Here is a 72089-nt window from a genome sequence, read left to right on the forward strand (position 1 = left end):
TCACTGCTGTGGCCTCTCCCGTTGCAGAGCACAGGCTCCGAACGCGCAGGCCCAGCAGCCATGGCTCACAGGCCCAGCCGCTCCGCGGCACGTGGGATCCCCCCGGACCGGGGCACGAACCCGCGTCCCCTGCATCGGCAGGCGGACCCCCAACCACTGCGCCACCAGGGAAGCCCTGGCAGGCGGATTCTTAACCACTGCGCCACCAGGGAAGCCCCTGGAGTAATTGTTGTTGCTGTCTTTACTTCTACGTTTTAACATTTTCCTTGATGAACATGCATAGAATTTATAATAGAATAAGAACCAAAAGTACTCTTTTGGTGGCTCCACAAATCTATATATGTGATAAAATTGCATAGAAACACACAGGCTTGCACGCACACACACGAGAATGAATACATATAAAAACTGGCAAAGTAAGACCTGAATAAGGTGTGCAAATTGTATCAATATCAGTTTACTGAGTTTGATATGTCTGATAATTATGAGAGATGTTACCACTGAGGGAAGCAGGAGGACGAGTACAGAGGACTCCACTTACTATTCTTGCAACTTCCTGTGAATGTATACTTATTTCAATATAAAATTTTTTAAAAAGTTATCAAGCTAACCGCAAAGGAATTAAATATTAGTTGCTCGGATGTTCAATCAATAGATGGGTGGGTGGATGGATACATTCTCAATATTCCTATTTCTTTATTCATCAGTAAACTCTGTTATGCTGTGCTCATGGTTTATAAGACTTTTCTCTAAACATTAACTTTTGTCTTGAGAACGAGAATCTCTTTGTCAGGGAGCATCGTAGACACATGTTTGTAAATGCTGACGGTCTCACCTTTGAGGACAGATATTTTGCCCGTGGTGATTCCAGACTACAGCCATGATGGGTGTCCTAGAAGCATTCTTGTAGGCTTAAAAAAATCATCCCCTTTCTCTGATTCTAAGCATGGGGTCAGAAGGGAGTGGAGTTCCATCTGCTAATTCATTGGATCTTGGTACAGCATGGGAACAGAAAACCAACCCAGCCATTGCTTTGGATATAGCAGACCCTGAATGTAATAAAAGCTGTGTTCATATGCTTCATTAGATAAATAAAGCTGACTTGGATAGGTTGCTTCAAACCCAAAGTGAACTGAAACCAAGTTGGCTACACTTGGTACCAAAAATTAAAAGTAATAGTGGCTGCCAATTTTGAATTATCCAGGAACTCTGCATATATTACATCTTCTAATGTGACCATGACCCTATGGGACATAGGATATCATGTGACCATGATGCTATGGGACACACACATTCTAATCTGACTACCGCCTTGTGGCATATATATTCTTCATTCCATTTTGCAGAGAAAGAAAACACAACCCAGAGGTTAAGTAACAACATAAGTGCCTTAGTATTCGGTAATGCTGCTGTAACAAATCAACCTCAGCACATCAATGGCTTGGCACACACGCACACAAGTTTATTTCTTGTTCACATAACAGTTCAATGTGAATGCCAGGGACTGGCTCCACGTTTTCCATACAGGGCTTTCAAGGTGAGCAAAGAGGAGGAGAGGCAACATGGAGAAGGGACACCTACTTCTCAACCAGCTTAGCCCAGATGTGCCGCCCATCGCTTCTGCTTTACCCGCATGAGCTAGCCACAGTGTCCTTCCTGGAAAAAGACTGGACAGGTGAGGGTCAGCTCCGCAGTTTCATCTCTACAGAAGGAAGGAGAGCGTGCACATCTTTGGCTGCCTCTGCCGCAGTCATTCCACGGGGCATGGAATGGGAATCAGACTCAGGTTCAGCCATGCTCTTCCTGGAACCACAGTACAGAGTGTGGGTTAGAGTCTGGGCTCTGCACTCAGCCTACCTGGATTTTGATCGTTTGTAATGCTTTGTAGATTTTTGACCTTGGGAGAAAGTTGCTTAACCATTCGAAGGCTTGACCTCCCCTTTGGGAAAACATGAGAAAAATTAAAATTGCCACCCCCTAGAGCTGTTGTAAAGTTTACAAGAAGAATGCATGCAAAGCATTTAGAGTGAGGCTAGTAAACATGCAGTAAACATGCACATATATCTATGATCATTTTCATTATTATTATGATGATGACTTTTACTCCATGCTCCCTTCTCGTCCCATTCACTCCCACTTCGTTTAGCTCTTTTGTCTTGTACCTCTTTGATGTCTTAAGTTTTGCAGTCTGTCCAGATTGCTCCAGCTCTATCAAACTCTTTGCAGTAACTGTAGTCTAGGAAAACATAAAAGTCCTCTCCCTTCTGCTGAGGTATTTCATAATGTAAAAGTCTTGCCTAGGAGTGTCAGCGTTGCCACGGGGACATTTCCAGTCTCCCAACGCAAACGCATTTGACACTGTTGATTTGGTGGCTAAATGCATGCGGCTTTATTAAATATGCATTAAAGTACTCCCCTCATAAATTGTATGTACTCGGCCCCCTCCGAGTACAATGCACACAACTGAATTTTTCTAACCACACAGATGGAGCAATCAGGCCAACTTCAAAGTTGGTGAGAATAGAGTGAGTCAAGCTCCCCCTTCCCTCCTCCCCCCGTAGCTCTTCTGTGGGGCCTCCCAGTTTGGCAGTTTGGCAGGTTTCAGCTGTACTCTCCCTGCACATAGTAGTTCGCATTTCTAGGCTTGTTAAACTAGAGTTCGCATCCTGCCCTCTGTGAGGTCCATTCACTTGCACCTAAGGGCATTGGGAGGGGGATGGATTTGATTCATTAGTGTGAGTTCCATCTGGATCTGCTGGTAGCATCAACCTTCCTGTGCTGTCAAATAATGTATTCATGCAATTAGTCATGATCTGTCTTTTCATCTGTCTATCATCCATCCATCCAACCATCCATCCATCCACCCATCTTTCCATCCATCCATCCATCCATCCATCCATCCATCCATCCATCTGCCACTCTTTTCTGGGCCAGGTGCAAGGCACTGAGACTACAAAAGTGGAGCCTGACTTAATGTTCCAATGGGAAAAACAGACAGAAATAAGTACATGAGCACATACAATAATTACAAAAGGATCAGTGCAGGGGGAATGAAAGATGACCCTGGATGTGTGCACATGTTTGTGCTGGAGGAACAATCACTTTATATCGAGTGGTCAGAGTAGGTCTCCTTGAGGAGCAGAAGTGTAAGCTGAGGCCAGAAGGAAGAGAAAGAGGCAGTACTATGAGGGGCAGAGAAAGAGACTTTCAAGTAAAGAGAGTGAGATTTGCAAAATGCTCTGCTCAACAAAAGGCCGGTAAGCACATCTGTTACCACTCTCATATACGATAGGGGCACACACGTATGATTATATCATGTCTGGTTTTGCTTTGGCTCTTACTTGAAACAATTAAAACATCTTATATTGCTCCTGTTTCCTTAAATGTGTTGATCTTGCCTATTTTTAAAGTGTGAATGAAGGACCAGAAAGGTAAACCATAAACCACAGAGCCTGATGCCAAAGGTCAGAATCTCTGGACCACCTTGGAAACAAGGACTATGCTAGATTCACCCTGTAGCCCAGCATCTGGCTTGTAGTTGAAAACAGAAAATGATAGTTGCATGAACGTACCCCCAAAATTTAGGCCAAGATTCCAGCTTGGTTCTCCTGACCCTGAGCATGTGTTGTTTTGGAAGCACCTGGTTGGTGATCCATTAGTGGAGATTTTCATTCATCTGCATCAGTGACACAGTCAGGAAGAGGGTGGGTACCTGTCCCTTAGGTCACCTGGCTCAGCCCATTAGAGCTCAGGTTTATCACCAACACTGAGGAAAGGGCTGTAGGATTGAATGGAGGTCCCCGAAAGATTTGTCCATGTTCTAATCCCCAGAACTGTGAATGTGACCTCATTTGGGAAAAGACTCTTTGTAGACATAATTAAGTTAATGATTTTAAAATGAGGAGATCATGCTAGATTATTTGCTTGGGCCCCAAATCCAATAATAAGTGTCCTTATAAGAGACACACAGAGGAGAACGCAGATGACAGAAGAGAAGGTGATGTGGAGATGAAGGCAGAGATCAGGGTGATGCAGCTGCCACAAGCCCAGGACTGCTGGCAGACACCAGAAATTGGAAGAAGCAAGGAGCAGATTATCCCTAAGATCCCCCATAGAGAGCATAACTCTGCTGAAGTTTGGACTTCTAGTCTCCAGAGTTATGAAAAAATATATTTTTGTTGTTTTAAGGCACCAAGTAAGTGCTAATTTGTTACAACAATCCTAGAAAACCCTAGAAAAAGACATCTTGGGGCTGCTGTGGCTTCCTCCAGCACTATACTTCTCAGTAAAAATATGAAATACCCACATAATTTAAATTTTTTTAGTATTCATGTTGACAAGAGTGAAAAGGAAGAGGTGAAATTAATTTTAATTGTATATTTTATTTAACCCACTATATCTGAATGTTATATCAACATGTCATCAATATAAAAAATCATTCATGAGCTATCTTACCTTCTTTTTAGGTACTGTCTCTTCAAAATTTGGTATGAATTGTATGCTTCTAGCACATACCCATACCGAATAGCCACATTTCAAGTGCTCTATAACATTTGTGGCCAGTGGTGATTGTATTAGACAACACAGCTGGAGCATTTCTCCTGGGTCTTTTGCTTTGGGTCTGGAACAAAAGTTCGTCAAGGAAGAGAGAGATGAGAGAAACTTCTAGACCACAGAGGCTGCAGGATCTGCCTTGCTGTACGTAGTTTCTGGGGATCCAGAGAGGGGACCTGGGTTTAGCTCAGTCAGGCATCAGAGAACCAGATGGAGTTCTTGGGAGTGTGGGAGTCCTTGTGACCAGCTGGGTCTATTCATCTTTGGTACAAGGCTGTAGGATAAGGACCAAGAATCAGGCTTCCATGGAAAAAGGGTAGGGGAAAGCTGAACGGGAACCAGAAGAAATTAATAGAAATAAATTTGAGTTACTGAAAAACAGCTATTTTCCAAACTCTTCCCACTTCAAGTAATCTTCTTCACAAACCTATGTGAGAGGCATGATTATTGTCTCATTTTGCTGATAAGGAAATTGAGGGTCAATATTGTAAGAGACTTGTCCAAGTTCACCCAGCTCATATGTGAGTGGCAAGAGCCAGGATTTGAACCCAGGTCCCTCTGACTCCAAAGCCACTATGCTGTGTTAAAGGCCTTGACATCTGGTTGGATTTGCCTCTTTGTATACTTACTGTGAGGATGGGCTCAGGGCTGGGCAAGGGCTGAATGTCCAAGGTGGACAGCAGGCTTCAGAGAATCAGGCTGGAGGAGCTGGGGGCGTCTAGGGCTGCCTCGAGAGTGGACAAGGTCTTAGAATGCTCAAGACCATCCAGCATGAATGAGCATCCAAAGAAGAGCTCTCACTTTTGCATTCAGGATTCTCATGCTCGTCTGCTTCTTATTCTGGTTGACCAGTTGGCTCTGGGATATACCACTTGCTATGTCTTATGTTGGTAAAATTGACCTACAGAAGCTAGAACTGCCCAATTGGCTAAGGAAGCAAGTTTGTCTTTTAAAAGCAAGACATCAGGACATTCATCTTCTGACAAGAATCTGTAATTTGTGTTTATTTTATTTCCCATTGATTGATTGCCATATGTCTTTTGGCACCCCTCCAAATATCTCTTGCCAACAAAGTAGGCCAAATTAATTTTCTACAGGAAGAGATATTCTGAAGGACTCTAAAATCTGTCTCCATCATTTTGCAAATGATCTCCTGTGCATGTAGTGACAGTGACTTTATTTTTCCTGTTGAGGAGAGAAAAGAGGAAAAGTCTCAGGTTCATCTTCCTCTGAGGGAATAGCAATAGGTGTGTGTGACCTCTTTGTCTTTTGGTTAGTGGATACTTTATATAGCGGACCTCGTGGAACTGGGGATCCTCGATTTCCACTTCTTTGGTTGGCTGGAATCAATTTAGAGGTTGGGAGGCAAGGTACAGGTCAAAGTGGAGGCTGTTTGGTGTAATATTTATTGAGTTGAATTGAATGTGCACTGGATTGAGAATCAAGAGACTGGTGTTCGTGTCCTGCTTCTACTAACTTGCCAGTGACCTTGAGAGTCACTTCAATCAGCATCATCTTCCTCACCCAAAAAGAGAGGGGATTAGCTGAGGTCAGTGTGTTGCATGCAAACTTGCTCTCAGCATCAGAACGCTGTCTTCAAAAAACATTCTCCTTGTAAGCTGAAAACAGAATAGATATGCTTTACTGCTAGTAAAAGCAAACCTGCCTAATGCTGTTTTAACATATATATTTATCTCTCGTGGTAAGAAAACTAGACATAGGCAATTCCAAAAATCATTCGACAGCATAGTAATGCGATGATCGGGGACCCAGACTCCTTCAATCTGTCCACTCTGCAGTCCCTCCCTTCCCATCTTCATGTATGTTCTCTTATGGTTGAAAATTGGCTGCAGAAATTCTGAGAATCACATCCATATTTATGGTAGGGAGAGGGATGAGCCGTTCTTTGCATCTATCCCTGTGATTGGAAAGTAAAGTATCTTTCTCAGAACCCTCCTCCCAATAGGTTTCTCCTTGAATTTCATTGGCCAGAACTGTGTCACATGACCAAGCCTTGCTGCAAGGGAAGCTGGGAAAGTGAGTAGCTGGTGGGGAGGAGTGTGGTGTCCCTGGCTGCCTTAGACCAATTTTCATTCTTCACATTGCCACCCCAAGTAAAAATGGGGTTCTGCTTGAAAGGAAGAACTAGAGAAATGAATGTTGGTGGGTAGTCTACAAAGCATGTCTGCCAAAGGATAAAGATGTGATTATGATATCAGCGTACAAAAATGTCTTATTGCATTATTTTTCTAAATGAATGCTTAGCTGTTCTCAGTGACCTAAAACACAAAATGTACTTACACCCCTCTGAGACGGAGATGTGAGGAGTCCACAGCCAATTCTGACCTTTCATTCCTGGGGTAGAGTGGGCAGGGGAGGGGCAAGAGGATTCCCTTTAGTCTTGCCTGTCAAGTCCACAATAGGCTAAATAAATGTACAAATAAAATGAACACATCAGCTAGTGTTTTCTGTTTGCTTGTTTCCCTAGTAACTCACCCTACTTCATAGATATAAGCAGAGCTGTGGTGAGTGAAGCAGGCTGAGAAGAGTGGGACCAAGGGTGGAAAGTATGTATATATATCACCACACACATTCTTACCCAAGGTGTTCTCCTCTACCTGTCCTCTGATGCACCTCTGGGGAACCCCGAGGTCTTCAAGGAACCCAGTTTGGAAAACACTGGACTCTAAAGCTCTCCCCCCATCCAACTCTATGATTTATGGTTCTTTCTGTCACATTACCTCATTACGGGTTCTCCTTTGCAACAGAAGTCTGCAAGAGGTAACACATCCTTCTCAAGACCTCCTTTATCCTCTAGGTTTAACTTAGCTTTGAGCTTGTCCAGCTCTGCATTGTAGCCACTAGAGTGGCTATTAGTCACAAGTTACTCTTTAAATGTAAATTACTTAATATAAAATAAAATTAGAAATTCTGTTTTCAGTCACACTAGCCACACTTTAAGTGCTTGATAGCCACATGTGACTAGTGGCTCCATATTAAGCAGTGTAGATACAGAACATCATTGAAGAAAGTTCTGTTGGACAGAGTTAGCTAGTCCTGTTGGCATTGGGGTGTGGGGCAGTGATCACAGGATGCTCTTGTGTTCCCTTGATGGCTAGGAGTTGATGAGGGATACCAGAGTTATTTTTTGGTGGAGTTTTTGCTTCACAGAATTTTCCATTAAATGGAGCAGCTGTGGGTTAGTGAAATGAGAACCAGCCTAGAAGTCTAAAGCCTTGGCTCTTCTAAATAGAAGAACATTCTTAAAAATACCTGACCAGTATTTCTCAAAACTAAGTTATGAGAAAACAAGGGAAGACAGAATCTGTCACAGACCCGAGGCGAAAGGAGGCATGAGGACTAAGTACAGTGTGGTTGGTACCCTGAGCTGGAACTGGATGCTGGAGTAGAAAGAGGACATTAGTGGGAGAACAGGCAAAATCTGAAAACAAGTTTAGTTAACAGTAGTGTGGCAACGGTGGTTTCTAAGATTTTTAAAATAAATTTATTTATTTGTGACTGCGTTGGGTCTTCTTTGCTGAGCACGGGCTTTCTCTAGTTGCGGTGAGCAGGGGCTACTCTTCGTTGCGGGGCACGGGATTCTCATTGTGGTGGCTTCTCTTGTTGAGGAGCACGGGCTCTAGGCGCACGTGGGCTCAGCAGTTATGGGTTGCGGGCTCTAGAGTGCAGGCTCAGTAGTTGTGGAGCACAGGCTTAGCTCCTCTGTGGTATGTGGGATCTTCCTGGACCAGGGCTCAAACCCGTGTACCTTACATTGACAGGCGGATTCTTAACCACTGTGCCACCAGGGAAGCCCCTGGTTTCTAAGTTTTGACAAATGTACCACATCATGTAAGTTAACAGAAGAGAAATTGGGCAAGAAAACTCTCCGTACAATCTTTGCAATTTTTCTATGTATCTAAAATGATTCCAAAATAATAGTTTGTTTAAAAATAGACTCGGGTTTTCATTTCTGACCCTATCAGTTACCACTGGTGGCACACTAAGCAACTCTCTTCTCATCCCTCTGTGTCTTTCTCCCATCAGTAGACTATGAAGAAGGCATGTGCTTCATAACACTGCCAGAGCTGATGAAAACACTTTGATGACATGGGGGCACCATAAGCTTTAGGAGATTGCTGACATCATAGCAGATGGCATGATATTACTTTGATGCTAAGACCATGTTGGGCTCTGCAAGGTTATTTAGCATGATCTTTGACCTTATGGAGATTTACGTATTATTAGTAGACAGTATGAAGCTACAGAGGCACGAGGGGAAGACAATTGATGTCTGCTGAGCTCCTACCTTGTGTCTGATACCGTGCTTGACCCTCTCCCTTGTAGGACCACATTAGAACCTCAGCAGAACCTTCTAGACTCTCTATGTGGTTGGCGCTTTCCCATTTCCAGAGGAAGCTCCAAAGCTCTGACAAGGAAGTGGCTACATCCACTTTCCATGCTGACAGCAGCTCCCTGACACCCCCCCCGACCCCGCCGCCAAACACACACTCCCTTCATGACCATCCTTTATGGGCAACTTCTCATGATGGCTTTGTCACTTCCTCTCCTGGAGGGTACATGGGGGGCACCTTCTCTAAGGGGAGAAGCCCTGAAGCTGGAACGGGCATTTGTGTCTGATGGTTATGTTAAGCGACCTTGGGGAGTCCCATTTTTACTGACCTCCATTTCCTAACTTGCCAGTAAGCCTGTCTCTCTCCTTCCCACACAAGCTTGCCATCAGGATCTTTTTTCTCAGAGAACTCTGGGAAAGGGTGTTGCTTTCTTTTTTATTTTTTAATTTATTTTTGGCTGTGTTGGGTCTTCATTGCTGCATGCAGGCTTTCTCTAGTTGCAGCAAGCAGGAGGCACTCTTCGTTGTGGTGTGCAGGCCTCTCACTCCGGTGGCCTCTCCCGTTGCAGAGCACGGTCTCTAGGCACGCAGCTTTCAATAGTTGTGGCGCATGAGTCTAGTTTAGTTGCTCCGTGGCACGTGGGATCCCCCTGGACCAGGGCTCGAACGCATGTCCCCTGTACTGGCAGGCGGATTCCCAACCACTGCGCCACCTGGGAAGCCCAGTGTGCTGCTTTCTGTAAAGAAATACCCCCAGGCACAGTGAATCCTCTCGGAGGAAGCTATTGGGGTCAGCAGGAGCCTTCCTGCTGACCTGCAAATCCCTTGCCTGTGAAGCCATCTCAGGATGTGTCGCGTCAGCCTCTTCTGCACAAGATGAGGATTCAGATTTCCCTTGCCCTAGAAAAGGAATTCCTCCCAGTTTAATCCTGTAATCTATACCTAAGGAACTCCAAATCCCTATAAACAGGTTCAAGAGTGTCTATGATCCCTCAGCATCACTGGGTCAAATTCTACCCCAGAGGCTGGGTATATGTAGGTCAGGTGCGGTGGTGGTACACATGTGTGTATGTGCATGCGTATGTGTGTGTGCGTTTGCATATGAACTTTGTAAGAAATGGCCCCTTGCTGAGGCATTTGAAGAGTAGCAGCGTCGTAATGCTGGAGAGAATGTGGGTTCAAGTGTGTTACAGCTCTCTAACCTTGAGCGAATCACTTCCCCTTTCTTGATCTTGGTTTTCTCTTCCATCACACTGGTGGGGCTGTAAGGCTGATCTCATGAGATGCTCTATGGTGGAGAGGCTGGCCCAGCCCTATGAGGGGTGGATTAGAGTTGGTTCCCTCATCTCCACCCCCCAATTTTCTCCTGGCCAGCCTGACCATGGGAGACCAATGAAGGGCAAAACTCTTTCCTTCAGGATGTGGCATTTCATTTGACCTGCTGCTGGGTGAATGTGTAGAAGGTGGCCTGAAGGAGGGGCCAGTCTTCACTGGATGGAGCTGAGGACAACAGCCCTGGACAGTTGTAGGAAGGGCCAGCCCCACCCTTCACCATTGACTTTCACAGGATTTGAATCTCAAACCTCACTTTCTGTATCTCAGGAATGAATCACACACGGGACCACATACAAGGAGGTCACACTCCAGTGAGAAAGCAGGGATGGGCACAGTTTTAGGACATAAGGTGATCATGCTGTGACATGACCCTACAGAGGCCCAGCAAAAGGGGAGATTGATTTGTCCTAGAGGCATTTGAACTTGTACTTCAACAAGGAGGAATTCGCAGAATGAGGAAGAGATGAGAGAGGGTATGGGTGTTCCAGACTGAGGAGGCAGCACGAGACAGAAGAGTGTCAGGGGCTAATATTCCTAATTATGTCGGATGCTGTTTTATGGATTGACCGCATTTAAGCCCCAAACAACCCTATGGCGTAGCTACTGCTAATTTCATTTTACAGCTGAACACAGAAGTTTAAGTGATTTGTTCAAGAAAGCAGCAGACGCAGAATCAGAACTCGGCTCTGCTCTCAGGCTGTATTGGGGTTTCTAACCCCTTGACAACATTTCCAGCCAGGAAACAATGCTGAGAAAATATCGGAGGACAGATTGCCAAGTGTTCCCAGCCACATTAGGATCTTTGGACTTTATTCTTGGGGCCACTGGGGAGGATTCTGGTGTTTTATAACCCAGAAGTCATCTTAATAGAACTGTGCTTGAGAAAGTTTAACCCTGGCTTTCATGTGGAAGGTAGATTGGTAGTTGTCCAAATATAACCTTATAATAAACCCTTGGTTTTGTTTAGTAACTACAATTGTGCCTGCACACCCCTCCCCACAAGATGGCAGATGTAAAAATGCGTTGTGAAGTGAAGCTGGAGATACAAATGCAAGGTTATTATTAATATGGTATTAGGTTATTCCTTTATTTGGGGATAATTTCCTTTGTTCTCGGAAGACTTTGAAGAGAGAAAGGGTTTCTCCATTGTTCAGCATTCGCTATTCGGGACAATATTGAACTGGTTGAAATTCAAGTTTTTGTTCCCATTTTAATGTCTTATGTAATCCTGGGAATTTTTGTTTACAGTTTATTCCTGTTTCTGCAGGTGCTTCACGGGGTAGGCTCCTGTACCTGGGAATGCTGGCATTAATTTTGACAAAAAGTGTTTAAAAATATAAATGTCAGCGTCTCCAGCATTGTGAAGGTGGCAATGGATGACAGAAGGGCATTCTAGGATGGTGTTCCAAAATAGAATTCCAGATGCCTCTTGCATGTTCCCAGAGAGTACAGGCAGTCGCGCTGGCCTGATTTGCTCAGCCAAAGTATTCTGTTATTTAGAAACTTTCTCTGACGCTGGTGTGGTGCAGAGCCAGGCAGACTGATGTCTATTTTTGCTGCCTTTCTAGTTGGGTGGCCTTGGACAAGCCTCCTAAATGCCCTGAGCCTCAGTTTCCCCCACTGTAAAATGGGAAGATGGGAATAAGTTAATGAGTTGATATTTTGTAAGAAGACAAGTTCTATCAGGGCAAGGGCTATATCACTTTTGTTGTCCTTTTATTCCTAAGCCCTTTCTGTGAAAAGTTTACAACCTTGGGGATTTGACTGCTAGCTGCACCTCTGCTGGCCTCCAGGGCAAACTCCATCCCATGGAATACAGACCCTGAAATTTCTTGGTCACTCAAGTCCAGATGAACAGAGATTGTAATCACTGCACCAATGTATCTCCCCAGCTCACATGAGTCAAGCTATCTGACCACAAGTCCGCTATTTCTGCCTTTCTCCCCCGAGCCCTCCCCGACCTCATCTTGTCTATGTGGATGAGGTTGGCAACTCCCAGGGTGGCCTTGAAAGGCAGGTATTAAAAATGGCAGAGCTGCCAATCAGCCTAGGTCCCTGAATGAAAAGGGGGAGCAAAGCTGCCCCCTACCAGGGACACCTTACTTGGGTTTTTATTGGAGGGAGAAACAAAGAGTTGGGCTTGAATCATTATACATTCAGGCTCTATGCATTACCACAGTGTCACCACCATCAATCTCATTCTTATGTTCAATGGACATCGCACCAAATCAAAGTCCCCCATCCATTGCATCCCTACATATCCAAGCTGCTCTGTGCTTTCTTCTCTTGAGCAGCTGTCTATAAATCTCCACCTCCCATCCCCATTCCTGGTGGTCTCTGAGCTTTCCCTTCACCGTGACCATTTCCCATCCATCCTCACCTCTCCTCGGGAAGCTCCCTCCTCACTTCCCAGAATTGGCTGAAATGGCACCCCAGCCATGATTTCTTCTTAACCCTCCCCTACTTTTTCGGCTCTCTGTTTAGTCTCTCAGACCTAAAGTACTTCAGGATGGAAAGGTGTGCTTCTGCTCCCAGACTATTACCACCTCATCCTTTTCTTTAAAAGAGAAAATCTACCATCTTGCTGTTATCGCAGAAAAATGCCCTTCATTCATTGAAGTCTTGGGTTCCTGCTTCTCCATCTGGCTCTCAGCTCATGCTCTGTGTTCATCCTGAGTCACTGCTACATCTTCCTCAAATTTATCCTCTCTTACTATTTCCCAGTGCACTGAATCACGCAAGAGATATTCATCCACGTGGACAAGCAAGACACTTAGGCACCACTCTCAGACACACCCCTTTCCTTCTGCACCCACATCCACTGAGTCAGCGATGCCTGAACACCCATGGACAGATCCACTGTTCTCCATTTCCCGTCCTGGACCGTGGCGATAGCGTCCTGGTTCATATGCCTTGGCTCCCTGCAGTCTTATACATAGGTATGCATGTGTGTGTATTCCACTCTCTCTGCATTTACTATTTTACTCAGGAATATAATATGAAGCATATGGAAGGCCTAAGGATTAAAGATCAAACCAGCACCAATGGACTCATGGTATAAGTGCTAGAACATTGTCCCTCCCTGATCTCAACTCCTCTTTCCCAGAGGTAATGATTGTGCTAAATCCGTGTTTATCAAGCCTTCAAGTTGGGGAATTATAGTGCATATATTCTTCCAAAAGTTACACAGTTACATTTTTCCCCTCATAGTTATGTCTAGAAACACACACACACACACACACACACACACACACACACACACACAGAGAGAAATATTATACAGCACTAAAAATGAATGACAATGCACCTATCTTCTCACATGGATGACTCTCCAAATACAATATTGAGACAAAGGTAACTTTCAGAAGAATATAGCAATATATAAGCAGAATATGTGTGTGTGTCTGTGTGTGTGTGTGTATATATATATACATATATATATACATATACATATACACATATCACAATGTGTTTATCACAATATATTTGTCCATTTTCTTTGTTGATGGATGGTTTTTAGTTTTTGTTTTACAAAATAGTTCTGTCTGAGGATTCTTCTAAATTCCCGATATGCCTGTGTTTCTCTATAATCTACAGGAGTGAAATTTCTTGGTCAAAAGGTATACACATCTTCAAGTTTATTGTATGAGAGTCCCAGTTCTCCAGATCACCACTCCCATTTTTTGTATTCATGAACATGGGTAAGCTGTGGTAACACAGAGACCCTGGGTGTGTAATGATTCAAACCCAACTGTTTCCTTCTCCATCCAATAACAATCCAAAGAAGGTGTCCCTGGTTGGGGGCAGCTTTGCTCCCCCTTGTCATTCAGGGACCTGGGCTGATTGGCAGCTCTGCCATTTTGAATACATTTCAAGGCCACCCAGGGAGTCGCCAACCTGATCCACATGGAGAAGATGAGGATGAAGCTGGCCCCATGGCTGCACTCACACGTCCCTGGTTGGAATCAGGCATGTGGCTCCCCTTGCCTGTACCAGTCACTGACAGATGTCATTACACTCGATGCCCAGGAAGAAGACCGAATGGGTTTTGGTGAACAGCTCTTGGTCACAGATTGACTTCACCCTGATTTTAAATTTTCCTCTCTGATGGGTACAAAATGATCTCTTACCGAAAAGTCAACTTAAGATCCCTGAGTACTAAAGAAGCTGAGAATTTGGACCCCACTCACCATTCATAGGTCCCCTCCTGTGACTTGCCTATTCATGACAATTGTCCATTTGTTAAAAATTGGCGCACTCATTTTTACATATTAATTTGTAAGCTTGTTTTGTTTTGATTTTTGTGCTCTAGATACTGATAGTTCTTTGGTTATGTGTTTCCCAGGATCTTCTGAATTGAGATTTGCTTTTTATGCTTTGCCCAGGATGCCTTTTTCTTGAATAGAGATTCTTAACGTTAATGTCATCTATTTGATCAATATTATTCTTTATGACATACTCTTTCATGTTTTGTTTTCCTGCCCCCCAGCTACCTTAGCCTATACTGTCACAGTCAGTGCCGCTTTTTCTGGGCATGTCTTAGGCACGACATTGTATTAGGGCAATGCATGCTAGACGCTGTAACGAGCAAGCTCCAAATTGTGGCTTAACAAGACAAAAGTGCCGTAACACACACACGTTAATTTCCCATTCATTTCATAGTCTTATGTCAGGAGACTTTCCCCTCCTTTCCTTTCTCAGGAATCTGGCTGCTCTCCATCACATAGTTCTGCCATGTAGAAGGAAGAAAGAGTTATTTAAGGCTTTAGAGGGAGAGTCTAAAAGTGCACACATGCCTTCCGTCCACATTCATTAGTCAGAACTAGTCATGTGACCCCAGTGCAACTGCAAGAGAAGCTGGGAAATTTTGTCGTCTTCCAGTAAGAGGACAAAGGATTGGTGAGCACTGGCCAGACTTTGCCACACAAACTAAAATCTTAGCTCTTAGAGGCAGAACTGTTTTTTCTCTACATCTCCCTTTGGCCCCTGGGGTAGTATGGCCTGGTGAATAAACTGAGGGCTTTGGGGTTAGAGAATGGAGTTTGAATCTCATCCACTCCCTAATAATTTTGTAACCTTGTTTAATCTTTAATAAGTACCACCCAGGTAGAGGCTGGGAAGGACTCAGGTTCAGCGTTTGGTTTATTCCAGTCCACTTCCTGTTCCTGGGCTCAGCTGAGCCTGCTGCCCTGGGCTTCACGCAGATGCTGGCCTGCCCTACACGCTCCCATTGTGCCATTTTAAACCAGCTGTGTTGAGAGAAGCTCATCTGACAATGCACATGAATTATCCTTGCTTCTTTGCTGCTACCATAAAATGCCTGGAACCCAGACATTTCCCAAATTCCAGCTTCGTGACAGGCCCCATTCATTTTCTGTTTGTTGACATCATGTGGCTTGTTTCCTACCAGTGCAGCCATTGTGCCTGGCTCCCCTGGGGTCGGATGTTTTATTTTCCTTTGGCAAAGCTTGCTCCATTCTTTTCCCCACTGTAAGAGCCTGGCAAAAACACAGGCTTCGGTGAAATGGCCATCAGATCGCTGTGTGGTTTGGCCCTGCTTGGCTATCTGTCTCTGGGGCACCAGTCAATTCAATTAAACAAGGTCAAAGCTGTGTTGGCTAAGTTTATTGTCACTACTTTTCTACATGTTCACCTTATTGGAAGAAGTTAAACAGCAATGAGAAGGGCATTCATTGTAATTTGATCTCAATTAGGTACAAAAACATAGAAACAAATACCTATAGAAATATACACACATCTGTCCCACCACAGCACACACACAAAGAAAAAAAGACTGGAAGGAAATACGTCAAAATATTTATAGTGGATATCTCCGAGTAGTGGGGATTTTGACTCTTTTATTTGCTTATGTATACTTTTCCGTACTCTTCAAAATTCCCCAAAGGGGCCGCTAACACTTAGACTCACAGCAGGAAACAGATGTCAAGTTCCAAGAGAACTGAAGAGCATTCAATGAAGCCACTGTTTGCAGAGGTTCAGAGTTAAGGTCACTGTACCAGTCCTGGGAGGTGAGATGACCCTGCAGTAACAAATGACGGCTGAAATCTCAGCTTATCTCTTGCTCATGCTGCATGTCTAGAAAGGTTCCTATGCTCTGCTTCACGTTCCAGTGTCTTCTCTCTGGGGTGTGGACTAATGGAACTGTCTCTCTCTGAAATGTTGCTGGTTATTGCAACAAAAGAAAAGAAAACTCTGATGATTATTCACTGCCTATCCATGTGGCAGGAAAATTCACGTGGTCCTCCTCAATGAGGAAGCCAGGAAGCACACTCCTGACTCGTATCAACAGAAAGAACCCCAGGATTTGGCAAACAACCCTAATAACTACCAAGGTGCCACTAAGAGACGGGAACACACTTAGTGAACAGCAACAGTGGGGGGCTGGTAGCAGCCTTCAGTCTGTACTTTGGGAGTGAAATCAAGGCTGGCAGGGAGGAAGGGAATAATCCTGCTTCTCTTTCCTTCCACCATCTGATGGAATGCATCCGATGGTGCACCTTAACAGAACCCAATCAGAATCCAGGGGTCACAGAAGCCTAGGCAATGTAATCGACATGGGCAGCCTCCTTGGACACCAGACACAGCAGAAAAAAAAAGAATGTATCTGGAAATATAGCTGGTATTATTTTTGTAACCAAATAATAAAGTGTTATTTACATAAAAATACAGCTAAGAGGACTAGCAATGAAGAAGCATCATTCCACACACCTTCACATGACTGTGACTCTGGGCCAGCCCTGCCAGCCTCGGACTCAGCTCTAGGAATGTAGTGGTTTACCAGACACAAGCTGTGCTTTTGAGGAGTCACAGGCTACCTGGGGGAGAGAGACACCTAACCAACAACTAAAACACAGGGTGATGCAACGGAATATGACTCAGCCTCAAATAAAGAAGGAAATCCTCTCATTTGCAATAACATGGATGAACTTGGAGGGCATTATGCTAAGGTGAAATAAACCAGACAGAGAAAGACAAATACTGCATAGTACCCCTTAGATGTGGAATCTTAGAAAAAGAAAAAAGAGAAAAAATGTCAAATTCATAGAAACAGAGAGTAGAATGGTAGTTGCCAGGGCTGGGGGGTCAGGGAAATGGAGAGAGGTTGGTAAAAGGGTATAAACTTTCCATTTTCAGATGAATAACTTTCCATTATCTGAGGATCTGATGTAAAACATGGTGACTACAGTTGTATTATACAATTGATATTTGCTGAGCATGGAACTTACACGTTTTAACCAAAGATGTTTTAAAAAGGTAACTATGTGAGGGGAGGGATGTGTTAATTACCTGGGTAAGGGGAATCCTTTCACAACATATATGTATATCAAATCATCATGCTGTACACTTCAAACATATTACAATTTTATTTGTCAGTTATACCTCCATAAAGCTGGAAAAAACCAAATGCTGGTCTCTGGGTGGTATGTTGGAAATGAGGACAGGGTGCTCACCGTTGACAAGTCTTCTGAATGGCCCGGTAAACCCAGTCCCCTCTCTATTTCTGTTCAGCTTTCCCACCTGCAGAGTGAAACTTCTCAATTCCTAGCTCAGAGCCACGAAGTTCCCAAGACAACAGATGACTGTGCTAGGGAAGCCAAGGCTCACATCCGCTCTTAACTTGCACTTTTACGAAGATGAGTGTAGAGGATGCACACTCACCAGACTCTGATTTATTTCAGTCCGTGCTGGCTTGGAGAGGGTGTCGGGGTCAGAGGCACGTGCTGATTTGCAGGGTTCGTCCACACGTGCACGTGTATGTAGCTATGCACGCACCCCTTCCTCTCCGCACTGCTCGTCCTTCACTTAGCAGACCCAAAACTCAACTTTCTCGCCTGGTGGAGAAAAGACGAGTGCCACTGTGTTCCTCCATTAGCTGAAGATGCGCTTGTGATGAATTATGAATGACCCAACATGTCTGAAATCATAAAGAAATCCAATTTAAGTTTCTACACACAGTTCAAAGTCCGCTTTGCATCTATCCTATGCTCACATCTATTGTGCATCTTAGTAAGTTTTGCAGAGGAATGATCAGCAAATGTTGGGGTTTTGCATCAGGCAGGTATTGACTAATACTCTTTGTTGCTTTTTGCAGAGAAAGGCATATTTTAGTCTTTCATTTTCCCCTTTCTGTGTGTGAGAGTGTGTATGTGTGTGTGTTTAATATCCAGAAACATTAAATAGCGCATCAGCCCAAGAGAAGCCGATTGCTTTCTTTTATGCTTTTCCACTGATGGGATGGATCCAGAGGACTCTTCTAAGACTGAACAAAGAATTCAGTACCTTTCTAAAGGCCTGTGATCCATTTAAGTGGAGAGCCACACTTACATTGCAACTTTGTCTCTTAAAGACTCCCTTTTGGGGATTGGTGTGGGGAACGCTTTGTAGTAGTTAGAATTTGGTCAGAAAAATGACAGTCATTTATGGATTCCCTGTATGAAGGATTTTTTTTTATAGCTACACTTTTCATTTTGACATTATTGCAGATTCATATGTAATACACACAATACAGAGAGATACCATGTACGTGTTACCCAGTTTCCTACAATGATAACATCTTGCAAAACTGTAGTGTACTATCTGGATGTAGTCCAGAGATCTTAGATTTCCTGTTTCATTTGTACTCATTTGAGTGTCTGTATGTGTGTGTATTTAGTTCTGTGCAATTTTAAAAGCATGTATGTGTCCACCACCACAACCAAGATACAGAGCAGTTCCTTCATGGCAAGGACCCCTGTGTTGCCCTTCTTGCCATACCTGCTTTCCTCCTGCCCTTCACCCACCCAACCCTCCCTAACACCTGGAATTACTCCTCTGTTCTCCATTTCTATAATTCTTTCATTTCAAGAATGTTATATACATGGAATGATGCAGTATGGAACATTTTGGGATGGCCTTTTATCACTCAGCATCACCCCCTAAAGATTCATACAAGCTGATGCAGGTATCAAGAGTCTGTTTCATTTTGTTGCTATTCCATGGTATGTATTCCATGGTATGGATGACGCATCATAGTTTATTCAACTATCGTCCACTGAGGGACATCTGGGTTGTTTTGGGCTATTAGGAATAAAGCTTCTATAAACATACATGTACAGGTTTTTGTGTAAACACAAGTTTTCATTTCTGTAACACAAATGCCCAAATGTATGACTGCTAGATTATGTGGTAATTACATGTTTAGTTTCATAAGAATCTGCCAGCTGTTTTCCAGAGCTGGCTGTACTGTTTTATACTCCCACCAGCAGTGTCTGTGAGTGAGCAGGGAGTGAGCCAGGTTCTCCGACTTCTTGCCATCATTTGGGGTTGTCACAAGTTTTCATTCCGTTCATTCCAAAGGGTGTGTAGTAATAGCTTATTGTGGTTTTAATTTGCATTTCCCTAATGGCTAATGATGTTGAACACCTTTGCATGTGCTTAGCTGGCATCTGGATATCTTCTTTGGTGAAATGTCTGTTCATGTCTTTTGCCCATTTTCTAGCTGGATTGTTTTTTTTTTTCACTGTTGAATTTTGAGAGTTCTTTATATATTCTAGATATATGGAGTTCTTTGTGGAATATGAGATTTGAAAATATTTTCTGCCATCTACAGCTTGTCATTTCATTCACAGAATGAAAGTTTATAATTTTGATGAGGTATAATTTAACAATTTTTCTTTTTATGGATCACGTTTTTGGGGGTCAAATCTAAGAATTCTCTGCTTGACCCCAAGTCCTGAAAATACTCTTTTTATCACCTAAAAGCATTATAGTTTCACATTTTACAATTAAGTCCATGATCCACTCTGAGTTAACTTTTGTATAAGGTGTGAGGTTTAGATTAAGGTTCATTTCTTTTGCCTGTGGATGTCCAATCAGGACCACCTGCTGAAAAGGCTATAACCTTCTGCCATTGAATTGTCTTCCCAGACCGGGGCACAAACCCGTGTCCCCTGCATCGGCAGGCGGACTCTCAACCGCTGCGCCACCAGGGAAGCCCTGTGTTTGCACTTTTTTTCAAAGGTCATTTGGGCATATCTGTGTGCGCCTATTTCTGTATCTCTGTTCTGTTCCATTGATCTCCGTGTCATCCCTCAGAGAGTACCACACTGTCTTGATTATTCTAGGTATCTAGTAAGGTTTAATGTTGAGTAGAATGATTCCTCCTACTTTATTTTTATTTTCAAGATTGTTTTGGTTATTCTAGGGCCTCTGCCTTTGTATATAAATTTAGAATTAGCTTGCTTACGTCTTTTTAAAAAACTGTATGAGGTGTTCTAGTGTAAAGAATGAGAAGCTTAGACAGCCATTTGGAGGGCTGGAGGCGTGAAGGCAGCAAAGCCTTGTCTGACCATCTCAGCAGCAGTGTTGAAGCAGGGGCTCTGAAGGGCTCACCCAGAGGCCATTAGAAATCTCAAGCATCTCAGGAAAGCTCTTTCCAATTTTCTGCATTGGCTGCACCAAAACAGGCGACTCTTTAAGTCAGCTTGGAGCAGCCTTGACCTCCAGGCTGCTTCCGTATTTACCTGCCACTCTCCCCGGGGGCCGTGGCCTCCCCTTCTCAGAGGCTGACTCAAATGCAGGAACAGGATGGAGGGCAACCTCTCTAGCTACAAAGGGGACCCTCGAAGTGGTAGGAGGGTCAGGGGTTGACCACGGATAGTTTAGCGCTGTCTGGGGTTGTGAATTTGTTGTCAGATTTCTGTGACGTTGATGAGGAAGAGATTTTGGAAGCGAGGTCTTCCTTTAACTTTCTCCTTTCCATCTTCTCATGGAGCAGCTCTCAGAGGCTCAGAGCCATCTGGGAGAAGATCCCTGAAACCCAGAGGGGGTGCTTTTCACATGTTCATTCATTCAGTGCCTCAGGGGAAAGGCGTGTCCATCAGCTAAGGAGACAGTGGGGTGGACGTCCCAGTGGAGGTGGCGGGACAGGCAGGCGAGTCGACCATGGTGGTGGCATCGGGAATGCTGTGGGGAAGGGATGCTGGGCCATGGGTTGTGCATGGAGGTGGGGCTGTCTTTGTGCACTGGGGAGGATGCTGCAGAGGAAGTAAAGTCTCTGCTGAGAACTAAAGGTGCCCTGGAGGGGGCCAAGAGGAGAGGACATGTGAGTGATTTTACTGGAAGCAGGGAGGAAGGCTGGGGTGTGGACACACTGCAGGCTGGAAATGCAGACCCCAGCTTATTGCCTCATTTCTTACTTGGCCCTGGGGAGCCATGTGACAACTCCAGTCTCCCAAGGGAAAGCTGGAAAGTAGATTGGACCTGATTTCTGTGCTTCCTTCCCACACCCCAATTCTGGAAACCAAGTACTTTGTGTTTTAAAAACAGTTGGTAGGGGGCTTCCCTGGTGGCACAGCGGTTGAGAGTCCGCCTGCCGATGCAGGGGACGCGGGTTCGTGCCCCAGTCCGGGAAGATCCCGCATGCCGCGGAGCGGCTGGGCCTGTGAGCCATGGCCGCTGAGCCTGTGCGTCCGGAGCCTGTGCTCTGCAACGGGAGAGGCCGCAACAGTGAGAGGCCCGCGTACCGCAAAACAAACAAACAAACAAAAGAAACAGCTGGTAGGTTATGTAATTTGGTGCTTCTCCCGCCCTTCCCCCATCACCCTGAACCCACCAACACCCTTTAGAGCCAGAGTGAAGACTGGCAGGGCTCCTTTGGAGAAAAACAGGATTGTAGATCACACTTGTTCTACCCAAATGAAACACTTCTCTACCACGTAGGGCTCTCACATGAATGACACGTCAGTTCTAATTTGTGACAGGGAGCTAAGTTAATCCGGCTCCAGCCCTCGCAAGGCCACACGCAGCACGTCCCAGAGAATAATAACGCAATTGTTTAAGTGTCACTGCGGCAGGGCCGAGAGTTGGGCTGTCTGTGGCTCTGTACCCCTGTGTGGCAAGAATGTCCATGTTGTGCAAACTGCTGGGCAGTGGGGCAGCTTTGTGGGGTGACTATAACTCTGCCCTGGAGGGAGACAAGTCCTTCAAGAAGCATTTGGGCTGCATGCCTTCAGTTCCACAATCCCAGGCTCTTCTTCAGTAGTCAAGCCAAGGTCATGGTCTGAGGCTGCTCCTCAGGGGTCAGCCCAAGGTCATGGTCTCAGACTGTTCCTCAGTGGTCAAGGCAAGGTCATGGTCTGAGGCTGTTCCTCAGTGGTCAAGCCAAGGTCATGGTCTCAGACTGTTCCTCAGTGGTCAAGGCAAGGTCATGGTCTGAGGCTGTTCCTCAGGGCTGAGCCCAAGGTCATGGTCTCAGGCTGTCCCTCAGTGGTCAACTCAAGGTCAGCTAGTTGACAGCAACAGTGGAGCTGGTGACTTAGTACTCAGTGGAAATATCCAGGATAGTCGTTCGAGTGAGAAGAGGGACCATGGAAGAGTTAATGTTTAGATGGGCAGGTGGTGTAGTTACTTCCAGGACTGAGCAGCCTGATGTAGGGGCTGGTCGTCTTCCAGAATCTTCAGTGCATAGCACTGAAGAGAGGCTTTGAGTAGATGATTTAATTCCCACTCCAAGAGGATTATACTCTGTATTTGTTTCTTGGGGCTGCCCTAACAAATTTCTAAACTGGGAGGCTTAAAACAACAGAAAATTATTCTTTGACAGTTCTGGAAGCCAAAAGTCGGAAATCAAGGTGTCAGCAGGGTTGGTATCTTCTGGAGGCTCTGAGGGAGAATCCATTCCATGTCTCTCTCCTAGTTTCGGGTGGCTGATTGCAATCCGTGACGTTCCTCAGCTTATAGCTGCATCGTTCCTATTTCTGTCTCCGTCTTCATGTGGCTTTTCCCTCCTTCTGCATGTCTTGTCCCCTTTTCTTCTTTTATAAAGACACTTGTCCCTGGATTTAGGGTTCACCCTAATCCAGGATGATCTCATCTCAAGATCCTTAACTTAATTACATCTGCGAAGACCAAAGAAGGTCACATCCGCTGCTTCTAGGTGGACATATCGTTTAAGGCAATCATTCAACATTTCGACCCACCACAGCTCCCAAGATGCTCAGGTGTGATTGGCCATCAGACTTGCTTTGGTCAGTGTAACATGAGCAAGAATGAAGTATATTTCTTCTGAGCAGAAGCTTTAAGCAACATTGCATGATGCTGCCGTGCTCTCTTCCCACTCCCCTCTAGAAGTGTGTGTTCCGAGGGGAATGCTTTCATTGGTCCAGCATGAAAACGATACAAATATAGAGCTGAGCCACAGACCCTTGGCTAATACGTAATAGGAGAAATCTACCCTTGTGCTGTGTTTACCACAACATCACCTAGAAAAACCAACTCAAATATGCACACTGAGTTTATGAGGTACATTTTAGACAATCACACAGCATCTTGTCAAGTCCCAAGGCATCATCTCAGGTTTAGAAATGGTCTAACTCTCCTTCCTGCTATCATCTACCTTTGTTGTTCTTCCATTTTTGAGACATGCTTCCTGCAACGTCCTTTTAACTGGTTCCCAACTGCAGTAAAGAAAATGCTGTAAGCTTTTGTGTTGATTGATGAACAAAAGAGCTTCAAAACCAAAGTGAGAAAAAAATACAAGTTCTGGAATGTGAACAAGTCAAGAACAGTCATGGCCCCTTCCCTGGGGCTTCTGACTCCTGAGATTGTCACCTGTGGCCCCTCGGTGCTCTAGGGTGGCCTTTCATTGTCTCACTCATGCCTTTCGGTAAGCAGTGTTTACCTGTTCCTACTCTGCATGAGCTGGGCTCCTTTGACCCCTCTGTCTCTACCCCACATTTATTCCAAATCCCGCATCACCCCTTTCCATCTCCTGCACTGCACCTGCCTTGGCCAAAGCCACAATTCTTTCCTACCTGACCTACATCCACAGCCTCCTAACAAGTCTTCTGTCTCAACTCTTACTCCTACTAGGTGCACAGGAACTATTTATGAATGAATGCGTGGGTCAGGCTTTGTGCCAAGCTACAGCACTGTGTTCTTGTGGAGGATACAGACCCCAAACATATAATACACAAGATGTTTAATCTCGAATTACAAAGGAAACAAATGAGGGATTGAGATGGAAAGGGGGACACTATATTGGCTATGGGTGGGGGGCTTGTCCAAGGGGGTCACATTTAAGTACTGATGACAATGCAGAGAAGGGTGGGTGGAGCCTGACCTGGAAACAGGATAGGAGGCTAAGAGCTGAGTGGCCTGGATCCCTCATTGAGAAATGCTCCCTCCAGTGACCTGACAGATGCGAAGTATATTTTGCTATACGATGTCTGGTGGCTCCTTGCCACGTGATCCCTCTCCAGAAGTTTGCTCTCCTGAGTGGCAGCTTTGTATTTTGGGTCACGGTTGAGAACATCGATCATTTTGGTTGCTTGCCTGGAGTAACCAAATGGTGACCCCCAGAGCTGTGAGTTGATACAGGGATGTTGTTTTAAGCCCCTAGATTTGTGGTGATTTCTTACACAGCCTAGAAAAACTAATACCCTCAGATGAACCATGACATCCAAATGTTCCCATTTTACAGATGAGGAAACCAAGGCCCAGCATGGTTGGCCATCTTACCCAAGATCAGCCTGTTGGTGGTAGGGAAGGGGCTTGAACTGAATTCTGGTGAGCTCCCAGTCTATTGCCTGCCACAAGGCCACATGTACTTAAATCAAAGAGCCCTGGGTACCTATTTCTTATTCAGATTACTCAACCATTTGATCCATTTAGTTATTTAAATGTGCAGAAATTGCTCAAAATAATGGCAAAAGGACCATGCACTGTTATCACCTTCGCTGGCAATAATAGACAAGTTGAGGTCAAGCTTGTGTGTTAATTACATGGTGGCCAGTTGGAGAGGCCCCGTGTCTTTGGTTCTTTTTACAGTTGCAAAGGTGACAGGATCTACAGCTTATGGATCCCATACAATGGGTCTGGCCTAACGTGCATGATGGTAACAGACCCTCATAAACTGGAAGGAAATGGCAAAAGCTAAATGATGATCACAGGTACACTTTAATGTAATTATGTTCTTAAAGCCGCCTTCCTTAAATGACTGGAGCATTGACTTCAGACTGAATTGGAGTCATTAGTCCAAAAATAATTCATCCCCAACATCTCGACCTCCGTCTGAGTCAACAGTGCGCGACACATGGAGCTTTTGCCTTTATTGTTGAAATTCCATAATCTATGAGGCACTCTTGGTCAGAAGTAGCTCGTTATTAAAATATAGTATTACATTCATGGGTGATGATGGCTTTAATTCAGGACTCTGTTGGCTTACCCGAGGAGGCCCCAACTCTTACAGGCGCCACTCTCCTCTCTCCCACAGTAAAGTTAATTTACCACTATGATAAAAAATGTGATTTATTTTACAACAGATCAGTAATTGTGCTCTACAAATAAGTTCGTAATGATAATCAACAGCATTTTCAACATAATTTAATTTGTCTTCTCCCGAGAGGTAGTTAAATGCAATAATAATAACACCAGTGTTATGGACTCCGCAGCAGTTAATCATAGTCTGAATATGCAGACAGCCCCAATATTGTATTGACAGAAATTAAATTAACCATCAGCTTGGGCAATCAGTGGCTATACAGCTATTAAAAGCAATAAAGGCAACAAACCCCAACCATTGCCAATTACGTTTTGACAGATACAAGGGAAAGGACAGAGGCTTTTGATGTAAGATTTTTATTTCAGTGAAAATAAGACAGGAGAGTAGAACTTTGAACTTATCCGAGCGCCTCTTCTCCAAGGTTTGCTGAGCACAGGATGTACTCTCATGTGTGGTCCCTATCATTTGTTTTCTTTTTGTTAAAAGATGAAATTGAGTGGCCAGGATTCATAGTTTGTTCAATTTTAAGACATCTCTGCAATCAGCTTGTGTTTTTGTTGCCTATCCTATCACAGTTTCCTACTTTTTTGTCCTAATGCTGTGACATCAAACACAGGCACATTATGAGGACTCAATTTTTTTTTTTTTTTTTTTTTGCAGTACGCGGGCCTCTCACTGTTTTGGCCTCTCCCGTTGCGGAGCACAGGCTCCGGACACACGGCCATGGGTCACGGGCCCAGCCGCTCCGCGGCATGTGGGATCCTCCCGGACCGGGACACGAACCCGCGTCCCCTGCATCGGCAGGTGGACTCTCAACCACTGCGCCACCAGGGAAGCCCCCCAAAAATTATTTTTTAATTAAGGTATGTACATTGTTTTTTAAAAAAACATAATGCTGTTGAACATTTACTAGACTTACAGTACAGTGTGAACATAATTTTTATATGCATTGGGAAATCAAAAAAATTGGTGTGACTTGTTTTATTGCAATATCCCCTTTATTAAAGTTGCCTGGAACAGAACCCACAATATCTCCAAGGTCTGCCTGTGTGTTGCATAGATTGAGTCCTTCATGCCTTGGACTTTTTAAACCCCAAAGCCCAGGTGCTTGCAAATACAAAGCATCAGCTTTTGAAAGAGGCCAGTGTTTTCTCTGATTTCTTGCCATATTATCCTTCTCCTGAGCTGATGGACGTTACTGATGGGACGGCAGACAGGACAAAGAAAACAGGGAACAGAAAATTCCGTCCACTCTTCAAAATGCCATTCTGGCACGATGCCATGGCATAGCTCTGAGTAAAAGATTCCTTGATGTCTGGGTGCCCTCTGCTCCTGAAATCACTGAGTCCCACTCTGCCCTACTGGTCACACAGTACAGGGCTGTGCCCTCCTCAGAGCACAGAGAAATGGTCTGGTTTGGCCACAGGCAGGGTGATCAACTCAGTTCAGTGTGCCTGTGACTTCCCTGGTTTTAGCCCTGAAAGCCCCATGTCCCCAGAACTTCCTCAATCTCTGGCAAGCTGGAGCAGAGGTCACTCAGTCACAGACTGTAAAACTCCTGGCAGAGAGGCTGCCAGAGCCAGCAGGACCGCCATCACCTGGCATCTTGGTTTCAAACTGTATCCAAAGAGCTTTAGAAGGTCCATGGACCCCTCCTCCCACTCAGGGGCTTCAGGGAACATGGGGAACGGGGTTGGGGTGGGGCACAGCTTCAGACTCCAGACTCCTGCTTTCAGAAGGGCCACCTGTTCTATTGGGCTATACTTTTTGGCCAACCACAAAACCCAAACTAAGTTTGAGGCAAACAGATGCAGCATGGGACCATTATACATATGGGGAAACAGGGCTTAGGGAGGAGCAGAGACTGGGGAAGAATAAGGACCCGAGCTCCAGTGTCCTAACTTCACATCCATGCTTGCCTCACAGCTCACGTCCTGGCCCATGTGAATGCAGCTCCCCAGTAGCCCTGCTCAAGCCCTCTGTCCCTGTCATGCTTCAGCCAGCTGTTCAGCTCTAGCGATGCTCCCAAACCTCACAGTAAATAAACAAGGACCCAGGTTCTGGCCCCCGAGCCTGCAGGGGGTGGAATGGTCACTGTAGTCTCATCAGGTAAAGAAAACTCAGCATTCTTTCCTCCCAGATAATACCACTTAGAAACTCCATTGTAAAATGAGTGGTGTTTGGGGACATATTAAACCTATTTAATTTATGCCTTTGCCACCAGTTAACGTCATGCAAGCTGGGGCAGGCAGAAAAGGGAGAAGGAAGTGTCCTTTGGGAATATTTCTCTGAAATATTTTTCGAAAGTGCACCCTGCAATGCACGGAAGGTGCAGTGGTGGGAGGTACGGTCCCTGCCTCCAGGAGGTTGTCATCTAAAGGAAGGGCATGGTGATAAACAAGCATGGATAACAGGATAGTCAGTTCTAGACAGCAGAGCTGGAAGGTGGTTTCAGAGTCCAGAGCAGGGCGATCACGCTGGTCTGGGGGCATGTGGGGAGGTCACGGAAGGCTTCTCAAAGGAAGTTGAAACCAAACACTTGGAAAAATAAGCCAGGCAAAGAGGATTGTCATCTACTTGGATTCTCACCACAGTTCCAGGAGGGGGTGACTAGTCCCTGAAAAACTGCCCCCTTTAACAGATAGGCACACTTGGGCCCAGGGAATTTCAAGGACTTGCTCCAAGTCTCAGAGCTTTCTAGGGGTGGATTCTGACCAGAACACAGATTTTTTTGTTCCAAATCCAATACTCTTTCCACTTTGGGAGAGGTGGACTCTGCTTCTTCAAGAGGACACTGGATGGGCAAAAAGGAAGATGTTGCCATTGGGTCACTTGAGGACCAAGTAGACAGCTCTTCAATGGCAGTGACTTTATGTCTCAAACTACGTTTCCCTGCCCTGAAGATGTGCCCAGGGCCCTGGTTAGAGAATTCACACCCATATTTCCTGGTCCAATTCAAGATTACTTGGAGGGTCCTATCACCAGTGGAGGAGGCGTCTCTGACACTGTCTGGATTTTGCTACAGGAATATATCAAAATAAGCCCAATGCTCAATCTCTATAAACTAATCCCACTTGTATTTTTTTTATTATGTACATTTATGTGACTATAGAAATTGACTACACGTTATGATTTGGGCTGAGTTTCTTCAGAGTTCTTGACTTTAAAAAATGGTTATGATTTCAATTCTAAGCATTGCTCATCTACGGAGGTTAAGGTCCTATTTGAAAAATGACCTTAACATGGAAATTTTATTTAGAAAATGGAATTCAAGTGATTTATGACCTCTGGATTTATGAGCACTAAAAAACACACCCAGCAGAAGCTAGACGGTTTCGAGTTGATATCGGACTTGAAATTTAACTTGTGAATCAGCTTGGAGTTCTGAGTTGAAGAACATAATCTTCTATCTTCCTTTTGCAAAGCCATGGGGACTTGACATTAAATCATTTCATCTTCTTATGATTTATGAAAGAGCAATCAACTAAAACCTTAAAGAAAATAAAAACGTTTGTGACATTTATACAATTATTGGTCAAACTCAGTTTGATCTTTAATTCAAGGTACGGCTTGGATTCATATATTATAGAAACATGCAAGTATTTGTCAGTAATAAAATGCATTTTAAGACAATATATTGGACCCTTAAGAATATCAAGAGGGCCCGATGTGAGGGGCCGGCACTGAGGGTGGCAGATTTATGTGGTCCCTTGGCTTACATGATGAAGGGGTCAATGTATCAAGGTAATGCCATGAATTGATCCAGGAAGATATTTTCTAGATTATGGAGAGCTTCAGAATCGAGGAGCATAACTCTTTCTTTCAGCAGGTAAAGCAAATGAAACTCAAAATGGGTAGGTGGAATGTCTGGGACTGCACAGATGATTCCAGAAAACGATGTCAAGAGCAGTTTGTCAGACAGCTCATTGTGGTACCCCGTTTAGGAAGATCTAATGCAATTATCTCAATTTATTTTTCCAGACAATACTGAGCACCTACCATGTGCCTAAATGTGCCAGCCTCAGAGGATGCAGAGATAAATTAACACAGCCACGCCTGATGTCAGGAAGGATGCAATCTGGTTTATTTATGTCCCATACAAAACTTCAAAACAGAAAATATTATTGTGCGTCTGGCTGGTTGGGAGTGCAGTTTGATGGATGAGAGAGTATCTATACTTTTGGAGATAATAGGTTTGCATAAATACAAATTCAGTGCATGTAAACTGGTTTTGAGATGACTCCGAAGGCCAGTGAGGGTTTTGAAAGGAGACACAGGAGTTGACGTTCCTGGGAAAGGACCAGAGAGACCAAAGCACAGAGTTTTCAAATTAAAGACATGAGTTTAAGATGAATCCGTCGTGCTACTTGGGCAAGTGGAGGAGATGCAGAAGCAGCTGGGAAGTGTGGGAATTAATCCTTGATTAACTGGTCCTTGATTGTCATGGTGAAGAGTTTGGATTCATGTATTAGATCAGGGCTGGCAGATTATGGCTTGTGGCCCAAACCTGGCCCACCACTTGCTTTTATCAATAAAGTTTTATTGGAACACAGACAATCTTGTGAATTTTGGTATTGCCTGTGGCTCTGTTCACGATACAATGGCAGAGTTAAATAGTTGTGATGGAGACCTTGTACCCAACCAAGCCTGAAATGTTTGCTCTCTGGCTTTTTAAGAAAAAGTTTGCTGCCTCCTTTATCAGCCACTGGGGAGCCACGTGGAATTTTTGAGTGGAAAGAAGAATATGGGGTTATTTATGGGGTACACTGGATGGTGAGGGCTCAGGAAACTGTTTTCCTATAACTCTCTTTCCCTTTCTTCTCTCTGGCATCAGTGGTGTGTGTTAAATGTTCAACAATCTGCTCTGTGTTGGGGGGAACCCTAATCTGATTTATAGAGTTTGCTGATTTCTATGGTGTAAATACTCCCACTGCAGCTGATTTTATACTACTAGGATGAGGTCACTGAATGCACATCTGGAAGAGATGTGTGCAGTCAGCCTGGGAGCCACTGTACAGAGGCCCAGTAATTCAGCCAGCAAGCCTGAAAACCCTCACAGAGAAAAGCCACAGAAAACTCTCACTTCCTTGGTGTCCCTAATACAAGCACCAGCACTTTTCTGGTCAGAGAGCCTTTTGCCAGCAACAGACACTGCGCTGATTAACGCAGCAGAAGAAAAGTGTGTTGGAAGCATAGGGAAGGGTCTACAGGGAGGAAGGAAAGGACTAATGTCTGATTTTCTGGAAAGATCAGAAATGGGGTCACACTGGGACCCAATAGACGATCTCTTTGTTTTGTCTTGTTTAAATTTTATTGTAGTATATTAATTTACAATGTTGTGTTAGTTTCAGGTGTACAACATAGTGATTCAGTTGTATGTATACATGTATCTGCTCTTTTTCAGATCGTTTTCCCATATAGGTTATCACAGAATATTGAGTATAGTTCCCTGGGCAATACAGTAGTTCCTTGTTGATTATCTATTTTATATATAGTAGTGTGTGTATGTTAATCCCAAGCTTCTGATTTATTCCTCCCCACCACGTTTCCTCTTTGGTAACCATAAATTTGTTTTTGATATCTGTAAGCCTGTTTCTGTTTTGCGAATACGTTTATTTGTATCATTTAAAAAAATAGATTCCACATATGAGTGATATCATATGATATTTGTTTTTCTCTGTCTGACTTACTTCACTTAGTCTGATCATCCCTGGGTCAGACGGTCTCTTTGTATGAAGGGTCACCAGGTGATGCTGAATACTGCTGCCAGGTGAGAACCTTTGTGCGGGGCTTCATTTGGGCAGTACCCTGGCTAAGTAACCTGCCAATCTGAGTGCTATGAATGGATTAAGTTAAATCCTCTATCCAAAATTTCTTACAGAAATGCCTACTGTGTGCTGGGCACTGGGATACAAATATAAGTAAAAAAACAAATGGTACCATTAAGACCTTGAAATCTGAGGAAGCAGAGGGGCAAATACACAAGCAACTGTAGTTCAGTGTGCTGGTAGATGGGGTTGTATGCTGTATGGTCCTGCCAGTGCAGAGCCCAATGTCCTGTGACCTACCCTGCTCACAGACATGCCTTCTGAGAGCTACATTTTCATCAAGACTTCTAATAAAGGATCACATAAAGCATGGATGAAAAATTATATTTCTGCATCTTTTGTTGAAGAAAATATTCATCGAATGGCCTACTGCATAGAAAGTCCCACAATCCATTCCCCTAAGACTTTAGAAAAATTTTTCTCTCTTATTGAATGCTGTGCTGAAACTGTTGTCAGACCATGAGACTTTAGTGACTTATCCCGTTTCCCTTTTTGCCTTGACTGCTAGGAAACTCCCACTTAATTAAATGTAGTGCATCACCACCATCACCATATCTGTCCTGGATTTTTAGTGCAATACTCTGTTCTCTATGACTGGATTCTTTTCTGGTTCTCTTATAACTGCATCTTTTAAAACAAACTGGCTGAAATTCTTTCTAGAAACAAATTATATATAATCATTACAGGAATTAAGTTGAGAATTTAGCTCTCATGGCATCATTTTATTCTCGATCTGATGTGATTCTCTCATGTTTAGAGCTGAATTTTCCTCACTGGTGAACAGTCTTAAGTGGACAGCCTATACAATTAAATGATGAAAGTATACAGGTGCTTATGCCACAGTCATTGCTGCCCTTCCCCCATCTCTGTAATTAATTCAGCTGTTCTCCAGTTCTCTTGCTTTGATTGCTGTTCCTAACTCCCTCCTCCCCCTGAGTCCCTTTGGAATATATACCTCAGCACCCAATATTCACCCCAGGCTTCACCTGCCTAATCTATGGTGAACTTGCTGTCCTGACTCTCAGGGGTCTCTCCAGGACACTGTACTGGTACTCACCACTCAGTTCCTATAGCTGATACTACTGCTTCCTCCTAGGCCTCACACAGAACAAGTGGGCTGGCACTGCTTCCTGTCTGTTTTCCCAGCAAGGTTCAGGCAGGAACAGCTCAAGAAATGCTTTGAATTTATAGGAATTCACATTGGAGAGGTAAAACTTGAACTGGTGAATACCTGGCACCAGCCCCATCTTCAGGGCCAGGGGGAGAGTTATCTCCCTGGATAAACATCAGTTCCAGACACCGTGAAAACCTCACAGCAGGCCACAGGAGGAGGACTAGCAGTTTGAAGAGCTTCTTAGGGGCCTAAAGGGGACGTCACATGAAGCCATCAGAAGCCAACCGAGACATGGGGCTATGGGAACTGTCATTTTCCTCTTTCCTTCCTCCTTAACCACATTTTAATACTTCCTCCTTCAAGGTCACTGTCTCAGCTTTCCTTTGCAAGTATTTCCCAATGAAAGACAAAGAAGGGCTGATGCATGGTATGGAAAGTTATGTATCTGGTAATTGGACTGGCTGTAGATTTCCTTCCTGTCACACTGGTGCCCACCATCTCCTACCATCAAGGTGATTTTTTGGGCATGGGTCCTCTATGGGTGAAGGAGAAATAGGCAGAAAGTGTTGTCATCAAACTGCAGGTCACTGTGGCTTCTCTGGTTACCTCACTTGGCAATGAAAAACAGGATTGTTTATGTAGCAATGGTATGCCCCCATGCCCTGACCTCTAAAATATTAAACATATATGCACACACATACATAGACATAAATAAAAGGCAACCCTCGCTTGCCTAAGACACTGAGACAGAGACACTGCCCATATATAATCAACCAGGAGATTTTTTCCAGGTGATGTTCCCTTCCTTACAAACATCCACCCATATATTACTGCACTGACAGCAGAATTCATATTACAAGCACTTTTATTTTCCGTAACAGTTATCCAAAGAAGTTTCTGCCTTGCTGAGTGGCAGGTTTGCATGCACGGACGTAAGGCCACGGCTGATTCTCTGTTATGACATCCTTCTACCCTGATGAGGAAAGACAGAATATTTCTCTGGTTTCTCTGTCACTGGTGAGTTTTCCTCCCTTCTTTCTCCATGAAGATATATGTCACAACAGAGATCAACAGCCAGGTGATTTCTCTTTCTCTCTGCAAAAGATAAAAACATTGCCAATTGCTGACACAAAGTTGGTACAGAGAGGGCAGAAGATTCCACTTTCCACCTGTCAGTTGGAAAATGGAGAGCTTGGAGAAGTGCGTGGTCCGCTCACGCAGCCTTGGTTCCCTTGAACGCCTTCCTCATTCCCGCAGGTGGCCGCTGTCCCGAGCTATCCCGTACTCCTCAAGTCCTCTTTCAAATTCCCCCCCTTCTAACAGAGCTTTCATCTCTGATCTATCACCCCATCCACCTGACTTCTTGTTGGTTGTCTATGCTCTCCTTCTTCAGCTCTCCCCATCGTTTCCTTCTTTTCATGCCAAGTCTTGCCCTTGTGTTCTTTTTTTTATTATATTTAAAAAATATTATTGAAGTATAGTTGATTTACAATGTGTTAATTTCTGCTATATAGCAGACCGACTCAGTTATACATATATATTATATATAGAATTATTATTAATAATATATATTATTTATATATATATATCCTTTTTCATATTCTTCTCCATTATGGTTTATCACAGGGTATTGAATATAGTTCCCTGTGCTATACAGTAAGACCTTGTTGTTTATCCATCCTATACATACTAGTTTGCATCTGCTAATTTCAAACTCCCAATCCACCCCTCCCCCACCCCCTGCCCCTTGGCAACCACTGAGTCTGTTCTCTATGTCTATGAGTCTGTTTCTGTTTTGTAGACATGTTTATTTGTGCTGTATTTTAGATCCCACATATAAGTGATATCATATGGTATTTGTCTTTTTCTGTCTTACTTCACTTAGTATGATAACATCTAGGTCCATCCATGGTGCTGCAAATGGCACTATTCCATTCTTTTTTATGGCTGAGTAATATTCCATTGCATATATGTACCGCATCTTCTTGATCCATTCATCTGTTGATGGACATTTAGGTTATTTCTATGTCTCAGCTACTGTAAATAATGCTGCTATGGACATAGGGGTACATGTATCTTTTTGAATTATAGTTTTGTCTGGGTATATGCCCAGGAGTGGGATTGCTGGATCATATTTGCCTTTGTGTTCCTGATCTAGTCTCTTCATTCATTTCAGCAACTTGCTTCATTCTGTTAAGCCCATTCTTTCCAGCTTACGTAACTTCTCCCAGTTGGTCATCAGTAGGTTCTAGCTGGCAATTCCAATGCGCCTTGTCTCACTAAGGCATCACCACTCCCCCTTTCTCAATAATCAGTCTGTACTCACTTATCTTTTTTAGTCATCATCTTGCTTTACCTCCCAATTCATATGCATTTGATATATTTTTCCATGTCCTCCCTTTCTTTGGCTTCTGGGATGTTACCTTCTCCTGTCTCTTGGGGTTTGTTCAGCCGTGGTAAGAATAAAATCAGTTAATATGAAGTGCTTAGTATAATACTATGGGCTGCTCTCAGGAAAAGATAAATAAAGCTTATCAGTTATGGTGATGTTAAAAAAAATTAAAAAATAAAGAGTCAGCCATGGGACACCAAGATGCCATTGGGACAATACCTTATGTATAGTGTTTTAGCAACTATCAAATCTTTGGATGTTAAATGTTGTCAGTGATTCACATTTGAGGCAAAGATTCCTCACTTCTATTCTTTGAAGCTTCAGAGTCCATTGAGTTGAAAAGAATCCTAAGTGTGCAAAGCAGGTTGCCGAAACATCTAACAACCTTTTACGATTTACAACTACTTAATGTGAATCAGAATTTTTCTCGATTACGTGGGGCGGGGGAGGAGGTAAGACAATGATTGATTCATAATCCCTACTTTCACATTTTTTTGTGTGTTAAAATAACCTGACTGTTTACATTGGCTGGCTTCCTGTTATAGGACATATACCATAAATATTAACTGATGACGATCCCGCTTCATCAGCTGGGTAATTGGGGTCGGGTCTAAGCTTTCATGTGAAGAAGGCCAGTTGGCTGTTTACAAAGGATGACACCATTGGCTTGTAAGAGGAAGTCTTTCAAACTTTTGAAACCTCATTTCCCTGCAATTTCTCATATACCCAGAGCGGGGACCATGTGGATAATATTGCCTTTTCCTTTCAAATCTGTGTTTTTCACGCCTGTGCCCTTGCTGTTCCACGGGCCTGGAATGGCCCCACCCTCCTCAGCCCTCCTTAGACTGCAGGGCTCAAAGCCTGTGTTCATCTCTAATGTAGCTTCATCACTTTGTTACTACTTGTATAGTCGCTTCTACCTGTTAAGTTCACCCCCTTAAGGTAAAGGCCACGTTAATTTATTCACATTTATCATTTATTTATCCATTCATCATTTACAAATACAGATGGAGCCCTCACTATGACAAAATAATAATAATAATGTGCAGGAGCTCACAGTTTTGTGGGAGATAAAAACATATTTAAGCAAATACAATATTGCGTTATTATGTTAACAGAGAGTATGGGAAATGGGGTCCTTGCAGTGATGGTAAGGAGAGCAGAAGTGGGGAGGGACCAGGAGATCTCACATTGTCTTGGGAGTGAAAGAGGCTTCCTGCAGGGAAGGAGATTTGAAGGACAACAAGAGTTAGCCAGTGAAAAGCCATGTGTGATTCCTCTCTACATGCCCTAGCATCTATCACTTGCTTAATATATGCTAGGGAATTACTAAATGCTTAGTAAATGCATAGGTATGTGGCTGGATGGTTGAGTTGACCAACTGACGGATGGATGGATGGGTGGATGAGTAAACTAAATGAAAGGGTAAGCAGATAGATGGATAAATGGAAGGATGGGTGGATATATGGATGGTGGATAGATGACTAGCCTTGACAATTTCCGGTGGAGGAGAGAGCTGTTTGGAAAATATTTTTTCAGCTGTTATGCTATACAAATCCTCATTCCTCTACATATTGAATATTCTCCATATTAATTTGGACAATGCTTCAATAAAGGAAAGAAAGAGAAAGGTTCTATTTATCCCAGAAGCATATTTTGGGCCCTGAGCCCTGGGCAGGTTGCTAACCTCCTCAAGGAGCTCACCTATGAGCAGAACGATGTCAGCACAGGGACAAAGGCCGTGGATTCAGGGAGTCATGGGAGGAGAGAAGCAGGGTCTCTGGCTCCTCCCGCCAGATCTACTCCCCTGATCTAGGGTCGCTTGGCACAATTTCTCCTCTCTCAGGGGTCTTATCCACAGCTGTCACTGTTCTGTTTTGTTGAGCAACTGTCTCCCCCTGTGGATGTTAAGTTCCATGAGGGCAGGCACCGTGTTTGGCTTTGCTCAGCATTTTATCCCCAGCACTAATCACAGTGTCTGACAGATCGTAGGTTTTCAACCAATAAACCATGATGGACTGAATGAATAAAGTGAACAGAAGCTTCCCAGAGATGAGCTGTGTTCTTGCAGATGAAGCGAGGTTATGTGGGTTGGAAAGGTCAGAAATGATTCCCTGGTAGAAGGAGAAGCAGATGCAAAGGTTCAGAGGGATGGTGCAGGCAGCTTGGACGGCCGGGCACAGGGGGAGAAGGGGGTGATGGGGGGAACAGGGAGGCAGGGCCGGCCCCTAGAGGCCTGACTAAGAACATGGTGTAACCGAAGGCTTTTAAACAGTGGAGTGACAGCCTCTGCTAGTCCTTTTCCGTGGGTCCTTCTGGGCACAGAGAGGAGGAGAGATAGGGCAGATCCTCCCTGGTTATCACAGAGGAACAAACTCTCCATCAGGGTAGAAAAAGAGGTGGTCCTTGCTCTGAACTTCTTGAGCAAAGTCCTAAACCAATCTGGGCCTCCGCTGTCCCATATGCAAGTTGAGAGTTTGACTAGACCCCTCTGAGGTCCCGGCAGCTTCGAGCATGCTATGACCTGAGCGTGAAAGCCAGCTCTCTGTGTGGTGGACCCACTAACGTCCCCCTCAAACACCGCCCTCATGGATAATGGTTCTTTTAACACCACTCAGTGCTGCATTGACAGAAATTAAATTAGCCATCAGTGCGAGCAATCAGTGGCTATGGGGCTGTTAAAGGTAATAAAAGGCGATGCTCTTGAACCCCAGTCAATTATGCCCGACACAGTGAGGGGAGGGGACAGCAGCTTCTGACTGGAAAGGCAGCGTGGAGGCCTGACCCCAAGGCACAGGTTCAAACCCCACACCCAGGCTGTCCTTTGTAATAGGGACAGACACTGGGAGTTGATGTGCCCTTGGGGACACTACCCTTTGGAGGGTTGCTAATGGCCTAGTGACTTTAGGGGTACTGGGGTGGAATCAGGAGTCCTTGGCAGTGGTGGGAGCCAGACAGAATCACAGTCTCCCTCAGAACAGGCAGCTGAGGCATGGCGGGGAAATCCATAGGAGTAGAAACTTCTACTCTGCTCCTGGCTGGCCGTGCAACTTAGGGCAAGGGCGGTCACAACTCTGACCTTCAGACTCCTTATCCCCCCAGTAAGCATAATTGAAACTGGGTCACTAGAACCTTTTGACCATTTTGAGATAATTTATGCTGGGTGCCTAGTTCAGTAAGTGTTATTTGGCTTTCCATAATGAGGGGCAGAGGTGGGTGAGGACTTTGGCTCTGACAATGGCTTTGTTCTATCCCCTTGCACTGCTTCTAGACCAGAGGCCTGGGCCCCCTTCCCCATAGTTCTAGGGATCACCCACCTATTCTAGGGTGGATGAGCAAGAAGAGATCTCTGACCCTCTGTTTCCTCCTCTATAAAAAGGCTTGCAGTGAGGATTAAATAAGACGCATACACTCAGTCTTACTTTAAATCTTGTTTTGAAAACACCAACTTGCCCCAATGCAATTGAGCTAGTAGGGAACAGTGGAGGCCAGCTTGGATTTCATGTCTGCATATACTCAATTTCAGCCCTGAGAAACACTCCCTGAGCATTAGGTGAAGCAGAAAACATTCAGGACCCAGTCTGGTGGAGCCACATAGGAGCACGCAGTGCACACGCTCACCCCTTGCACATCCCCCAGCTCCCTCAGCTCTCCGTGTGTTTACAGTCACATCCATTCACATCTAACTTTCCCGCCAACTCCAGATAACCACACCCACTGCTCCCAGTTACTCAGAAGCCACACCCCTTCTGACACCCATCTCCACAGGCAAACTTCAGGCCAGTTTTCAGAAAAAAACCCATATTTATTGCAGTATTCGTGCATTTCTGAAGGATTTAACATATATAAAGCTGTGCTATGGCTTTTAAGAATTCTTATCTATAAAAAAAAAAGACGAGACAAATATTATAAGATATCGCTTATATGTGGAATCTAAAAACAAAAGATGCAAGTGAACTTATATACAAAACAGAAATAGACCCACAGACATGAAAAACAAACTTACGGTTACCAAAGGGGAAAAGGGGGAGAGAGATGAATTAGGAGTTTGGGATTAACATATACACACTACTATATATAAACTAGATAACCAACAATGACCTACTGTACAGCACAGGGAACTATACTCAATATCTTGTAATAACCCATAAGGGGAAAGAATCTGAAAAAGAATATATATATATATAATATATATATAATATATATATATGGTGTATACCTGAAACTAACACAACATTGTAAATCAACTGTACTTTGATAAAAAAATTAAATTAAAAAAATAAAGGCAAGATTCACATAACATGCAGTTAACCGTTTTTAAATGTATAATTCCATGGCATTTATTACATTCATGATGTTGTGCAACCATTACCTATATTAAGTTCCAAAACATTTTCATCACCCCCCCAAATTTCACCTTATCTTTTTATTATGTGTTATTGACAAAATTTGGGGGCATGCAGCTTTAACCCCCTTTTCTCTGCAAGCTCTGTTGTTTTTATCATGTGATTTTGTGAAGTATCAATAGATGGTTTTGTAGCAAAACTACTTCTACATAAGGCTGTATCTACATATTTGGTGACAGTGACCCTATTAGTCTATTAGTCTACATTCTCTAGAGTAACAGAACCAATAGGAGGTAGAAATAGATATATTAAATATTGATAGATTATATATAGTAAATACAATTAATAAAGATTATATATACAATGGTATATTAGCCATGAAAAAGAATGAAATCTTTCCATGTGCAGCAACATGGATGGACCTAGAGATTATCATAATGAGTGAAGTAAGTCAGACAGAGAACGACAAGCATCATATACTATCACTTATATGTGGAATCTGAAAAATAATACAAATGAATTTATTTACAAAACAGACTCACAGACAAAGAAAACAAACCTATGTTTGCCAAAGGGGAAAGTGGTAGAGGTGGGGTATAAATTAGGAGTATGGGATTAACAGATGCACACTACTTTATATGAAACATATAAACAATAAGAATTCACTGTATAGCACAGGGAACGATATTCAACACCATGTAATAACCTATAATGGAAAAGATTTTGAAACAAACAAACAAACAAAATATATATATACATAACTGAATCACTTTGCTGTACACCCAAAATTAACAAAATATTGTAAATCAACTATACTTTAATAAAAGAGATTATATTATAATTTTTATTATATTAATTGTATAAATTATTATATACATATATTAAATATTCCTATATCTATCTATCTATCTACTGTAAGGAATTGACTCATGTAATTATGGAGCTGAGACGTCCAAGCTCTGCAGGCTGAAGACCCAGAGGAGCCGACGATGCAGTTCCTTCCAGTCTGAGTCCAGTCTGACGTCCCAGCTTGAAGACGGTCAGAGCGAGAGAATTCCTTCTTAATCAGCCTTTTGTTCTACTCAGACGTTCAGTGGGTTGGATGAGGCCCACCCACAATCTGCTTTACTCAGCACAAGCATTCAAATGTTCATCTCATCCAAAAATACCCACCCAGACACACAGAATCATGTATGACCAAAAGTCTGGGCACCTCGTGGCCCAGCCAAGCTGCCACAAAAAGTTAACCATCACACTGGCTAGTAACATTTCAACACCAAGGAAAGCACTGCTGTAGATGCCCCTATGAGTGCCCTAAACCCTCAGGCAAAAACAGGGGAGCAGGCCCTGACTTCATTTCTTGGTGTCTCCCTCATGCTGCCCTCCCCTGGATGCTGACCTTGAACTCAGGTGCTACCTCTGGTCATCCCTTCCCCTTTCTCTTCAACCCACCCCAATATGACATCTGCCTCCTCCACTCCTTTGGTATCTGATAACCTCCATGATGTCACAATAAGTGAGCACTTTTCTATCTTTCCATTGACAAGCACTCTTAGAGTCGGAGGCACCTCAAACCTTGGTGTCCAAAACTGAGCTCATTTTCTCCTTCACCAAACCTGTTATGCTCCATAACAATAATGGTTGTAGATGCGCCACAGTGGGAGCACGGCACTAATCAGGTATTTGGATGTGCTCTGGAAACTCTAAATAACTATTAACAATATGTTTCCGGACAAACGCTTAAAGAATTATGCAGCCCCATGGTGACCTGTCTTGTGGTTACTTTGTGTGGTCCTTCATCCTTTTACATTCCAGCAGCCAACCCTGCAGCCACGGTGTTAAAAAAATATATTCTTAGCTTTTATCACCTGGAATAATTTATTCTTTTCAAAGCCACAGAACTCATTTCAAAGTGATCTGGCCCCAAGCTGAGTGTGACCATGGTATTTCCAAAAGGACTAGAGTGGGAAGGAGAGTTCAATTGTTTGGTTCAATTCATTTCCTAATTTGGGCAGAATATTATCATTGCTTGTCTTCTACCACTTGGAGGTAATAGCTTAGATCATAGTAATGGTAAAAACATTAACATTAATAATGATTACTATAGGTCAGGCACTATTCTGAGTTCTTTACCTATACTAACTTATTTGATTCTTGTGACAGAGTGATCACTATTATTATGTGCACTTTACAGGACATGAAAGTTGCCTAAAATCACACAAATGATAGGCGACAGAGCCAGGCTCTGAGCTAGGTGGAGTGAGTGTTCTGAAGCACCATGCTTTACTGTCTCATTGAAGACCTTATATTACACACACACACACACACACACACACACACACACACACACATGTTATACACTTGCCTCAGATGCCCCCTCCGATTCCCTGGAAGTTTCCTGGTTGCATCTGCCTCATTCTGTAGCACAAGGCAGAAAGGCAGCGTGGTGGCCGTTACCTATCTCTGGGTTTGGGTTTTGACTCAGCCACACCTCATGCATGTGACTTTGGGTGAGTTATTTATCATTTGAGTCTTAGTTTCCTCATGTGTAAAATGAGGATAATGAGGTTGTTGTGAGGGTATATAAAATTAAATGTGGGCACTGCACTTAGCAAGGCGTCTAGGCCACAGTCAACTCTCTATTGATGATGTTAACTACTATGATGGTATTATTGTTGCAGTGTTCACGCTGTGCACTGTCAAGGTCTTATGCCAGTCTTCGCCCTAGGGACCTAGGATAAGACCTAGCATTTTGCAGGCAGTCAATTAAATGTTTGTTGGATGGAACTGAATATATTTGGGTAAACTCAAACAATCTTTCCATGCCTCATTCAAGGCAGATGACCATCCTTTTCAAAAGACAACGTTAGGTTGGTCATTTCCTTTATAAATGAATGTTAACAACAGTTGAAAATATGTGTTCAATATATTTTTTTGGTGCTGCCAGTTCTTAGTCATCTTTTAATTAAAAGTACTTTTTATTGAATGTTAAATTGTCAAGATTTTGTGTGAAGAGTGGGGAGGAGAGGTTCATGTTGCTATGAACATGGAGAGGTTCATGTTGCTATGTGACTCGTGTCAGAACCGGAATCAAAATGGTAATGGTCATGTCAGTTCCGATAAAAAATGGATCCCCAACAGCTTCATTAAAAAGGGGAACTTTTATTTCTTCCTTTCTTGTCATTGTGCCAAGAATAACAGAAGGGGAAATATTGGATTTTGTAAAGAGACAGACAATGGGGCCAGCTGCCTGCACTGTCCATGGTGAGAAGGTTCATACTAATTTGCTGGACGAGTCATGACGCCCCCTTCTCCAGATCCGCTGCTCCATGGGAGGGCTCTTCCTTTCTTTCATCCTTTCTTTTTTTCTTTCTCCCTCTCTCTTTCCTTCTTTCCATCCTTCCTTCCTTTTGGAACCTGGTTGTTTTTGGCTTTGACCCAACTCTCAGGTGGGTTTAGAGACCATGCCCTTCAGCGCTCCACGTTGGATTCATCCTGCCAAGCAAGGTGCAAGCTCTTATTCAGGTCCTGCAGATTACAAACAAGTGCAGACTCACCTTGGGTGTTCCCAGCTAGCCACCTCTGGACAGAGCCAGAACGTTGCCTCAGAACATGAACTTTTATTCTGTACATGTCGATGCAGGGGCAAAGTGATCATTGTGCTCCAGAGGGTTTTGCTCAACATCTCTATTACTTTCCAGTCAGTGCACCTTGGCATATGCTCTTTCCTTCTCTAGGAATACTCTCCCTTCTCCTTGCCACCTAACCTTTTTCCAGATTTAGTCTTTAATTATTCCTTGCAGACTAGAATAGTGGTCAAGTGTACAGACCCTGGAGACAGAATATTTGCACTGCCATGTACCCGCTGAGTGACTTCTCCGTGCCTGGAGGCTCTGAGACCTAGAGGGGGAAGGGAAGGTTGTCATCTCCTCTCTCCATTGCCTGGTCCAGCAGGCTCTCACAAATGCACTGTAGTTTTCCGGGTACTGTCAGGCTTTATTATTACAGTTTATCAAGGGGTCAGAGGTCAGAGTTTTAGTGGCAAGGGAACAGAAACTAGGTCATCAGATCAGTTGGTGTTCTATGTGGGAAAGTATCATTTGTCCAAATACTGGCTTTTAATAGGACCGCATCTGAAAGGTTACTCTCTTTGGAAAAGGGTTTTGCTCTCAGTTAATATCTCAGACTGCCAGTGTATCCTGGTCCATCTGGCTGGATAGAATCATTTCTTTTTTGAAATGGTTTGGAATTGTGTTTCAGTCTTGGCTACCTTAATGGTTAGCTAATTAAGTAAACCTTTGCTAAGGTCCTGTGACATGTCCAGCACACATGTGTTGAAAGATCCTGCAAGCTACACGATGAGGATAAAAATGGAGGCTAAGTATTTTGGAGCTTGGGTCCAGCAGGGCAGATGTCATGGGTCAAATTCTGTCCACCCCAAAAATGTCAAAGTCCTAATTCCTGGTACCTGCGAATGTGACCTTATTTGGAAATGGGGTCTTTGCTGATGATTAAGTTATTATGTGGTCATTAGGGTGGGTCCTACTCCAATATGACTCTGTCCTTATAAAAGTCTGAACATAGAGGTAGACACACACAAGGGAACAATGTCACAGGAAGAGGAAGGGAGAGACCAGGTTGATGTGTCTACAAGCCAAGAAACAGCAGCGATCACCAGCCACACCAGAAGCCAGGGAAGAGGCCTAGGATAGATTCTCCCTCACATACCTCAGAAGGAACCAACCATGTTGATCCCTGGAGCTCAGACTTCCGGACTCCACAACTGAGACAAATTTCTGTTGTTTCAATCACTTGGTTTGCACTACTTGGTTATGGCACCTAAGAAATAATAAGTAAGGCCTCATACAGACCCAGCAAACCCTTATGCAAAGTGGTAGGTGTTAATTACCCTGTGGAATTCAGTGTTCCAAGAGCAGGTGAAAGGACAGGTGACACTCAGGAAGGCTTCCTGGAGGAGGTGGCTCTCTGCTGGGCTTCCAAAGATGAGTACGATGGAGATCTGTAGAGATGAAGTGTGGAGTTGAGTGGAAGATATCAGGGCTAAGGATGTGGGTGACAGGACTTTTCAGTCTGGTTTATCTGATGGAATTGCCTTCCTCTGAAGTTACTTGTTGAATTAGGTGACAGTGCCTCAGCCAAAAAGAAACTGCCCCTTCCTTCCGGCAACCCCCGCCCCCCACCAGTGAATTCCTTGATACGAGCTAACTCAGTCTTCCCCTGGAAGTTTTTGACTTGAGAAAGCATCCAGTTCAACAGAAAGGTGAGAGTATGCGCATGTATTTCAGGGCTTGAATTCATGGAGTTGCTGGTTCATCTGGAAATTTCACCTCCTGTGGGGTGATTGGAGATTAGTGCTAATGAGGGACCAGGTTCCTCAGTGGAACATTTCACTGGCACACAGTGGCCAGCAACAACAACATCCCAGGCTGTCAATTCTAGGACAGAAGCTTCCGAAGAGATGTCTGGACGCTTGCTTGTTTGGAATGATTAAGTGTGAAATCATTGCATCCTGGGGGTGGGGGTCAAGGGATTCTCATCACAACACTAAAAACCAGAGTCGATACTGCTTCATTGATTGTGACCAGTGGACCATATTAACGTATGAAGTTGATGGCTGGGAGGCTGGCTGGGGGGGACATGAAAACTCTGCAATGTCTCCCCTACTTCTCTCTAAATGAATCTGTTCTGAGATCTAAAGCTCATCCAAAAAGCCAAGGGGCACCTAGACTGTCTTCCCCTCCCCACCTTTCTCCCACAGCCATGTTTTCCCCGAGCCCCGCTCCCTTGGCCGTGGGTTTGGTGATTTCTGACGCATCCTGGTAATTTTATGTATCCTTGAAGGCTCTGTTGGTGTGAGTTCCCCACACGCCCGCCGGTACCAGCTGTGTGCACGTGTTGGTGGCGTGTCTGTAAGTTACGTTGATGTGTAACTGCGTATTTGTCTGCAACGATGTATGTGCTGGGCCCGTGTCGTTATATGCACACAGATAGGCGTTCCCACGTGCAGGAGTGCATGGGGCGTGGGGTGTACTGTGGGGGTCTTAGTGTCGTACCCCTGCTGTGTGCCGGGGTGGAGGCTAGTCTTGTGTGTATTGGTACATGAAACTTGTGTGTTCCCTGTGTCTATGTGCAGGGGTGTGTGTGTGTGTGTGCATGTATGCATGCATGCATGCGTGTGTGTGCATGTGTATGTATGTGCGTATGTGTGTGCGTGCATGTACGTGTGCATGTGTGTGTGTGCGCGTGCGTGTGTGATCACGTTGGGAGGTGTTAGTCCACCTTCACCTTAGATCATGGTCTTTGAAGCACCACATTTTCCAGATTGTTCCAACCTTCACCCAAACTGAAAATTGCAACTTCATCTTTCTCCCTCTTGTCCTCCTTTTGAGCTGCTGCGTTCCTTTTTCCCCCTTTCCTGTCCATGACATTATCCAAACCCTCAATGAGGGAAAGAGGAAATTAAGAAAAAAAAAAAGGCCTCTCTGGCAACCAAAATACCTTTAAGTGTAGCATAATTACCACTGCTCTGCCCCTTTTCCCTCCCCTGCTGGGACAATTCCACAAACCCTACAACATACACTTAAATCTTCAACTTCTCAGAGACACTACACGCAGATGGGAAAGATTTGATTAAAATTACAGTGCTTTAGGTTCAATTTCACCTATTAAGAAAAAAAAACGCAGATGGGGTGCTGGACTTTTTTTTCCCTTCCCAGAAACAAGTAGGCCACAGTAATTACTCCGGGGCCCGCTGTGCGCCCTCAGAAGCCCCCCTGGTGGTATTTTCCTGCTACCTGTCTTTGTAGAGATGTTGACATCAACACGAACGATAACTATGCCAGTGCGGAGGAGGCTGAGCTCTTTCTTCCTCTCTCTCTTCTTTCTCCTTTCCTCCCTTCCTTCTTTCCTTCCTTCTTTCCTTCTTTTTTAAAAAATTATTTATTTATTTATTTTGCAGTACGCGGGCCTCTCACTGCTGTGGCCTCTCCCATTGCAGAGCGCAGGCTCCGGACGTGCAGGCTCAGCGGCCATGACTCACGGGCCCAGCCGCTCCGCGGCATGTGGGATCTTCCCGGACCGGGGCACGAACCCACGTCCCCTGCATTGGCAGGCGGACTCTCAACCACTGCGCCACCAGGGAAAGCCCCCTTCCTACCTTTTTAAAAAAGTTCTTTTCTTGTTGGTTTTTTGAAAGTCTTCCCAAAGCAAAGGGGAGGAGGAGGGAAAAGCCAGTGCCTCCCCCGTCTGCATGTTACGTGCTTCTCTGTGAGCTGGTGATACGCTCATGCATCCCAGTACCTTCCTCTCCATCTGGGGCTGCTCCCTGAATGGGGATGGCTGGGGAGCCTCCCCCAACCTCAGGGCTGCAGTGCCCACTTCCTACAGGAAGCCCTCCTGAGAGCCCCTCACTCCCTCCTGGGAAGCCCTCAGAGCTTTCCCTGTTCCTGGGGGATGGCGGGGTAGCGCTCTCTGTTATTTGCTGTTGCCATTATGTCAGAGCACATCTTCCCTCTGCTCTGGCCTGAGAGCTTTGGGACTTAGAGAGCTTTTTGGGACAAGACTGTGACTTGTTCACTTTGGAAGCCCTGCATCCTTTGCACACGGCGGGGCTCGGCGGGGTGACTTTAATTAGGTGCAATCGTCACATTGTCTGGGGCAATTTTAGGGGCCCACAGAAATATTTTAATATTCATTTATTTTAAAATGAAAAGAAAAAATAATGACTAATACAATTAATAACATAACATTATACCAACACGGACAAAATATATCTTAAAATATGTTTTTATGGAGGAAGGGGCTCAAGGGGGCCCAAGTGCCCACAGCCCACGAATGTTGCATGTGGCCCTGGTGCTCAGTGGTCCTGTGGCCTGGCTGTGTAAACCACACCTCCCCTACCCGCTTCGAGGGTCATCTTCCAGAGCAGGCATTGCTGCCAGTCAGGGACCTCTGTCCAGGCCTCAGAACCTTTCTGTACACAGACCCAGCCCAGCAGGGTTGGTAGATCAGGGTTAGGGTGAGTTCACAACTTTGGGCCTCTCAGGACTCATTGTTCCATTACTTCATCTATTCACTCAGGCCACCTCTGTTTGGTATCGCACTTGAAGGTCAGTATGAGGTGGGGTGTCCCCAGGTGTGGAGTCAGAGTATGCTTATTCCAGGCCTGGGGCTGTGATTCGTTGTCTGGTGATCCTGGGGCTGGCACTCGGTTTCCTCATTTGTCAAATGGGCAGCATCGGTTCTGCCAGTGTTTTACTCCGGGTTACTCTGTAGACCAGTGGGTTAAGTCTGGGAAAGCCCTGGCTCGTAAGAGGCACTCACTCAGTGCCATGGCGATGGTTTAATGTTTTGTCAAAATGCAAACAGTGGAGACAATTCACGTAAAAATGGGGGAGAGGTTCAGAAAACAGGACCTAAGAGGAATGGGGTCACCCACACCTGGCCCAGGTACCACTCTGGCTGGAACCAACGGGGTCCAAACAACCTTTCAACTGATTGTGGATCTTCTTTCCAATGACCTTGCTAAGCAGCTGCCCGTTCAGTGCTTGAATACTCTTACTGATGAGGAACTCACTTCTTGATCGTGTTGCCTTCCCAGTTAAAGCTCTGAAAAGACGAAAAACTTGATTTGTATCCCTGAAAGATAAGGGAAGGGGGATAAACTTGGTTGGAAGGCTTTGAGCTCTGTGTACCTCAAACAGGGCACCTGAGAGTTCTCAGGCAAACAGCACATAGAAATGTCAATTTGAGTCACGAATGACTCTCTTCTGTGCTGGGAAAAGCAGAGCTGTCTTTGAACCACCAAGAAGCAACATGTATTAGCTATGCTTGAACCTCAATCCATTTGACTGAGCCCCCTGAACTTAGCCCTGAGCTGTAACCCCCGTACAGGGGGCTGAGAATCAGCATTCCAGGGGAATTCCTACAGACCAGAACGCTTCTTGTTTCTTGATTTTTATTTCTTTCTCTTTTTAACCCCAATGGGAAGTTTTACTTTCCCTCCCCATTTAAGTTTTCTGTAAGCTCCTTTGGCTTTTCCTTTGGACAGAATAAGAAACTACAGGGAACAAAATTGAAATGGACTTTTTTTTTTTTTGGGTCTTCAAAACAACAACAACAGAGAGGGAGAAAGAAATGGAAAAAAAAAATAAAGTCCATCTGGATTTGGTTCCAGTTTCAGTAAAGTTTCAGGTCTGTGCTTATTTTAACCAAGCCATTTGTCCCATCCCTATTTATACAACAGGATGCAAAATGAGGTGCTCCTTCCTTGTGTCCTGCTACCTGTCAAAAAGAAATCTGTCTTGGAGGAAAAGCCAGCAGCTCAAACGTCTTTCATTTGGATATGTTTTACTAGCCCCAAAACCCTACTCAACATGGAACTATGGCACCTGGTTGGGGTGCAGGGCAGAGCCCATCTGGTCAGCATGGGGAGAGATAAGCTTGGAGGCAGAAGACCTGGAAGCCAAGCTCTGTCTCTCTTTGGCTCTGCAATCTTAGTTCAGTTACTTTCCCCAGCCTTCTCCTCTGATAAATGGGAACAACAGCAGTCATAACACCCACCTCTCAAGACTGCAAGTTCAGCAGGATTATATCATAATAGTAATAATCACAAAAACAACCATGACAATAATAGGAGTTACCACTTTTTATGTGGCAGGCACTGTGCTAAAAGTGATCTATGTGTAGTAGCTCATGCAAACCTCATTATAACCTGAGAAGAAGTATTATGATTGTCCCCAGTTTACAAATGAAAAGTTGAGCCACTCAACTTGGCTCTTTCTACAATGTCTAAAAGACACCTTGTAGGTCCCAGAGTTATATTGTGGAGACTTCACCATCACGCATCAAGGATAGCCTCACGTGACAAGAAAAAAAAAAAGTTGCTCGGAAAGTCCAGCCATGTCCCTCAGGGACCAGCGCCAACATCCAAACATGAGTCTCTTCAGTTGACTTGTATTATTTAGGGTATCGCTAACTGCCCTAACAGACCCCAACCTTTCAATGGCTAGGACAACAGAAGTTTATTAGAAAAAAGAAACCTCAACAAACACCTTATTGAGTGCTCACAAAACAGACTGGTGTGGGTGTTTGTGCATGGCAGTGGCTCTCCTCCACTAGGTGGTTCAGGGACCCAGGGTCCTTCCACCTGGTGACTTGGCTCTCCTCCACCCAGCTGGTGGATCAGAAGAGGTAATACAGAAATGCACTGGCTTCCAAACGGCCACTTACACTTCATTGGTTGAAACTGGTCACATGGACCCACCTAGATGCAAAGGAGCCTGGGAAATGTAGTCCTGAGCCAGCCTGTGACAATTCTCAAGTCTGGAAGTAAGTTGATAGACAGCTTATTATCTCCGTCACAACATCTGGACTTCTTCCTGAAGGAAAAACACTGTGGGTCACACATCAAGTTATCTAAAGACTTGGAACCAGCCCCACATGGACTTCACTGCAGGCATCATGGAAAATTCCAGAACACTGCCTTAGAAGCAAGCAAGCAAACTCCTCCCCCACAAATGATCTTCAGCCTGTGTCCTGAAAGCTCCGTCTTTTGTCTCTCTTCTGTGTCACATTTTATGTAACCTGGTTTTCCTTTTTAGAATTTCACACAAGAATAAAAATGCAGTGCATTCTTCTCACGTCCGCTCCACCTCTGCATTGCTTGGGCCCAAAGATTTTCAGGTGGGATCATTATTTTTGATAGGAGAGCTGTAACTTGGAATGAAGATGGCAAATACAGAACATTTTTATTTGCAAAGAGAGGGAAAAAGGGAGAAAAAAAATATCAATCTTAGAAGCAAGATACATAAAAGGACATCCAATTGGGATATGCTCGGGTGAAAGCATCTTTTTGTTTAAAAACAGGGACTTTTTCCCCACAGTCAATATGTAGGGCTCATAGCTACTCGTTGAATAAAAGCATAAACTAGATCAAAAAAATTTTTAACTCTCTATCAGAGAGAAAGAGGGAGAACATTTAAGTTACTTACTGATATCTTCATGTTTTCAAATTTTAGAGCCAGTCGCAAATTTCATAATCAACACAACCATTCCTCTCGTTTTATAGATGAGGAGACTTGGAGTCAGAGCTGTGTCAGAACAGTTTCTAAAATGCTTTCCCCAAGCTATTTTCCATGTGGCTGCCAGATCTATCTTTCTAAAGTAAATATCCAACAAATTGCATCATTGCTTGAAACGTTTCAAATTACCATCACCTACCGGATGACAGCTGACTGCCCTCCATCAGCTCAACCCTGTCCCCTCTGGCTTCTTCTCATGCCACTCCCCGCCTCCCGGGCTCTTGCGGGGCTGAACTCATCCACCATGCCAGTCAGCTCAGAAGTCAACTCCAGTGAACAGAAGAAATTCCCTTTCCTGGTTCACTGCAATGCTACTTAACCAACCCAAGCCCAGAAATTACTGCGTGGTACTGAAACAGGAGGGAAGGGGACAGGGCACAACCTCTAAAAGAATGGCATAGCCATAGGACGTGACAAAAACTGGTTAGAACCAACTAGGTCCAAGATGGCAGAAGATTCAACTTCCAGTGGACCTTGCGCCTCATTGTAATGCATTAGCTAAACGACACACCCACCAGCACCATGACAGTTCCAAGGATGACCATAAAAGTCCAAAAAGTGGGCGGTGCCTCAGTTCCTGGAAATCTTCACTTTTTCTCCAAAATAGTTGGAATAATCCTCCCACTCATTAGCCTGTGAAATTACCCAGCCCGTGAAAACTAACCACCCCAGATTTCGGGGCCTCTCGCCTTCTGAGACGGCCCACACTCTGTCTGTGGAGTGTGTATCTCTCTAAATAAATCCACTCTTACCTATCACTTTGTCTCTCACTGAATTCTTTCTGCAATGAGACATCAAGAACCAGAGCTTCAAGTCCTGAGACCAGGTGTGTGATCTCAATTAAAAGACAGTGGGTTCGGGCTTCCCTGATGGCGCAGTGGTTGAGTGTCCGCCTGCTGATGCAGGGGACATGGGTTCGTGCCCCGGTCCGGAAGGATCCCACGTGCCGTGGAGCGGCTGGGCCCGTGAGCCATGGCCGCTGAGCCTGCGCGTCCGGAGCCTGTGCTCCACAACGGGAGAGGCCACAACAGCGAGAGGCCCGCGTACTGCAAAAAAAAAAAAAAAGACAGTGAATTCAAGTCCCAGTCTAAGTTGTACAGTTTCAGTACCCAAAAGAAGCTCTTTGTATATTGATGGTTTTTCTACTCATCCTTCTAAGACTTTAAGCCTGCCAGATGCTCTCTTTACATGATGATCCCCTCACTAAACTGTGGGCTCCTGGAAGAAGCAGAAGCTGTGTTTTATTGTTTTATTGATTATTCTCTTTCCAGGGTCTGGTGTAATACTATGCTCTTACACAGATGTGCCAAAAACACTTGTGTGACTGTTGCCTCTGACTGGGCTACGGTGTCCTATCGGCTAAATCCAGAGCCCCTGTCGAGTGCTCTTTGCTTGCAATTTGCATGGCTGGGCTTCCTCATCACCTTGGGGTTTGAAACATCATCCATCAGAATGGCTTTTCCTGACCTCCTGGTCTAAAAAATGTCCATCAGTCTCTGTATCAGTCAGGGTTCTCTGGAGAAACAGAACCAATAGGAAATATAAAATAAGGAATTAGCTCATAGGATTATGGAGGCAGAGAAATCCTACAATCTGCTCTCTGTAAACTGGAGCCCAAGGAAAGCCAGTGGTATAGATTTGGTCCAAGCCCAAGGCCTGAAAATCAGGACAGCTGATAACAGTCTAAGTCTCAGGCTGAGTGCAGGAGAAAACCAACGTCCCACATACCTACACTACTATGTATAAAATAGGGAACTAATGAGAATGTACTGTATAGCACAGGGAACTCTACTCGATGATCTGTGGTGACCTAATGGGAAGGAACTCTAAAAAAGAGTGGATATATGTATATGTAGAACTGATTCAGTTTGCCATACAGCAGAAACTAACACAACATTGTAAAGCAACTATACTTCAAAAAAACAAAAAAAACAAAACAAAACAAACAAAAAAAACACCAACGTCCCAGCTTGAAGACAGGCAGAGAGAACAAATTCTCTCTTCTTCCACTTTCTTTTCTATTCAAACCCTCAGTGGATTGGATGAGGGCCACCCACATTGGGTAGGGCCCTGTGCTTTACTCAGGGTACTGATTCAAATGCTAATCTCCTCCAGAAAAGCCTCTCAGACACACCTGAAATAGTGTTTAACCAAATATTTGGGCTCCCTGGGACCCCATCAAGTTGACACTTAAAATTAACCAACACGTTCTCTGTCTCTTTAACCTGCTTTATTTTCTTTGTAGCATTTATCACCATCTAATAGAGTAAAGCTGGATTTCTTTACTTATTTATCATCTGTCTCTCCAACACTGGAATGTGTCATGAGAGCAGACCCTCAGTCTGTTACGTTTGCTGTTCAATTCCTGTGCCTAGAACCAGGCCTGGCACCTAGTACCAGGCCTGGCACCTAGTAGGTGATCAAGAATTATCTGCAAAGTGAATGGATGAATCATGTAACTAACAAGTATACAAATCCAGGATGGTCTCCCAGAGCAGACCTCTGTTTTTTTCTTTGAAAAAAAAGAGAGAGAGAAAAAACCCCCAAAATCAAAAAAAAACACATTATACTGAATCTTTCCCAAAAGTTTAATGTCTGGGAAATACAAAAACAAACAAAAACAAAATATAAACAGTTGAACCAAAACCTCCCCCAAGCCCCCAGGGATTCCTCACAATACAGCCAAAACGAGTCCTTTGAAATCTTACTCAGGAGATATGTGCTGTGGGAAGATACGAGGAAGAAATAGCAGATTTCTCGGTTTTATTTTTATTACCAACTTGCTAGTTAACAGTGGGAGCAATCAATAAACTTTAATAGAAGGCTATTACTTTAGGGTTGTAGTAAACTGAAGAATAAAGAATAATAGCTTTTCAACCTTTTATCAGTCTGGGGAGCTCATTTCATATGCACGGGAAAATACATTATAATAATTTTTATAACTGTGCAGTCCAGACCTCTCTAAAGATTTTCCAGGAAGTAAGTCATGTGCAAAGAATCCAACCCAAATAGTTGGTACAGAAACTGTGTGGCTACCGTGGGTGAGGGCAGCCCAGCTAATTCTATCAAGAATTGGATGTTTATATTAAAAACGCCACTGGGTTCTACACTGGCCGGAGCAGCTCACTGCTGACGTGTTAAACCAGTCTTCCTTAACAAAGTGGACGGATCAGTCCCATTGGAATCATTCAGACTTGTAGACAAATACGTTCAAGCTTTAAGTATATAATTTTTAACCTCTTAGAAAGGTTGCATGATGTGTTATGAAACTATTACTGTGCGGAGGTCAAATGCAAGGCTCCGCAAAGGAGCCCCATTAATCCTAATTTAATGTGCATCTGGTCACCATTTGGAAGAGGAAATAGGCCAAGAACTGAAGAAACAACCTGTGTTCGTGCACAAAAAAGGCTCTGAGTCCATGTCAAGGACCTTCGAGGCTCCTGCAACCTCTCAGCTCTCTGAGCCCACAGGACTATTCCAGGTACAACCACGCACTTTGACCCCCCTGTCTCTTGTCTCCTTCTTACTGACCATCCTGGCCTATTCTCCACTCTGCTGAGAAAGCGATTGCTGGGGTCTAGAACGAGCTCCCCAAATGAGTCACTTTTGTGTAAGGGTTGTAAGGAGAGAAAGGCAATGGAGACCCTGCAGGTTTAAAAGAAACGACTGCCCCTCCCAAACCTAGCTAGAAAAATTTAAATTCAGGAATTGTCCCAGCAGAGGGTTATAACAGGAGATATATTTATCTGAATGGCCCCATCTCCGTGGCAGGGCAAACATCTAATTACCAAATATCTGTTCTTCCTCTTATTGTCCTGTGAATGGCCCTCCTATCCTTGGAAGCCCCAGGCCCCATCCCATTCCTTAGCTCCGGTTGGCATATAAACCTCATTTTACCTTTCTGTCTCTGACTCTCTCATGTATGGGGGGTTCCTGTACATACAAAATTAAATTTGATTTTCTTTTATTAATCTGTGTTATGTCGATTTAATTCTTAGGTCAGCCGGGAGAACCTAGAAGGATAGAGGAAAGTTTCTTCCTCTCAATATGATCATTCTACACTTACAATCTTGTCTGTGTCTCCCCTGGGACTACCAAAGGTCCACAGAAGAAAGTTCAAGTTCAAGGCCCCAGGGAACAGGGCTGGGACTAGCGTGAGGCAAGGGAGGTATTCTCCTCAGTTGCAAAATTTAAGAGGGTGCAGAAAAACCCAGCCATCCAGATAAATAACATTTAACGCACTATGTTTGAAGTTAAACTTAATGCAAAAAAAATCCATGATGAACAAAAAGATCAACATTTTAAATAAATATGGGATCAGGCCTGCTGGGCTCTATTGGAACCTGAGGCCAAAGGTAAAAACGAGTACGACTGATCTCGTACGTAAGGTCAAGTATGCTTTTGATCTTTTGTTTATCATGGACTTTGCATTCATTTTGAATCTTTAGACAATATTGCATTAAAATATTATTTATCTTAAGGACAGAGTTTCTCAAAGTCCCCTTAACAATTCTGCAGCCAGTGTGGGTGTCTGACTCATCCCGCCCCCGCAATCTTAGCCCTGCCAGAATTAGACCCTTTCGCCTCTGCAGTCCCACCGTCCTTTGTTTTGTCCCGTGACACCAGGGAGGTGGATTGTGGTGTGTGTCTCCTCTCTTCCACTGGGAGGACGGGGCTACGATTTCAACTTGTGTTTGCATCTCCCAGGCCTCACCCAGTGCTCTAGGCACCGAGATATTGAACTAGAAGATGCAAGCTGCAGAGGGTGGCATTCGAAAACTTTCATGCTGCCCCGTAGCTGTCAAAGAGCCTCACAGCTATGCCTTCTCCACCCCCCTTCACCTTTCACACTGGACTGCTCAGTGTTTCTTGATGTCACCCTGAAGCTCGAGACCTTTGCCGATCCTGTTTTCTGTCCCTGGATTTCCCTACGTTTTCTCCCCTGCCACCGTGCCAGGAAGAGGCTGCGTGATGGTGACCCACAGCCTGGATACACATCTGGATTCTTACCTCTTAGCAGGTGTATAGCCTTGGCAAGCTGTTCAGCCTCCTTGCACCTGAGTTTCCTCATCTGTAAAATAAGACAAGCGTAGTGCCTCCTGGAGAGGGTTTTTGAGGGTTCTATAAATTAATGACTATAAAGCCTTTAGAACCAAGCAGTGTGAAATAAACTAGAGAAACCAGCCAGGTATAGTGCAACCGCTGGGCCGAGAAAGAGTGGGCGTTCCCATGCCTGGGGCAACGAAAGACAATGCTTGGATACCCAGACCCAGGCAGAGTGCTTGTAAGGAAAACACTAGCTTCATAGACAAACTGTGGCATCCTGGGGGATAAATAAGTACCCTGTCCTCCTCTCTTTCTCTTGCTATGGTTCCTCTAACTGGATGCAGGACTGAAACCAAGAAGGACACTGTGGGGCTCCTGGGCATGGAAGCCTTTCTGTCCCCCATTTCTTGTTTGTAGGGAATAGACTACAGCCTCCATGACACTTCCTGAGTTCCAAAGGACAGATTCGAACAGTCGCTAATCAGGGAAGGGAGGGAATGCAGGGAAAAGGGAGGAGCCGTCAAGAAACAATGGTACAGACTTGGAGCAGGGTCCTGGTTCTGCCCCAAGGGGATACACAGTGATATCAATTAAAACCCCAAACAAACGGAAGATGTTAGCATTCTTCATTCCAGATGAAAGGAACCAGAGAGGCTCTGCCAGAAGACTTCCTGAGGCCTGATTAAAGGAACCACAGAAACTCATCAGATTAGCTGAGACCAGATTAAAGGAGTGCAGGTCCTGCACACACCCTAATTTTATCAGCAACCCCACCCTTGAACCATTGCTGTAAAACTCCTCACCAAATCCTCCCGGGTTGGGGACACACAGTTTTGGCGTGCAGGAACCTGCTGTGTCCCCCTTTGCCTGGCAAAGAAATAAAGCTATTCTTTTCTACTGCACTCAAATCTCTGTCTCTGGGATTCAAGTCGGCACTGGTGCATGGAAGCCGAGTTTTGGCATCAGGACCACAGGGCCAGGGGGCCCACTGAGGCCATCCACGGAGCTCAGCCTGTGGGGCTCAGCGCAGAGAAAAGAGGGCTGGTCAGCGGGCTCGGGGGCAATATTCCAATTAGGGTGACATCTTCCTCTCCTGGGTGTGGGCACCGAATGAACCCAACTTCTTGCTGAACATGATGTACTCTATACCGCCGTGCACGTGGCAGCAACTTCATCCTGCAAAGAGGCCGTGCCACCCTGCTTGCTCTGGGGTCTCCACAGCCTTCTCAGGTTTCTCTGTTTTTCTAGAGAAAAAAAAGAAAAAAAGAAACCTTGCTCACTGGGGCAGGTTTCCCCAAGCTCTCATGGTTCTGATGATAATAGGTTTGTGTATGCTGGTGAATTAGTCTGCACCCGTCCAACCATCTTTAGCTCACATTAATCACACCCTTTTACTCAAAACACTACAACTCTGATCTAAACCAATTAAGCCTATGCTGTTTAGACAAAGAGATTAATACAGCTCTGAAAAGCATAACCTTTGGCCATAGAGGTGTCTTAAGATAATGAGCTCGGTTCAGTGGGCTGGCTTTGTGGAGAGGTATGTTTTGGGAGAAGATATCTATTTGCAGATTCTAAATCAGCAGGAAAAGAAGTGCACGCCGGCAAACCATTTCTGGTTGTACACAGGCAAGTATAAAGGAGGTGATGGGAGCCCGATTTAGAGCCGATGGCTTGGAAATGCAGATCCTCTTTCCTTTGGAAAATCCAGCTGACTCTGACAAAGGAACAAAATATAAAATCCAGCAAAAGTAATTGCAGCTGTCATATGAGTCTCAAATATATAGCAGGTATGAAGCGTTGCTCGGTGTGTAATCCTTTCTGCTCTCATGGGAATGGACGGAGGACTTCACAGTGTGTGTGTGTGTGTGTGTGTGTGTGTGTGTGTATGTGTGTGTGTGTGTATATGTGTGTGTATGTGTGTGTGTATGTGTGTGTATGTCTGTGTGTGTGTGTGTATGTGTGTGTATGTGTGTGTGTGTGTGTGTGTGTGTGTGTGTGTGTAGGAAGGAGCACTGGAGTAGGAATCCCATGTGTGGAGGTGGGTTTGGGGTTGAATCCTTGAGAGTTGGTACAGGCTACAGGTCTTGGTAGATGCTGAGTATTGACGGAGAAGTAGAGCCTGGTCCCTGCCTTCAACGTGCATGTCATCCAGTGGGGGACAGGGACCCACGAACAAAAACATCAAGAGTGAGGCTGTGGAGAGGTGAACATGAGGCTCTTGGGAGCCCAAGTTCGGGAAACTGAGTCCACAGGTGGCCAAAGCCTCTGAGATCAAGTAACTCTGCATTGAATCTTCAAAGATACAGAAGTCTCCTGGCTGGAAAGTGTCAGAAGGATTCTAGGCAGGTAGAGAGAGCTGTGGAAGCAAAGGTCTGAAACAGCAAGAAAGGCGTTTGCCATACCTCTGAGCCCCTGGAGTGTGAAGTGTGAGGTGGGGGGAGGATGAAGGTAACACTGGTGAGGCCAAAGCATCTGGGACCATGGTTCCTAAATTAGGATGCTTGGAGATTATTTTCTAAACAATGGAAATAAAAGGAATTTAAGCGTAAGACTCAGTCTGCTCTATTTCTGGAAGGTCACCTTGGTCACACACCCCGTTGGCAGTGAAGCCCTAATCAAGTTATTTCACTTATCTGACCTCAGATTTCCCATTAGTGAAATAGGTATTTGACACTACGGTTTCTGAGGTCCTTATAAGCATGTATTAACCATGCCTTTTTCTTCTTCTTTTTTTTTTTGTTTTGCGGTACGCGGGCCTCTCACTGTTGTGACCTCTCCCGTTGCGGAGCACAGGCTCCGGATGCGCAGGCTCAGCGGCCATGGCTCACGGTCCCAGACGCCCCGCGGCATGTGGGATCCTCGCGGACCGGGGCACGAACCCGTGTCCCCTGCATCGGCAGGCGGACTCCCAACCACTGCGCCACCAGGGAAGCCCTCTTATTTATGTTTGATGCTTTGATATGTCGGGGCCTAAGGATGCTGCAGGAACTGCCCCTCCCAGGGCTGGCTAATTCCTAGAGATGACCTTTCATATGCAAACCAACCAACCCAGAATACCACCCCAAGCACCTCCTCTATTGGTCCTCACACTCCAGGCCACTATTCCCCTGCCCCAGTCACCCCAGGTCCAGGGACCAGCCAACTAGGGGCAGCCCCTAGGCCCCAGAGCCTACTGAAATTATTCAAACTAGCCCATCCAAAACCTGCTCACCCTGTCACCGTTCCTTCTGTGAAACCACAACGAAAGCTCACTTTCTTCACCCCACTCCCAGCCTCCTGACTTTGGTACTTCCCAGGGGGGTCCCACCATGGAGTGGGGTGCGCCCTCCTCCCGGAATCTGTGAGCATAACAAGCTCTCTTTCAATGACAATTGTTTCCTGGTCTGTTGGCCTAAAATAAATCATAAATAAATAAATAACAATAAAACCTAGATTTTAAAATGATAAATAATAAAAAAAAATAAAATAATTAAACCTAGATTCTAAAATACAGCAGGATTCTTTTTTTTTTTTGTTCTTTTAATTCATTCATTTATTCATTCGTTCAACAAAAGCTTACTGAGTAATAACCAAGTGGCAAAAAAACCATGCCAGGTTATAGACGATCTAGAGGAGAATTAGACACCAGTTTTTTTCCCCTAAGAATTCATTAACTAATAATAATAAACATTATGGAGTACTTCCATGAACTTTCCTATATAAAATACAACAGGATTCTTTTTTTTTTTTTTGCGGCACACGGGCCTCTCACTGCTGTGGCCTCTCCCGTTGCGGAGCACAGGCTCCGGACGCGCAGGGTTAGCGGCCACGGCTCACGGGCCCAGCCGCTCCGCGGCATGTGGGATCTTCCCGGACCGGGGCACGAACCGGCGTCCCCTGCATCGGCAGGCGGACTCTCAACCATTGCGCCACCAGGGAAGCCCTACAGCAGGATTCTTGAATGGTGAGGACAAGCTGGAGTCCTGGCCAAGCCAGGTCCCAGTAGAGGGGTGTGTGCGTTTCCGGTTTCCGATTTCCACAGAGGCCCCCTGTGTACGAGCAGTAGCCTTGTGTCAAGTCATTTCAGTTCTTTGAACCTCAGCGTTCTCATTTACAAAGGCCGCATGTTGGGCTAAATGTTGGCTGAGTTTTCCAGATTTGAGATTCTGTGACAGTAGAGTTACTCTCTGGGGGATCTGAGCCGAACCTGTGCCTCAAGTTTGCCAGGTGTCAGCCAGGCCTAAATTCCCCCACTCTGTCCCTCCTGGTCCTACGCACACAGAGTGGGAGAAACTACCTGAAGTGCTTCATAAACTGTCAAGTGCGGTTCTGCCGGTGGCCTGCTATTAGCCTTATTGTGGAGCATGAACTGGTACCCCGGCTGTAGGTGTGTGAGACACTTAGGGCAGTGGTATATGATTTAGCAAATTATCTCTTCCGTGTGCTAAAGTGTCCGCCAGGAGTTTGCTCGCTGCAGGATCAGGGAACACTAAGGCCTCGCTATATTCAATAACAGTGGCTTAATTATCATGATTATCTCGCGTTTGTATAACGTCTTTAGTTTCAGGATCTCAAAGTACTTTATAAACATTCAGCCTCCTGGTCCCCCAGGGGAGACATTAAATTGATGCAGAGTTTGCAGGTCTCTCCTCTTCCTGGCTCGGAAGTGGTTTCCTCCCATCCAGGTGAGGAGAAGAGGGAATCTTTGCATCCGTTGTTGTGTACATTTGACCTGAGAGGCTTAGGTTTTGTGGGTTATGGGCCAAGGTGAAAAGATTGAACCTGGAAATAACCATGGATGGAGAGTGGACCAGACCCTGGACCTGCATTAGATTCTGTCACAGCAGTACGTACCCCCCACTTCACAGACGGAAACTGTGGCTCAGAGAGGTTGAGTTGCATACCCAAGGTCACACAGCCTGTGAGAGGTAGACACACCTAGGTGGGACCCAGATCTGTAGGTCTCGCGAAGACCAAAATTGCCATTCTTTGCACTGAACTTGCTGTTCCCCTCTCTCGCCGCCATGTGAGGACACAGCAAGAAGGCCACTGTCTATAAGCCAGGAAGAGAGTTCTCACCAGAGCCCAGCCGCACCTGCCCTCTAATCTTGCTCTTCCAGCTTCCGGAACTGTGAGAAAATAAATACCTTTCATTTAAGCCACCCAGTCTATGATATTTTGTTATGGCAGCTGGAGCTGACTAAGACAGAAGCTGTGTAGAGCCTTTTCACATGCACAGTTTCTCTTGCTTCTCAAAAGAGCCCTGTGAGGCAGGCAGTTTTACCTGAGTTAACTGAGGCTCAGACAAGGGGCGTGGCTTGGCAAAGTCACACAACCAGTGGGTGGAGAACCCTCAGGAATATCTTTCGTTTTTGAATAGCCACGCCCAGCTCAGGCCAACAGATAAACCTTGGGCATGTGAAGAGCACTTGGTCATCCAGAAAGCGTAGCTCACCAGGATGGAGGACCCCACTGAATTATCCCAGCCCCGCAGCCTGGAGGAGGGGAGTCCTTGCATAAGTCAGTCACACTCTCTGAGCCTCAGTGTTTTCATTTGTAAAATATAGGCAATAACAGTGACTCACAGGGCAGTACAGAAGCCTGGGGAGGCCAGCGTCCATTCACTAGAAGGAAATTAAAAACCTGTTGAATGAATGGGTGAATAGATGGATGGGTTAGGATGGTCTTTCGCTTCATGGGCAGCCAAGTTGTTAATAATTTGGACTCCTTTGTATACAAATAGCTATTTTTGTCATTTTCATCTTTTTTTTTTTCGGAGGAAATGAACCTTATTGGTGATTTATATTTTGATAGCCTTATAGGGATTTTCTGAATTGCTGGAGGGCTGGAGGGGTCCATGAACTTCAGGTGTCTTTTAGCACTAACACTATATTTTTTTTAAATTTTGATCCTATGGTCTGCTTCTGAGACTAACGATTTGCTTTTTAGCTTAACTGTATTTATCGATTTGCTCTAAAGACATGATCGTTGTAAGCAGCTTCCATCTGGAGGAGCTGTGAATTCGGAACTCAAGTCTTTGGAAAATACATCCATGTGGCCTCTGTGCTGGGAGGTGTCACATGTGCGTTTGTAAATATCACATCTTCATCAACATCCATTTGGTGTCATCCTGGTTTAAGTTAGAGGAGGATTCCATCAGCAAAGTGATTAGCTCCAGGGGGCAGAATTCCTTCCAGTGAATACTGTTTTTCCCATTTGATACATCTCCAAATTGATGTTTCCATCTCATTGTTTTTGTATTTGTTTTTTAACTTTATCTAAAGATTTCTTTAAAATGAGAATTATTTAACAAAAGGAAAACTCTAACCGCTCTCTTATGTAAAGCTAATATGACAATGCAAGTGTCAACAAGGGGGCAAGATCCGTCTCAGGGAAATCTTGAAACCTCTAAGTGGAATTTGCATAAAATAGTTCTGGTATTATTATTCACTATTCTTTCCATGACAGATATGTCAGGGCCTTGAAACCTAAAAGAACAATTATGCTATTGTATCTCTCGGAGGATTCAAGGGGTGTGTCTTTGGTGGAAAAAGTGCTATTAGAGCTTTGAAAGCAGTTAAAAGACAGCCCAAGGGACTCTTTAGCTAGTCATTTTATAAAGAATGCCTCAGCTTTAAGTGTCTTAAAATACGTTTATTCAACTCTTACTTTCGGCTTTAAAAAAAAAACCTACTAATAATTAATGGCTCTACTTTTTTTTAACATTTGCATTAGCTATAAATAAAAACTCTCGATGAAGTCATTGTTGATTAAGTTAAACTCTGATTCTTATGTGATGGGACCCCTATCTTTGTCAAGCTTGCGACGGATTACCTGTAAATTTGTTTTTGTTTTTTTTTAATTTACCTAACATTGCAGAAGTCATTGTCTTTGCCAATTATGGACCAAACCGGAAACTCATCAGAAAATCCTTCCCTTGCACAAGCTGGCTTAATGTAACATGTCTGCACATTAAACACCGAAGCATTGATAAGGCAGGTCTCATTGCAGCTGGATGTGGGTGCGGTAGGCGGTGATCCGACTTTAATTTCCTCTGAAACTTGCTGATTACGTTATTCTCTGGTTCGGCTGGGCTTCACTGAGAAAAGGCATGCCAACTTTTGATGGGAATAGTTTTGAAATTCAAGAAAGACACAGAGAAGCACAAAAATACCCCTGTCACATTGGATGATAAGTTGGTATGGAAAATGAAGGAGCTGGGAAAATTTCAGTCAAAATGCTGCAAAGACAGTGGGGTCAGGGGAGTTTTTGTTCAAAGGTACAAGAACTAATATGCACAGGCGTGGATGGGTGATCTGTGTTTTTAACAAGCTGTAACGTGGTGCTCATTTCACACACTTCCTAAAATCAAAAGACAATATACGTTTATTTTTGTTCACACATTCTTTCACTTTGTATTTATTTGGAGCTGGGAGCATCCCTTGAAACCATAGTTTGACTTGTTATTTTACGGATGAGCAAAGGAAGTTTCAGAGTGGGGAAAACTCAGTCCAATCATTCCATCACAAAGGGAGGAAGAGAACTGTATCTTCCAGAGTTGCAGAATTCTGGCTGGCACACGGGCACCTTAAATAAAGATCACATTTCCCGTCATCTCATGCAGCCATGGGTGCCCCTGGGTTAAGGTTCCTGACTCCATGGAGTACCATGCCCAGATTGGACTCCCTGACACTGCTCCATATGTGAGAGAGAAATAAAGCTCTGTCTGTTTAGGCCACTGTAGTTTTGGGTCTTATCACTTGCATCCATATTCAATCTTAAACGAATAGAGTTAGTACTACAAATGCTCGCTAGGCTCCAAGCAGTGTGTGCTAAATGGATTATTGAGGCCATTATTAATAGGCCATCCCATTCCAAGCAGGATGGCATCCAATCTGGTTGTCTCGAATACCCTGCTAGACTTGGCACCCCGTGATGGGTGACTGTGTCATTCACTTAAAAATCTCAAGCACTCAGCACAGAGTCTGACACACGCAGGGGGTGCTCCATAAAGTTTTATAAGCTATCAGCGGACAAATGACACCATGAAGAGATGAAAAGGAGAAGCTGGTCAGTGCCTCTACCACAGTGTGCCTGGGTATACTCGGTGGAGAAGTACACGTCTAAGCCTGCTGTTTTGGCCTGACCCTACATTACCATGTATTGTTTGATGACGACATGATTTCTTAAAATCTCATGGATTTGCCTTTCTCTCTCTGTCTTTTTCCTTTCTGCTACTGTATCTCAACATGATATAAACAGCATAAATCTTGGCTCTTGCCAACTGCTGTTTGGTTAAAATTGCCTGTATTGTCTTGGCATGTGTTGGCGTCTTTAAATTAGCAGAGGAAAGAATTGATTTTAAAAATGACATTTGCATTAAGGGTTATGAATGGGCAATTTGGGAAGCATGATGATATACATGGGAAGTTATGCACGAATATTATAATGAGCATAGCAGTGGGGTTTCTACTCCATGAAATACACATTCTTGTACACCCACCGTGGACATATTTTATGCTGCAGAAAGTGTCTGTGTGGCACAATTCACATATCCAAGTCCAGGTAAGGTCACTCTCAATCCGGACAAGCTATGGAATTTTGGATTCTGGGTGCATTTTAGGCATTTTTTGTTTTGTTTTTTTGTTTTTCTTTCAGACTTTTTGAGTTTCTTAATAACTTTTCTTTAAAAAAATTCGATCAAATGGATTTAATAAACATATATAAAACATTCCATCCAACAGCAGCACAAACATTCTTCTCAAGTGCACACAAAATATCTCCTAAGATTGATTATATATTAGGCCACAAAACAAGTCTGAACAAATTCCAGCAGATAGCAAGTATAAAAGTAACTTTTTTTTTTTTTAACTTTGTCATCATTTTGGACATCATTTATTTTTATGTGATTCATGTCTGGCCCCTTTAAGGATCTCAACTTAAGCAAATCACACTACACCCCCAGAGAGGAAAGCACGGCTAGGTTCCCAGATTATTAAATCAAAACTGGGACTACCTTTCCTGATTACTTGACACCTTCATTCTCTCAACCCCCTTGGCTGTTGACCTCTTGCCTCAGCCTCTAACTGTGTGTTTGTTTAAACGCACTGGTGGCCTGATGCCTCTTCTTCTGGCTCAGGAGTTCCCTGGATTCTTAGCAACAAATTTCTTCCCTCAATTATCCATCTGACTATTGTCCACCCATCTGTTTTCTAGGTACTGTGCCAGGTGGGGGACAGAGAGATGAATAAGATGCAATCCTTCCCCTTAGAAGAGCTCACAGTTTGGTGAAGGGCACAGAGAGGGAAAGGGGTTAATTCCAATATGGTGGAGTCAGGTTGGTCAAGGGAAGCAAAGAAAACCTTGATGACCTAGTAGCAGTTAGCCAGGGAACGCGCAGGCTCCTGCAGTGAAGGCAAGAGAAAGGGTAGGGATTTCAAGTAGGACACTTTAGAAAAAGTTTCAGGAAAACAAATACTGATTTATACATGCAGATCTCCAAATACTTAGCAAGACGTGTGTTTTTCATTATCATTATCATCATCATCATCAACATCATTGGTATGTATCCAGTAAGAGAAACTCACATCTTTGAAGAAGAGCTCAAATGGCTGTTCTGGGTGCACAGAATGTTTATTCCTGGTGATGAGCTTAACATCTATGAGTAGATATGGGGCCTGGATGGGGTGTGGCAAAAGTCAATGATTTATGCTCACAGGTAAGCTGGTTTATTCTCTCCTGTTTTGATCATGCAACTCTAGAAACAAGTTTCTATTTCCAAGAAATTATTAAATTTGAATACGAATCACATGCCAATGTAGAGGCTTAATTCCCTTGATTCTTGCTTCCCGCCTCCCAAATATAAATGTTTCCATTGCATGTTTACCATGATAAGTACAAGCATTGGGAATAATAATAATGACAACAGATATAGTTTTTACCTTTTGATAAGTACCACTCCAGGGCTTTTATTGCTCAGTTAGTATTCTCTCCAGCTCTTGGAGATTGGTATCATTGTTATTCCCAGTTTACAGATGAGAAGACTGAGGTAGAAGGAGCAAGATCCCCTGCCCAAGTCCACACAGTAAGTGAGGGGCCAAGATTTGAATGCGGGCTTCTGAGTTTGGGGCCGAGCCTCTGACCCCCTGTGTACTGGGGCAGAGAAATGCTCTGATTTTGCACCTCATCTCCATGTTACAGATGAAGGAACTAAAATCGCAACTTTGGCCAATAACCAAAGTTGTGCATTTGGAGCCAATGTGTGGCTCCAGGTGAAGCCAGAATGATCCTCATTCTCTTTCCCAACTGCGAACTCCTTGCAATGCCAACAGCACATTATTACATTCACGTTAATACTGAAGATCACCTGGGCAGCTTTTATGTGGGGAGATGGGGAGATGGACTCCCAAATTAGGCTGATATTTTCCACCAGAAAAGTCTGAGGATTTGTCACTGTTTGGGTGTCGTCTGCCCTCTGTCCTCCCCTCCCGTGCTCTGACTCATCTCTGTCACTCTCTCTATTCCCAGCTTCTTTACCCTCCCAGCCCCTTTCAACCACACGACTGGGGACCCATCAGCCATCAGACTCAAGTCCCTTCTCGTTTCACAACGTCCCTTTGACCCTGGGACGTTCCCCCCAGCTCAACTTCTGTTCATCTTTGATTTTGAAAGCCACATCCCTTCCCGTGGCAGCAGGAGCCTGCAGAATCCCACCCAAGCTGTCCAAGGTCAACTCTGAGCCACGCCAGTCAGATGATGAAGTGTCTGCTATGATGGGAGATTGAAGCTATTGAGTGAAAGGAAAAGAACTCTTAAGTGGGCTGACTGTGAAATCGTCGGAGGAATAAAAAGTGGCAAAGGAGATGGGAAATGGGCAATCTGCTGAGTCTAAGCACCCCCAAACAAAGGGGAAACTGTTTAATAGGGTTTTAGGAAAGAGATCGACAAATGAGGGATATGGAATGAAAAAGCAAGAATTTTGAGAATATTAGCAACTGCGCCACACTTGGGTCGAGCAAACCTCACTGAGTCTGGAGACCTGGCTTCTAGGACAGTTTCTGCCTTTACCTGTGTTACGTGGCATCTACATCTTGGCCATGTGGATGAGGCCAAACACGTCTCTTCCCCTCCATGAGCCTCTCTTTTCTTTTTTCTTTTTTTGATGTGAACCATTTTTAAGGTCTTTATTGAATTTGTTACAATATTGCTTCTGTTTTACGTTTTTGGTTTTTGGTCTGCGAGGCATGTGGGATCTTTAGCTCCCCGACCAGAGATCGAACCTGCACCCCCTGCACTGGAAGGTGAAGTCTTAACCACTGACCCACCAGGGAAGTCCTGAGCCTCTCTTTTCTTATTTGTAAAAGTATGGGATTAGATCAGGTCACCTTTGCAGATATTACTAAATTCTGTTATTTGGAATAATAATAGAGCTTGGATGGCTTTAAGAAAGCCCTCCTTATAAGAATCATTTTATGAAAATATTCATTTATTTTTCATTTCTAAAATTTATAGATACTCAAATTTGAAAGTTTAAAATACATTGGAAAGTGGAGAGACGAAGGAAAAAAACTCTGCAAAGACCCACCATGCATTGGTGCAATTTATTCCAATCTTCTATATGTGGTGATCTGTTGTTTAGTAAGCTGTTTCATGCACAGGACACCTTGCGGTGTGTACTTTGCATTCTGTGTACTTCATGTTAATGTGATATCAAGTTCAAGTTATTGTGAACTCTTCCTGTGCACCGTTTGAAGACCGCAGAGCAGGTCATCTAGAAGCCGTGACATAATCACCAGCTCATTCCCGCAGAGATGAACATTTTATGCTATTTCTTTTCTGCCCTCTCCCGTGCCCCTACTTTACCTATCATGCTGCTTCTGCACTGCGTCCTCCAGCAGGACTGCGAGGGACGCTCTGGAACCTGGGGCAGGTCTGGCAGGCAACTGAGAGAGGTCAGTGGAGGGACTGTTTACCATGACGTGGGCAGAATTCAGAAATCGGTATGAGATGGTGACATGCCCAGGGACCAGTAACTGAGGAGAGCTGGTACCCTGCCAGGACCGAAGGGGTAGAGGAGGCTAAAGCTACTGGAGAGGAGAGGGCACCCCTGGCAGGAGGGAGCCCCCAAATTGCAGTGTGTCCATGAATCTTCCATGAAGATAACTCCTAAGGCTTTTGTCCTGCCTCTTCTTTCCACTGTGGTTCGAAACCAGCCCCGGGATTTAAGACTTATTCTAAAAAAAAAAACAAGAGAAAACAAAAGGAGCTCAAGAATGAGGGCAGGGAACAGATGTGATTCTGTCCCCCCCTGCATTTCTCTCATGCTCCTTCCTTTCTCCTTTGTATTACAAGCTTCTGCTTCTCTCCACCCTCATTTATACGATGGGGCAAGGAATGGGGGGTTATCGTGGCAAGGATTAAATGTGAAAATAGCTACTGCAGACAAGGTGCTTCAAGAAGGCAACCTGGCGTTTCTTAAAGGTTAAATTCTAAATGAAAAGTTGGAGCGGGGACAGCAATTCTCAACACTCAGCCCTGGACCACCCACCTGATCTGTGGAATTCTACTCAGGAAATGGCATCTTACGAAGCGCTCCCATTTCTCAAGCTTGTCCAGCACAGCCAGTCTGAAAGCCACTGAGATAGAAGCCCAAAGGGGAGAGAGAGATCCTCCAAGGTATATCTGGTGACCTCAAATGACAATAGCCGGTGATCAACAATCCTGGTTTACTCAGGACAGGGTCCCGAGAGTCAGGACTTTCAGTGCTGAAACCAGGAAAGTTCCAGGTAAATGAGCTTGAATTGCTCACACTGACCCCAGGTCTGCCCAAAGTAACCAAGCCACTATGCCATCATGTCAAGCTACTCTCTGTTTACCATATCTTTAGGGCACCTAGAGCCTCCCCAAGTCTTACCTCCTGTGACCTTCTCAAGATACACAGGGGTTGAGCTCCACCCCCTGCATTTTCCAGGTGAGAAACTGACACATCAGGAGATGTAGGGACCCATCTGAGGTAGGGTCAGAATGGGGCCAGTCCTCACTCAGGTGAGCTCCATCCTGACCCCAGCAGCACTGGCCAGTCCTCATGAGATGGTATCCTACTGATCAAGGTCATCTATGCCAAGAGGGGGTTCTCTTTCAACACACACACCAGAATGTGCAGACTCCTTGAATACAGGAGGTGCTCAATGAATAATTGTTGACTCAACAAATGGACGAATAACTCAACAAAGTCTCATGGAATATGCACAAGGGTAGTTATTTTTCTGTATCTGTCTCTCCAGTAGACTGCATGCTACATGTGGGTTTGGGTCATACCTGCCTGTGTCTGACTTACTTCACTTAGTATGATAATGTCTAGGTCCATCCATGTTGCTGCAAATGGCATTATTTCATTCTTTTTTTATGTCTGAGTAATATTCCATTGTGACACACACACACACACACACACACACACACACACACACACACACCCCACATCTTCTTTATCCATTCCTCTGTCGACAGACATTTAGGTTGCTTCCATGTCTTGGCTATTGTAAGTAGTGCTGCAATGAACATTGGGGTGCATGCATCTTCTTGAATTATGGTTTCCTCCAGATATGTGCCCAGGAGTGGGATTGCTGGATCGCCATGGCATTATAATAGTTCACCCTCATGGGAATTTCTTGGAACCCGTGAAACAAAACCCTATTCCCAGACTGACTTTTCACGTGCGGTACTGGGTAGCTCTGAAGAAAATCAGACAGAGATTCCCACAAGGAAAAGGGGTGATCACCCCCTTCAACTGACAAATTTTTGTCCCTCTCCTGGGCACAGCTGGGACATTGACTCTTGGGTGCCCATGGCAGTTGACAGCTTGTTGGAGATCCCTGAGAAAGAATCTGCTTTCAGATGCAAGGGAAATGCCCACCTCTGATGCTCCCCAAGGTTTTCCAAACAGATCTGGTCTGTTCATCCCCAAGAAGGGGTGCTGGGGCTATACCATCACCTCTATATCTTTAATCTCCATCTCTGGGATAGCTGCTGAGACCCAGATGTCTCAGCAGAGTTGTGAACTTGAACTAATGTGACTTCTGGTTCAAAGATGAGTTGAGAGAGGCAAGCCCAGTTTATGACAAGAGGTGTAGAAGGAGAGGAGCACGATCAAAGCGTTTTCAAGGAGAAAGCCAAGGAGACGTCTTCAGCTGGGTAACATGTTCTCTGAAAAGGAAGCAACTGCTGGCGTGTTCAGAGTTAGAAGATTCCCATGAATGGGACCCTTATCAGCGAGGATGGTTCTGAGACCTCGTGATATCATGCTGCAAACACAGATGGAAGAGTAAACATGATTTCCTTCTTCCAAGGAAGGCTGGACAATTTGTGTCTTATCGTTAAACTAAAATTGTTGTTTCGGTTTTTTAATGTTTTGTTTTGTTTTGTTTTTACATCTGGAGATACACAATGAAATTCCAGGGTAGAGCTTTTAGATTTACTTGTTCATATATTTATTTATACACTCATCAAACAGTTATGGTGCCCTCAAGAGGCTATGACCAGGCACGGTCTCAGAGACATCTTTGCCAAAGACATCTTTCTTTGCTGTGAAGAAACCAAGGGCCTGTGAGTGATCACAAAAGAGTGGGGCTTCTTCTTCTATAGAAGGGTGGTTTTCTTCCTGATACCGGCAGGTCCATTGTATGGTTGATTCCCTTGAGTTCTATAAAGGAAGATGAGGTGCAGTCCCTTCTGTGAGCTTGCCAGCCATACCTTTTTCACCACTTAAAATTTCTCCTATACTTGAAATTATACGAAGCCACCCTCTCCTCGGTGTCTATATTTTTGAATTCTCTGCTCCTCTCCTGAAATGCTTTTCCTTCTGAGAAATTGCTATTCATCCTTCAACACCCAGGTCACTTCCTCCATGAAGACTTCTCTGCCTTGCCTTGGTTTGGTACCCAGCTGGATGAGGGCTCACTCTGCATTATTGTTTGGTCTTTTCTCCTTGTCTCAAATGTGCTGGTATTGTGCCCCAGGTCCATTGCACCTGTCATTCCCTCTGCTCTTGGTCATGTGCTCCATCTGAATCCTTCTGACCTGTGTTGATGTCTCAGCTAATAGGTCACATCTGTAGGGGGCTCTCCCTGTAGCCCTCTGAGAACTGGCCTGTTCTGGCTGCTACCTGAGTCTGGATTTTCCCGGGGGGTGAGGGGAAGCTTCTCACGTCGTTGAACTTGCTCCTGCTAAGATGAAGCTGTCTTTAGGCCTCCAGATATGGTATCGTTACGTCACAGGCAATAACTAAATGTGTTTTCACCTTTGCTGAGTCAAGAGCCCTTTGAAATGTAAACACAAGATCTACCTGAAGATCAGAATTCCTGTTCCCTACACACAGGTCTCTGCTGAAAGCTCCCTTCTCTGAGCATCATTTAACTAGTACTTCATTCTAGGATTGCACCATCTTATATATGTCTGAATACTATACATCATGTAAAAAAGCATAATAACCAGACACATACCAGACATGTAATCGGTGTCTTGAGCACCAATTTTGTCAGTCATTCTTCTAAAGAATTCCATGCATACCATCTCTGTTATGCATCATCATAGCCCTGGGAGGGAACTATGAATTTACTGGTTACATAGATCAAGGATGGCCAAACTACAGTTCCTGAGCTGAATCTGCCCCGCCACCTGCTTTAGCAAATCACATTTTCCTGGAGCACAGGCCACTCCCACTTTTGACATAATGTTTATGGATGCTTTCAAATTACAGCCCAGAGTTGAGTAGTTGGGAAGGAGACTCAAATATTTACTCTCTGGCTTTTTAAAGAAGTGGTTTGCTAACCTCTGATATAGATGGCAAAGCTGGGCTCAGAGAGGTTATTTACAAACTGTGCTCTGACCAAGTCCACAGCTGGGGGTTATGGCGTTGTAACCTGGATGTCATAGCTATGCTTGGCTTCAATCTGCAATGGATGCAGAATTTCCCATCTGTTCTTGGGACCTCAGTTTCCCCAGCTGGGAGATGAAGCGGTTGGACTTGATCCAGTGGCCCAGGCAGCATGGAGTAGATTCTGTGGCTGGAGGTCTCGAGGTCTGTGTGTTCGAAGGGCTGGGGATGGTTTAGGGGAATAAGAGGACCAAGCTGGGATTTAAGTCCAGGATGCCAAGTGAAGAACTTCACCCCAAAGGCAGCACCGTCCAGTACTGTTTGCATGTCTGTTCTTGCTGTCTGAAGGAGGGAAGTCTCTGGAATCAGAGCAACAACCATTTATAGGGCCAAGGGCTGGAGGGATGCAGGCCACTCTTGGCACTTTCTCACCGTGTGCCTCCCTGCAACACTCAGGGCAATAGTTCTCATCTATAAAGTGGGGCAGCGGGATCTGAGTTCTTGGTGAGTGAGGCGCCTGCTGGTCTAGCGAGCAGCTCTCACCACTGGGCAGGGCCTTGAAGCCGCCCCCGTGGATGCTGCCGTCAGCCTGCTCTGGGTCTAGCCTGGATTTAGATCCACTGTGTTCAGGATGACACAGGTCACGCCCCCACCTTTTATCTCCTTTCTCCCCCAGAGGTGGAAGTCCTTTTACTCGGCATCTGCTCCTTTAAGGAGCATTTCTTCAAAAAAAAAATAAGTCCGATGCACACACATGCACACAGACACACACAAATGAGAAAAACTGGGGAAATAGGAATATGATGGGTAGATTGTATCAATTTCCTGTCTCTGGTTTGATCCATCCTCTAGTGACACCAGATATAGTCACTGGGGGAAAAA

This window comes from Orcinus orca, chromosome 2, assembly GCF_937001465.1.
Source record: "Orcinus orca chromosome 2, mOrcOrc1.1, whole genome shotgun sequence".
NCBI classification, from domain to species: Eukaryota; Metazoa; Chordata; class Mammalia; order Artiodactyla; family Delphinidae; genus Orcinus; species Orcinus orca.